General features: G+C 33.7%; 1 protein-coding gene across 1 annotated transcript; it reads right to left on the bottom strand.

Moving 5' to 3' along the window:
* Window positions 1-16,502: 16,502 nt before the first annotated feature.
* LOC149544767 (auxin transporter-like protein 4) lies at window positions 16,503-21,661 on the bottom strand. The gene is made up of 8 exons (XM_089795343.1): window positions 21,296-21,661; window positions 20,748-20,933; window positions 19,071-19,183; window positions 18,757-18,940; window positions 18,536-18,633; window positions 18,036-18,243; window positions 17,622-17,879; window positions 16,503-17,311 (listed from the first exon to the last, which is right to left on the bottom strand). The coding sequence occupies exons 1-8, from the start codon at window positions 21,479-21,481 to the stop codon at window positions 17,069-17,071; spliced, it is 1,476 nt and encodes a 491-aa protein (XP_089651469.1). The 5' UTR covers window positions 21,482-21,661; the 3' UTR covers window positions 16,503-17,068.
* Window positions 21,662-72,089: the final 50,428 nt, after the last annotated feature.

The following is a 72,089-nucleotide window of genomic DNA, read 5'->3' as shown; positions in this document are numbered from 1 at the left end:
TTGACAATTTGATTGATAACTGGTAGTGCTTATGAAATGTAATTTTTTTTGCACCTATCATTTCGACATGTTCATATTCATGTGATGATATATTGTGCTTGACAATTTGATTGATAACTGGTAGTGCTTATGAAATGTAATTTTTATTGCACCTATCATTTCGACATGTAAGTTGGAAAATAGAGTGAAGTTGCATAATTAATTGGAAGATATTGTATCTACTTGTTGATTCAACTATGTGTAGTCAATATTTGACTTTGACTTGACTTGACCTTTGGCCTATGTGGCAAGTGTATGGAAATGCAGTCTTCCTATGAGAATGCAAAGGGTATGTATACATTCTTCTTTATCTATTTTTGAGAATATATTGCATTAGTGTTATGTATAAGTGATGATCTACCATGCATGTGAATTCTACGTTATAGAAAGTTGTTGACTCATTTTATTTAGTCAACTTGGTCAATGAATGATGATCAAAATTTTGGTCATCTTGAGTTATCTATTTGAATGCTAGTCGATATGTTGTTTGACATAAACTTACTATCATACACCCAACTTAGACCCTTTGGTTGACATGTGTGTTTGGGATTTGGTTTGATTATTTATTGATGTAGTCATTTGGGTCAATGTTGACACATTTGACTATGTGGCTTTATGTTATTCATCTTCTTATCATATTGGTTGGATATATGTTGTACTGCGATAGGGAGCGTAGCTGGAGCGCTGCCCCAAGACCCCGTCTTAGGAGTACTGCCCCTAAACCCTTGTAGATATAATATGGGGAGAAAACTATGCCAAATAAACCTCCAAGTCTGATTAGGCTCCACATCACAACACTTTTACAATGAGGTTGTGCTGAGAATTGCAAGGATGCCTTGAGAGGAGATTCTCACCAAAGGTAATTCCAACTATAAGCCAGCTTAGATGCTCATTCATCTAGTTTCCAAGTTTCACCTATTTGTGAATAGGAGCCTATGATGGATTTCCCAAGAGGTTGCCTAGATATCTGGAGGACAAGGTAGTTCCTGTCGAGTTGTGTCAACAAATTATGGAAGTCAACACAATGTGTTCAAATGAGAAGAAGATTGTCAAGATTCCATTCCCTATAGTGGTAGGCCCATATTCATGTGCCTTTAGATCAAATGCTCTAAACCTCATAAAGAGCTCTGAAAGCAAGATCAAGTTATTAGACTATGAGGTGATCAGGCCTCAATATGATCCAGTTAACTTTGTAAGGGATCATCTAAAGTTGGGATATGCCTACAAGCATGTCCTGGATAATAAAGATTTTTGGTTCAAGTGTCTTAATGAGTACCAAACTCAGGAGAGATTTTTGTCAAGGCTAACCATTGATGAGATAAAGTTATATAATGATTTTGTGGATGTTTCTGACCTTGTAGATGATGGAGCTTACATGAACCCCACATCTTATGAAAAGATCAAGGGCAGATCAATCTTGTTAATCCTACCTGTAGACCCAGTCATTAACACAATGGAGGTTCTTATGCAAGATATAATTAAGAGAATAGATAAGTGGGTGGAGTGGACCCGAGAAAGGAAGAAAAGGACTGGAAGCACTAGTTCTACGGGTGGAGTATTTGCTAGAGCCACCCAGTTAACCGCAACAACCACTACATCAACATATGTAGGGCCATTACAATATATTAGCCAAGGTGGAGACTAGCCTCCAAAAAATAATGTGCCACTCACTACTAACTATGGAGCTAGCCCTCTTCCAAACATCGAGAAGACTAGAGAAAAGGAAGATGACAAGTATAAGGGGAAGGAGCAAGAAAAATCAGTGGCTAAGCCATCCTCCCCTATTCAAGTCATCGATTTGGACGATGATACTAATCCCATGGATGGCCAGGAACAAGATGCATCTTAGCAAGGGGATACCTTAGCCCTTTCAGTAACTAAGGTAGTTGTCTTCCCTATTGCTTCTCAGAGCAGACCAACTCCATTAATCCTAAGGAAGTTGTTTGACCCCACAACATTACAATCTGCTATCATTGTGCTCTCTATAGAGTCTTGGCTCGAAGAGACCATTGATAGAAAGAAGAGGAGATACGAGGATGCAACACCATCAAAGGAATTGATCGCACAAGTCAACTCCTCTCAACCATCAAAGAAGACAAAGAAGAAGACAATTGTTGCACTAGCTTCAAATTCAACAACTGGTCATATGCTAGTTGAGATTGTAGAGCCTCAGAAAGAAGGAAGATTTCATGAGCTCTCAAAGGATGACTTCCAAAGCAGGACTTTGAATCTTGGCATTCCAATTCATGACTCCATGGTGAACATGTAGAAGTCAACAAATGAGAAAATTGAGGATAAGTTGGAAGAACTTAGAGCAGAGGAGATATTGAAGGCCTCAAACAGAGAGCTTGTAGAATACATAAAATCTGCACTTGGGAGTACTTCGTCCAGTCAATTCAGCCCAAATGCAGAGGAGAACAAGAACTTAGTCCTAAAGCTACAACAAGAAAGACAATTCGGGCAAGTAGGCCAAGCTTGGGTAGATTAGATAAAGGCTCAAGGTCCCCTATTGGTTGAGAATTTGGGAAGCCTAGTGCTGGATGCTCACAAGCTTAGAGAGATGGCTTCAGATCATCAAACAACTATACAGAAGGCAATAGACAAGCTGACAGAGAAATTGGCCATTCTACAAGAAGTAATAGACATGAAGACCAATGTGGCCATTGCTCATGGGATTCTGAAGATTGGTAAGGAGTCACTATTCCACTAGAAGCAATCCTTGGAGTTTGTCATAGAAAGCTCTGTGAGATTTGCAAATGAACTCAAGGATGGGCATGACTTGGTGCGAAAGATCATTGAAAAGTTATTTTAGTATTTGAAGATCTTGCACATAAAGTCCTTCATGTCTACTAATGGAAAGCTTGTGGATATTGAGAGAATGAAGTCCAAGTTCTTGGCATTTGTCAACGAAGTAGTTGACCCCCTCAATGTCCAAGTATCCAAGATCTAAGAACTCTGAGCAGCAGATGTATTCATAAGGAGAGAAATGAAGAAGTTCCAATCAAGGGTGGTCATAATTGATGAACTGACAGAAATGCATGACTACTGGATGATTTGAGCTAACAATATCCTCATTCTAGGTGTTGACAATCTGGATAAAGTAACCAAATCCATGAAAGCTTATAGAGCTAAGTCAGTTACTTCTAAGAAGGGATGATGATTCTGATGCTTTTCATACATCTATCATTCTTCTTCTTCTCTTTTCTAATTTTAGCCATTCTTGGCATTTTGTTAATCTTTGTAATGAACAATGATTCAAGCTTGTCCTATTTTTAGATTATTTAGTTTAGAGATGCTTTTTTGAGCAATCATCCAATGTAACCAGCCATTTTGAGAAGACTTATAAATGTAACCTTTTAAGATGTAAATAAGATTGACAAAATTTACTTTGGGCAAACCCTTGTAGCTGGGACTACTATGTGAGACTCTGAATTCATTTTAAGTTTTGTTGTTCATTTAGTGTAAGTGGAGTTATGGAATGAATGTTTTAATGATGATAGTTGAATGAATGTGAAAGAACTTGGCTTTATTTCCTTCATTCAACAGATTGTATGCTTTACTCTCTTCAGCATAAGCATGTCTTCTATTATCTATGTTATTCATCATGATCTCTATGTTTAGCTTAGTTCATTGCATAAGGAAGCTAGGAACTGGTGCGTGGAGTAGCTGAGGGATAGACAATCTGGGTGTTGTCAAAACATTGGCTAACTGCATAATTTGAGAATTACTTATTTCACTATCTTTCCTTTCTTCCTACTATTGTAGTTAGTTTTGCATGTTTCCACTTCTTTGCATTGTTAGTCTGAGTAGATTACATTTTGTGAGTTGATTTCCCCCTCTTTGCCTAAGTTGTTTGAAGTGTTGTGCAACTTGGTTTTAACCTATTCTACTCTCTGGTTAATGTAACGTCCCCATCTTTTTAGCATACCAGTGGAGTTCTTAGCCTTTACATTCATTGAAGGCTAAGTGGAGAAATAAGGAGAAATTGATTAATTTAATTTATTGGAGAATGTGTTAATTATTGGAAGGGGGAAGCTTCTAGTAATTTAATTTTCTAGAAGCACATTTAATTATTGTATTACAAGGGAGAAGCTTCTAGCAAGTGCATTAATTATTGGGAGGGGGAAACTTCTAGAGAATGCAATTATTAAATATTTTATTTAATTATTGTATTGCAAGAGAGAAGCTTCTAGCAAGTGCATTAATTATAGGAAAGGGGAATCTTCTAGAGAATGCAATTATTAAATATTTTATTTCCTTCTACGAGGGTCAAGGAAAAGTATAAAAAGAGGTGAGAGCTTTATTGTTTATCAGCTGATTTTGTGAATTGCATTTGATATCAAGTTGGGAGAAGAAACTAAGGTTTTCGATTTCAGCCAACCATTGGAGAATGTCAACTCTTCAATGTTGCAACCATTTGAGGTGGTGAAATATCCATTGAATTTGGTATTTTGGAGAGCTTCAATTCAAGAGTTCTATTTTGTGCTTAAATTGGAGAATAAATTTTGATTGCTACAGTATGCATGTAGGATGCCGCGCTACAGTGTCTATGCTTGATTCATTTCCATTCTCGAGCATCACTATTATCATTGTACTTCATCAGCATATGATTTCGTTATAATAATTTAGAATCAACATTTTTGGCATCATTGTTACATCTCGTTTCCATGTATATGCACTGATAATACCAAAAGAATTGCATTTGAATATTAGTTCCTTGAGGGGTTATTACAGTGGTATCAGAGCAGTTTCCTGCTAGCCTGACAAGGTTTATGCAACCACCATTCAATTTAGTTTTCAAAAGAAAAAAAAAGGGCTCTATTTACACAGGGAACCAACACAGTTGAGAACATGGCTGATAGACATTTTGAAAGCCCACCTAGAATTATGAGAGATGATGAGGCTTTACAACGTCAAGATAGGCTTCTATAGTCAATAGAGGCAAGTACACAAGCAATGATGGCTATGATGCAACATTTTATTTACAAGAGAAATAATCATAATAATGACCATGATGACAGGAGCATAGTAGGATCACAACATAAGACTTGGTCTGGGACAACTGACAGATCCACACGTCCTACATTCAGGGAAGAAACTCCAACACTCACACTTGATGCTATGGTAATAGATATTGTAGATGAACTCCAACAAGCGAGGAATGAGTGTGATTCATTATTAGCATATGTACAAGACAGATGGACATTTGATAGGTACCTGAATTATAGAGTTGCCAGACAGATAAACACAGTGAGTTGCAACAAGTCACCAACAAGTTGGCATTACCCACGTTTGATGGCAGTGGGAAAATGACTGCTTGTGCTTGGATTCATAAGGTGGACACTTTCCTATCTCTGAAGATTGATAGAATTTGAAGCACTCAAGTATGCCACTTTACACTTAGACAGGGAAGCTTATGATTGGTGGACACATGGCATGATCACATTACAACACAATCAAGTAACCACTTATCAGGAGTTTGTGGATAGATTGATAGAAAGGTTTGATAAAAAGGATCCTGAAGTTTATTTTTAGGAGTTAGCCCAATTGAGACAGTCAAGAGGCTTAGAACAATTTATCAATAACTTCCAGAAGCTTGTAGTAATGGTGCCTGACATTTTAGAATGGAGGCTAGTCATTTTATTCATAGAGGGATTGATTGAACCACTCAAGGGGTGGGTAAAGGCCTTTGATCCTCCTACATTACAGGAAGCCATGAAGAAAGCCCGCAGTATGGATCTTGCAACTCCGAAAAATTGATCTAGTTTGAAGGGTTCTTCATCATTTAGAGATAACAAAGGGGGATTCAACAAGGGTAAAGAGAAGGTTAGTGACTCAAAAGGCAAGTCAGCTGCACCTTTGGATAAGGAGACAATTAATGACCTACGTAAGAAGAAGCTATGCTTCTTTTGCAAAGGTCCCTATGAGTTTGGTCATGACTGTCCTATGAGGCCTAAGGGGAAGGCTAACTGGGTGATGTGGGCTTATTACGAGGGTTTAGATTCAGATAGCTCAGAGCACCATGATGAGGATCCTGATGAGGCAGAGGGTGAATAGGAGGTAGATAGTGTTAAGAAAAAAGAGGCTCCAGAGCTACATTTACAGGAGGCACGTCTATTTAGTATTTAGAGAGAGGGATCTTTCAGACTTCGGGGAGTCTTGTCTAGGCAGAAGGTTATTACTCTGTTGGATATAGGTGCCATGCATAATTTCATTGATGCACAATTTGTGGAGAGGCGTGGACTCATTATTGAGGAGTTCGAAGGATTGAGAGTCAAGGTAGCTGATGGATATACTCTTCGTTCTGACAGGATGGTGCGAGATCTACCTTTGCGCCCGAACAACTACAAGTTCAAGGCGGACTATCATGTGGTCAACATGGGTGATATGGACATAGTACTTGGAATGCAGTGGCTATATTCTTTGGAGGAGGTTACCTTGAGACTGAAGGATATGGAGATATGATTCGAGGTGGATGACATGACTCATGTGCTAAAGGCTATCTGTAGTAGTGATGTCAGGACTATCTCATTTAGGTGGATGGAGGGATTAACTAGGCATGATGATATAGAGTGGGTGGCAATATGCACCTTGATGCCTACCCAGGAGGAGCAGCATCAAACTGAATATCATCTAGATATTTAAAAATTGAGAATCAAGTATGAGAAGGTATTCAGCGAGATTCCACCAAGCAAGCCACTAGACAGAGGCATTGAGCACATTATTGAGCTAGAGGAAGGCACTAAGCCTGTCATGATCACACCATACTGGCACCCAAAGCGACTCAAGGATGAGATCGAGAGGACCATCAAGGAGTTGCTAGCAATGGGACACATCCGACCAAGTAAGTCACCATTTGCATCTTCTGTTGTTTTGGTAAAAAAGAAGGATCGTACTCCATGGATGTGTATTGATTACAGGGTGTTGAATAAGAAAACTATAAATAATAGGTATCCCATCCCATGCATCGATGAGTTGATAGATGAATTGCATGGGGCTTGTTATTTCACAAAAAATGATTTGAGATTAGGCTATCACCAGATTAGAGTTCGAGAGTAGGATATTGAAAAAACTGCTTTCAGATGTCATTGTGGGCACTTCGAGTTTGTAGTCATGCCTTTTGGTTTGACTAATGCACCTGCCACTTTCCAGTCCACTATGAACAGGGTCTTCCACCATCAGTTGAGGAAATTTGTGCTGGTGTTCTTTGATGATATTTTGATCTATAGCAGAACTTGGCAAGAACATTTAGAACACTTGGAGACAATATTGAGCATTTTACAGAGGGGGTCCTTGTATGCCAAGGAGTCCAAATGTGATTTGGGGATGATAGAGTTGTTGTATCTTGGACACATCATTAGTGCAGAGGGAGTGCGAATGGATCCTGAAAAGATCCGTGCTATTGTTGATTGGCCACCACTAGAGAACCTTACACAGTTGAGGGGGTTCCTTAGTCTATGTGGATTCTATCGCAGGTTTGTCAGTGGCTACTCACAACACGCAACACCTATGATAGATTTGCTAAAGAAAGGGGCATTTGTATGGACTCGAGAGGCACAGGATTGTTTCATGCGGTTTAAGGAAATAATGACTACATGCCCAGTGTTAGCATTGCCTGATTTCATGAAGCCATTTGAGCTTCAATGTGATGCTTCTGGAGAGGGAGTTGGTGCCGTACTCATGCAGAACAAGCATCCTATAGCTTATGAGAGCATGAAAATCAGAGGGCCAGAGAGATCATTCAGCATTTTTTATAAGGAGATGTTGGCCATCATGCATGCCTTGGCCAAATTCAGACAATATCTTATCGGCAGCAAATTTTGTATTAAAACTGATCATAATAGTTTGAGGCACTTTTTGGGATAGCGGGACCTGAATGATCGTTAGCAAAAGTGGGTAAGTTACAGGCCTATGATTTTGATATCACATATGTTAAGGGGACACAAAATGTTGTTGCATATGCTTTATCTCGCAAGCCACACTTCACTTCTATGATTCAGATATCAGAGGATTGGCAACACTTGATTGTAGCAGAATATGCCAGAGACACATGGGCCTCTGAAATAGTGAAAGGAACAACGATCGACACCATGTACACTCTTGTAGATGATTTGATCATTTACAAGAACATGATTTACTTAGTCCCAGGATCAAAAGTGAAGCAATTGATTTTGAGAACACTCCATGATTCACCTACAACAAGCCATCTCGGGTATTTCAAGACTTACAGGTTAGTTCGAGAGTGGTTCACTTGGAAGGGGCTTAAGGTTGATGTTTTGCAATATGTGCGTGAGTGTCTTGTTTGCCAACAGAATAAACAAGAGCACACTTATCTAGTAGGGCTCCTACAACCACTTCCCATTCCTGACAAGAAGTGAGAGTGCATCTCCATGGATTTTATCATGGGCGTGCCCAAGGCCCAGGGGCATGATTGTATCTATGTGGTGGTGGACAGGTTGACAAAATATGCTCACTTCTTCCCTATCACTACTACATAGTCAGCAGCTCAGGTGGAAGAGGTCTTCTTTAGGGAGGTTTTCATATTACATGGTTTGCCTTAGAACATTGTGAGTGACAAGGACAACCACTTCATGAGTCACTTCTGGCAAGAGGTATTTTGGTTGTGTGGCATCGAGCTTACACCTAGCACTAGTTATCACCCACAAATCGATGGTCAAACGGAGATTGTGAACAAATGGGTGGAAGGGTATTTGAGGAATTATGTGGCAGCTCAGCAGTGAGCTTGGGTCAGATGGATATATCTCTATGAGTATTGCTACAATACTATATACTATATGACTATACAAATGACACCCTTCATGGCACTTTACAGTTATGAGGCACCCAATTTTTTAGATTTTTTGTTGGGTGACAGTCGGGTACCCCATGCAAGTGAACTATTACAGGAGAGTAAGGATATAGCTGCTACTCTCAGGGACAACATTGCTAGAGCTCAGAACCAAAAAAAGTAGTATGCAAACTAGAAGAGGACTGAGCATAGTTTTGAGGTAGATGATATGGTTTACCTCATGTTGTAGCCATATAGGTAGTCCACTCTCAAGAAGAGTGGTGCAAAGAAACTCAAGCCATGCTATTATGGACCATTTAAGATCGTTAGACGAGTTGGTGAGGTGGCTTATGAGTTGGAGCTTCCCATAGATAGTAGAGTGCACAATGTGTTTCATGTGTCATGCCTCAAAAAGGTGTTGGGTCAGAATGTGGTGCCTTTTGCAGTATTACCTCCCTTGGATGATGAGGGAAAATTGATATTGGTGCCAGAGGTTATCATTGATTTCAGGGAAAGGAACTTGAGGCGACACACTATAAGGGAGTATTTGGTGAAATGGAAGGACCTGCCAGTTGAGGATGCAACATGGGAGAATGACGAGATTTTTTAGCATCCAGACTTTAATTTGCTTGAGGACAAGCAATTTCAGGGAGGGCAGACTGTAATGTCCCCATCTTTTTAGCATATTAGTGGAGTTCTTAGCCTTTACATTCTCCGAAGGCTAAGTGGAGAAATAAGGAGAAATAAATTAATTTAATTTATTGGAGAGTGTATTAATTATTGGAAGGGGTAAACTTCTAGTAATTTAATTTTCTAGAGGCACATTTAATTATTGTATTGCAAGGGAGAAGCTTCTAGCAAGTGCATTAATTATTGGGAGGGGGAAACTTCTAGAGAGTGCAATTATTAAATATTTTATTTAATTATTGTATTGCAAGAGAGAAGCTTCTAGCAAGTGCATTAATTATAGGAAGGGGAAAACTTCTAGAGAATGCAATTATTAAATATTTGATTTCCTTCTACGAGGGTCAAGGAAAAGTATAAAAAGAGGTGAGAGCTTCATTGTTTGTCATCCGATTTTGTGAATTGCATTTGATATCAAGTTGGAGATTTAAACTAAGGTTTTCGATTTCAACCAGCCATTGGAGAACGTCAACTCTTCAGTGTTGCAACCATTTGAGGTGGTGAAATATCCATTGAATTTGGTATTTGGGAGAGTTTCAATTCAGGAGTTCTATTTTGTGCTTAAATTGGAGAATAAATTTTCATTGCTATAGTACGCATGCAGGATGTCGTGCTATAGTGTCTATGCTTGATTCATTTCCATTCTTGGGCATCACTATTATCAATGTACTTCATCAGCATATGATTTCGCTGTAATAATTTAGAATCAAATTTTTTGCTATCATTGTTACATCTCGTTTCCACGTATTTGCACTAATAATACCAAAATAATTGCATTTGAATATTAGTTCCTTGAGGGGTTATTACAGTTAAGAACATACCCCCAAAACCCTGAAGACAAATTCATTGCATATCTTGCATTCATAAAGGAGTTGTACTTTTTAATTCAAGGGTCTTTGATAGATTACTACACTGACCCCTTTTATTGTTAGCTTCTTTATTTTTCACAAGTCATTGGGCAATCAAAGAGTCAAGGTATAAACCAATATATCAAGGAAGACAAACTATTAACGAACACATACAAAATTAAAATATTAGCAACACTTAAAATTATACATTATTATAAAATATATTCAAAAGATTATGTATATATAGTGGCTTAAATGTGGAAAAATTCTCACATGTAATGTAAAATGTGTATAATTTTTTTTTAATTCCTGCCATATTCAGGAATACTTATGCATTCATGTCAGTGCTAATATGACATTAACACTGACCAATCAAATCAAAGAACTTAAAAGATTATATGAAACTTCAAATGTTTATACCTTTTTCTAATTTTTTATTATTTTATAAATCACATTTTTCATTCATTCTATTGACCCATACTATTTTTGTTGGGGGACAAAATTAATTTTCTTCAACAAAAATACAAATATTTTCTAACAACTTCATCATGCATTAATGAATGCTTTAATTACAACTTTATCTTTTCCACATTTGTGACAAGTTGATAAGATTTTTTTTTCAATCATTTTATCTTCCACCTCACACAACATGTCTAATCAATATTAATTCTCATAGCAATATAATTTCAATATGTTATATCTTTGTATTTGAATTTCTAATTTTTTTAGAACTTTGATTTTTTAATAAAAGTAGTTAAATTATTACTATTATTTTATTTTTATAAAAATAAATTAAACAATATTATTTTTTAATTATGTTTTATAATAGTGTTTGTAATATGTATAATTGATAAGTGTTACAATTTATAAATTATATCATTTATTATTATTAATATTTTTTACTTAAACAATTTATCATTTAGTTTAAATCTATTAAAAACTTATATATATATTTTAATATTAAATTAATAATTATATTTTACATTAAAAAAAATACTACAAGAAATAACCACAAAAAAGAAATAATTCAATTCTAAAAGACATATAAATTATTATTAAGTTTTTATAAACTATGTATTAGAATTAAATAGTTATATTCTATTTCTTATTTATTACATCATATTTATTCATAAACATCAAATTTATATGTATTACATCTATATATTATTTGCAAATATACATATTATTTCATAATTAAAAATCACTTAATTTTATGAAAAAATTGGAAATACAAAACATTAAATAGTAAACCTTTTCTAATTGTGTAAAATTAAACAATTAGTTTTACTTATAAAATATTTTTATATTTCAATACATTTCATTTTTTCTTATACAAATGTGAGTTTTAATATAAAAATTAAATTCTTAGTTTCATTAATTAAAATATAATATATTTTAATTTTTTATTATAACCATCATTTTGTTTTGACTATTTGTTTTATTAAGAAAAATAATTACATTTAATTCTCTCTCTCTCTCACACACACACACAACTTATGTTGGTATCACTTTATCTTACTATTTTATCTCTCTTCCTCTTCCTCCTCTATATTATCTATCTTGTTTTCCTTTGCATATATGTTTATGTTGTTATTGTTCTATATTGCTATTTATCTCTATCTAATGATTAAAAATAGTGTGACTTCCATTTGATAATCAATATGAGAATAATACATAGTTGGGGGAGTTTTTCCAACTACTTATGGTTCTCTAGTAGCATGCATAACATGCTTAAACATATAATGTGATACTTCAAATGCTTCATCACTTCTCCAAGTTCTATAATTCAAATATTGGTATGGATATCTCTCCTCATTGCACATATTTTAAGCTGTCAGTATAGAAGGTGCAAATTTGTCTAAAGCATATGTATTGATCGTAGTATGATATTAAGTACTTAGTGCCATACTGGGGACTTTGGCCTCTTATTCTTGGGCTTAAATGCCCAAAGATATAATAATATAACACGAGAACTTAACAACAAAATATGAGCCATCTTATCAGATCACAAGTGCATTTCTAGGACAAGAATTTAACAACAAAATATGAGCCATCCTATCAAATCACAAGTGCATTTCTAAGCAAAAATTAATGCATTCACAATGTTAATTTAGAACTATTTAACCTTATTCTCACTCATCTACACCTCTAGAACCATTATGCATTAGGCAAGAACTATGACGCATTGCGTCTCTTGTTTTGATGTGTAATTTGATTTAAAAATAGTGAAGAAATTAATAGAAAAAATGATAGAAAGTAGCAATATGTATATTATTGATTTTTCAAAAAGATGATTACATCAAAATCATTTTATAAAATAAAAAATTAGAAGAATGAAAGAGAACAAATTTATTTGAAAAAATTGATACGTTTTTTGAACAAGTAGATTTGCGGCATCACTTTAATAGTAATCCACCTCTACGTTTCAAATGATTCCGATAACCTAGACATAAGAAAAATAATTGATTTAAGAGGAAACTAGATACAATTAATTGTATAAAAACAATTGAATAATAGAAGCAAATAGAAAATATTACATATAAAGGGAAAAAACTTATGGAATTGAATTCAAGCCTTCCAATAAAAACTTAAGAGAAAACTAGACAAAATTAATTGTATAAAAACAATTGATTAATAGAAGCAAATAGAAAATATTATATATAAAGGAAAAAACAACTTATGGAATTGAATTGAAGCCTTCCAATAAAAATAATATTTTCCCACCCAAAATACTTCATTATATGACACCAGACCCTAAAAAAATTAAAATTAATTGTTTTTTGTTAAGTAAAAAAAAGTGAAATCATTTATCTCACAAACATTTAAAACTGACATGGCAGGTTTATCATATATATGAAAGGTATGAATCAACATCCATTTCCATTTTGATGTTGTGAAATGTCTTAGCTCTTAAATCCGAAAGAGATTAAAGACCATGAAGAACTTCCCACAAGCTCAAGTCAACTCATCTACCTGAAAGAAGCATGTATTATGTTTCATATATTGCCGTTCTCTGAGTGCATGTTGACTAAATGTCATTCTCCTATGTTTCTTATTCTGCAAAATTCAAGTTGGTAAAGCTTTTAGTTGTTATTATTTTATTTTTCGTGATGTTAATGAATTTTTTTTATTCAAATTATTTTATCGATTCAAAGATGCGTAAACGGTGTTACTGACATGGAGATGGAGACACAGAATCGAGCGACATAAACCTAATAAATATAATCTTTATACGCGTGTAAATCTTGCGAGGGGCTAATTAATGATTCCTTACATCAAAAGAATTTGGACAGGTTATTCTTCAACTGGGGACACACTAGGTAAATAAATTTTGATTCCGACAGTCATATTTGGGTGAGGAAATTAACAGGGCCGTCAAGTATAATTTCTTGTAGACAAAATTTCGAAGAAATTACTGAGAGAATAATAATCGTATTGGGATCTTTGCAATAAACAATTAGGGTTAGGGTTTTTTAATTAGAAGTTATTTTCACATAAGTTTTAGTGCATATCAAAATTAAGGGTGTGAGGTTGAGTTGGGTTGGGTCTGGTATTGTTTTGATTGATCATTGAATTAAATATAATTTTTTGTTATTCGAAATTTAGAGGAAATCACGGACTAATTGTAATAAACAGATAAGGATTTTTCTTGTTAAAGGAAGTTCTTTTCGAATAAGTTTTTGCACGTCAATATCAAGGATGTGCAGATGAATAGGATTGGGTCTAGTATTGTTTAGGTTAGATATCTGATATACTACTTTCTAGTTTTTTGTGACAAGGCAACTTGATTGTAGTTGTGTTTGATCGTTTCTCACAGCTTAGTCAAATGTTGTACTGTGTTTGTCCCATCCAAAATTTGTCATGATAGCTTTGAGTGGTTCTATATGTTTTGGAGTTTTAATGGTCCCTTCAAAAAATATTTAATTCTTACACAATTTTTTTTGGAAAGGGGTAAAGATTGATGGGATATTGTTTTTAAAAAGCTGTGACTACTTTCTTTTTGGCTCATAGTTTTTCTATTTATCCTTTTATATATGTTTCGCCTGTGTTGTTTTGATATTAGGCTCTTCATTTTTCTTGTTTGGCTTTAATAGTGGCTGTCACGGCTTTTAGGTGCTCTCTGTTGTACTTCTTTGTCTGTTGCTTTATAATTTGGCACTTAAAAGTTTCTTACTTGGTTTTGACATTGGATTTCATGTTCTCCAGGCACAATTTCTTGTAATGCCGACTCTTTATATGCATTATAATTCCCGTTTATTGAAAGAAATTGTATCAATTGGCTGGCCTCCTTGAGCTCAACTATATATAACATCAAATAGATCCCGATGTTATATCTCACCGTCGATAGAATGGTTTGTGGTCTATAGAACGCCAAAGCAAGAATTGTTTTCAAGAGTTCGGTCGTATTACCAGAGTTCCACATGTGGCCCTTATCAATGATTGATGTTTCAGATCCTTCAGTCTTGGTTGACTTGTTGAGAAAAGGTGTTACAAGGCAAAGGGACCTGGTTAAGCCTTCAGCCGACTGAAAGCCCCAAAAGGTGTTACCGAAGCTTGTATCCATCCATCTAAAATGTGAAATGTTAAAAATGATGCCCAACTGCTAATTTTTTTGAAGAACTCAAAGTTCGTATCTAAATATTGAAAATGCAGACATATAATGGAGTCTCATAGTTCATTCACTTTGTTTCAATCTAAATTTGAATGTAAAAATTAACAAATATGTTAGCCAAAAATGAATGATTAGATTGGCTCCATCAATTGTATCACAGAGATGTGATGGTTGTCAAGGAACATTATAATTATTTTTCTCAGGATTCAACTGGGTAGTTTTTTTGTTGAACTGATTGACCCACAAATGGCTCATAAGGCACAACACTCCACTGAAGGTTTTACAAATATATTTAGATTGTGGGCTTACCCTTGGATAAGTTCCATGGTTAGCACGCTAGAAATGTAGAAGTACTGAAACGAGTGACTCCTTGGAAGAGCCCTGTTTCACCTCTGTGAGATAAATTTGAATGTAAAAATTAACAAGTATGTTAGCTGAAAATGAATGATTAGATTGGCTCCATCAATTCTATCACAGAGATGTGATGGTTGTCAAGGAACATTATAATTATTTTTCTCAGAATTTAACTGCATAGTTTTTTGGTTGAACTGATTGACCCACAAATGGCTCATAAGGCACAACACTCCGCTGAAGGTTTTACAAATATATTTAGATTGTGGGCTTACCCTTGGATAAGTTCCCATGGTTAACACACTAGAAATGTAGTAGTACTGAAATGAGTGACCTCCTTGGAAAGCCCTGTTTCACCTCTGTCAGTAGCACCTAGATGCAACAAATGCTAAATTTGCTATTCATTCTCATGAGAGATGGGTTTCTCGTAGCCACTACCCATGAAACATAATTCAAGTTGTTTGAAACAAACTATACAAACGAATCCTAATAAAAATATCATAATTTGACACACTGCTAAAAACATCTTATCAATGGCTAAGGAAAATGTTTATTGGGGTTCCCATGTGATTCATTTGACTTTTTTGCAGTACTGCTCTTTAAGTCCCATATGATGGAAGTTTGAACTGAAATAAGAAGTCATAACAGATCAGAAGGCATTTTTCATTTCGGCATATTTACATCCCAGCATATCAAAGCGTGTGTCAATTAAAGTTTGAAGACTTCCATTGTCTATGGTGTACTTGGGCAATAAAATGGAGCTTGTAACTTCGTACATGCGAGATAGCAGTTGGAAATATACACGTTTTCCTTAACTATTTATAAGATTGCAATGATGCATCCACATGATCATGCACCCTTGCTGACTTACAAAGTAAGCTGCCTCCAGAGGTCTACTAAAAAGTTAAGATATTCAATTTTGCTTATATACCACAAATTATAATCGATATCTAACCACTGCTGGTTGTCAATGATAATGAATGCTCATTAATGCTATTCTCTAATAAAAATGAATTGCATCACACCCATAAGAATGATGGGTTTGAATGTATGGTAACTTCAGGGAGGTGGTGGAAATGAAAGAGACTGCAAGAATTGTTCCATAAGCATATGAAAGAAAAGAGATACAATGTCTGAACAAATAGTAGCTTCGTGGAGAATGTGAGAACAAAAGAAAGAGTGCGAGAAATTTTACATAAACTTCCATATAAGAAGAAAAAAGACACATACAATGATCTGATAACTGTTGAGAGTCATCATCTTTTGAGATTACACTCACAAGCAGAGGAGTCTTAGATGACCCTTGCATCCTCATACCACAACTAATAGACATGTTTAAACAAAACAGGCTGCGACCCAACCACCAGTAACAGCACAAGGCAACTGCTTGCCTAGTTAAGTTGCCAGCCTTAAATAAAATTGAGACTAAGTATTGACTGTTACACTGCACATTCTCCTGGTAAGATGGATGAGCAGAAGCAAACTTACGTTCTCCATAACAAATTAGTGAGTATAAATTACAAACAAATCCCCGTTTACAATGGGCACTTTCAATGAACTGTATGCTGTTAGTGAGTGCGGAACAGCGGTCACCCATCAACATTTCCACAATTGCCATTGTCACCAATCTACCTACTGAAACAGTTTCTTGTCCTTGTAAGACAGTGCTAACATGACCTGAAAAATAAGTATATTTCCACACATGTATCATCATATAATTGACGTGCTATCAAATTACCCTCGGAATCAACTCCTGTGATGAGAGAGAGGAGGATGGGGTGCAGCAGTAGCTGAAGCTGCCACCCTTGGGGGGCACTGATAGCACTTCGCAAACAGGCCAAATGTGTTCACTTGTTGGATAAAGTTAGTCATGCTTGCCCAACCACCAAAGCCAAAGCCAACTATCAACACCCAACCTACAATGAATGTGTTCAAGATGTACATAGCAGTCCAGCTTGGAAGGAAAAATGGAGGCTTTTCCACACAGTTCTGTTGACATGCACATGGAAGAGATATGTTAGGGACCTAGAACCATGAAATCTCGCTGAAGGAAAAATGCAAGAAAAAGAATTCCCACAAATTCATCAACAAAATTATGCTGTTGCTCCAAAATCAAATGCTCATAGGTTTAGCTTTGGTTTTGTCAGTAAGAATGCTAAATAATTAACTAAACTATTGAGAACAACATATTTATATTGTCATTTCAGAAATCTGATGGTAATGTTATATGAATGCTTTACCTCTGTACTGCAATATGATTATTAAACTGAAGAGAGAAAGAATTAGCATAGCTTGTTACCTGTCTGGCAAGAGCTGTTCTGTAGGTGAGCATGTGTGCAATAGATGGTATAATGTAGACAGTGAAACTGACCAAAAGAGCACCAACTGCAGAATTGATAGGACCAAAGAAGGGAAAAATAATTGCAAGGAACCAGATTGGGATCACAACAGGCAGCCTGGCCAATGCCCGGAGAAATATGCTCTTTGTGTCATGCATTCCAATTACTTTCTCCCAAACAAAATATAAAGGAGTGCATGCAAACCCAAAAGTAATGAACTGTATAAAAGGAATACACGAGTTAAATTTCTTATCAGTGGACAAAAATGGGATTCAGTAAGTCCGAAACAAGTAATACATTAAATTGGATGCATCTCTTCTAAATAGGAAAATTAAAATAAAACTTATGGAGCTGCCAAACAGGGCTTCTAGTACCTGATGGATAAGCATGAGGACGACTGCAATATCACGGAATGCTGACCTGGGGAGCATAGAGAAAGCATTAGAATGAGTCAAAAGCTCATCTCCAAATGCCCAGTAGACAGATATTGCAGATGGCAGAGTCAATGTCAAAACGTAGAGAGTTGCCAACAAGTAAATTGATTTGAATTTCTGAGGTTTCCACATGGCATGCATTATCTCCCTGCAGAGCATAAAATTAAAATCATGTGATAACACATCAATCCAACTAGTTCATCAAAATAAACTAACAGCGATAGGGAAAAAGAGAAGTAAATTAATAACCATGAATTTTTCAAGTAGTTCAACAAGGATCAACAACTACAGGAGCTACGTCTATGGAACTTAGAAGTAAAGCAGGTTTCATTAGGTCAATAGTGAGCCAATAGAACATGTCAAAAAACAATAAAATTAAATTGAGAGTCAAAAGCGATATGTAGGAAGCAGCAGAAGGCTGATCAGTGATGAAGACTTACACTGTAACCGCATGGCCTCCAAAAGTATAGAGAATATTTGTGGCTCCAGTAAAGTAAAGCACAAGCCTGGATGGTGCAGAGTGTTTCACATCTTCAACCTATTTAATTGGAACACTGTTAGATATTCTAATATAGCCTGTGACCAAAAATTTCATCAATTTCATGCATAGAAATCTTTGGCAAATTAAATTTTAAGTACACTAGACTTTCAGCACCTATACCTGTCCATGAACAAGGGCTGCAATTGTCATGTACCATGCTGTGTATGTGGTCATTCCAAGTCCAATAAATGACCAAATTCGATAGTTATGGAAAGATGGAATAAAGACCGTGGTTGCACAACAAGCTCCAAAGATGTATGTCCAAGTTCTCTTGTCCAGATTATCATTTATATAATAGATGTTACTGTAATCAAAGCAGGCCTCAGCACCATAAATACAAAAGCAAATACAAGAACCAGGCAGTTAACATTCTAGGGGCAATGGAAAACTCAAAAAGAAAATACTTGAGTTAATGTTTGAAAAATAAAGAATACCTGGCACAAGCTATGAGCTGTATGACAGATCCAAAGAGAAGAAATGTACAGTTAAAAGCAAGGCCAAGGGCTTTCCAATAGGGTCCCAATAGTCCGTCTAAAACCTCAAACCACTGCAAAGGACAATAACATCTATAAGAGTGCTTTACTGATATCGGTGCCAACATTAGATGGCAAATATGTGTAACATCTCCTTCAGTTTCTACTGAGTATGGCATTCATCTAAACATAGTGTAATTGCACCAAGGAGAAATGGACAGTAAAACTAGTATGACTCAGAATAAAATGATCAAGCAGTTTTGTTCCTGATTTCATGCAGTATCACTCTGTTTTATCAGGGCAGATTTTTTGACTAATAGTAATATGATTGGTACCTTTATATGTTGATTAAATGTGATGCTTTGTATAAATAGGTGCCTATAGGCTTAATATTGCTATGCTTGATATTTGACATCAATGAAATTTGCATAGCACATGACACATAATCCTCAGATTCAACCGGCAAGCCTGTTTATAGACTGGTCTGGATCATCATATACCTAGAGTTCAGTCAAAAGAGGAACCCTCAGTCCCCTACTTATTAGAAGAGGGCCCTTCTTTTTAGAAGAGGGACTCTGGAACATTAATCAAATTCAATCTATCCACGACCAGCATCACTTAAGGCAAATTCAATCTCTCCACAACCAGCATCACTTGAGGTCTCTAACATCTACATGTTAGAGTCTCATAGCACAATAGGCATCCTGCCATATGGCATATCCTAACATCATAGTGTTAACTCTAATATTAGCATTTTGTGGCTGATTCTCTAGGTGAAATTCCTTAAGATTTACTGAGAAGTACAAATTGCGCATGAGGTCTATCCATCCGGTAATAATATTGTTAGAAGATTCTGCACAGGTTAAGTAGATCCCTTTATGGCTTTGTGGTCAACAAGTTCTTTTGTGATCTCTCTGCCACTAAAATTACTTTAGGGCTCTGCAAATGTCAAACAGATTCCTTTTTGACTTAGCGGTTAGTTGTTGTGGATAATAGATATGGGTTGTACTCTCATTACATAAGAAGCCTCCTAACCCATAAGAATGCTGAATGGTACCATAAATGGCTTATTTTGGCTTGTGGTTAATGTACTGTGTATTGGTGCAATTCGTTGATGTCATAAGCATTAAGAGCATCCAATCTCATCCCACCAGATTGTTGTGTGTGAGAGAGAAGGAGACAGAGTTAGCCAGGGGATGTTCCCTGGCACAATGTCAGGGATAGACAGCCATTTTGAAAATTATTCCTCTTCTGAAGGAATTTTATCTGCGCAAAGATGGTCTTCACTAATATTGTGGAATTGACCTTAGGACCAACGACTTTTGCCCCCAATCATATCCCAAATTTAGATTTTCCCACGAAATTAGCTTTGTTCAAACTACCCCAATGGTTCATACTGGAGACCACCAAGAACAAAAACTATTCTACAAATAACCCTCAAAAAACTTGGATTTTTGAGAATCTCACTTCCATGAAGTCATAGATTAAGCTACAGCGTTGCGGAAACTCTGTCAAGTTTTACGGGCCTTGGAGTGCCGACCAGACACACCACTGGCAGTGCTCGCCTTAACAGACCAGAAAGAAGCCCTAGCAAACCCAACGGTTAAAAAAGTTTATAGACTTGACTGAGATAATCACCTGAATAACATGGTTCTTGAAGCTAACATTCTCCTTCTCCTTCCTGCTTCGGTACTCAACATAAAGAACACTGATCAGATAAGCCGTCCAGCTTCCCATAATGCCATAGAATATCTGGAACACGATCCCAGACACCATTCCGAGCTGTGAGAAGGAATATGGCAGAGTTAGGAGCACTTGGGCCACCTGCAAAATCCCAATCGCTCACTTGTCACTACATGCCATTGACATAAAATGACGCAAAAAAGCATAACACATTAGACACAGAAAATCCCACAACACCCACATGCCAGAACTCTCAAGAACAACAACCGGCCAGGTCACATCCTTTAACTTTCAATGATACAACCCACGACAACCAACATCCCTTGAGTTTCGATACCACAACCAACTATTTTGTTAACATTACCAAGGTGCAGGAATATACATGGACATTTCAATCGATACACACGACTATCCTACCTAATTCTACGAAAAATGACACAATACAGACTGAAACGAACACACGGCATAACATTTGTCCAGATTGGAGGTATGGATCTATGCACCTGGTTTGATGCACAGCTAAACCAGGCATCATAAACAGAACCCCCATGCCAGAAGAAGCTCTTAACGGTCCCTTTAAAGGACGCCTCGTCAGTACCCTTATTTTGTAAATCCTTCCCTTCCACCTCCATCTCTCCATAATTTGCCACTATAGCTTCTTCTGCCTGCCTCTGTGGCACCATCTTCATCAGCAATCAGCACAAGAGCTCAAGATCTGTTGTTGCAGCAATATACGGAGGACTCAATCAAGAAAAACATACACCTTGAGCTGCTGAAGGAAGGATTTCGGGTGAATTGAGGCAAGAATTCTCAATGTAGCCCAAATTATCCAGAAGCAGAATTGTTATTCTTGTTCTTCACCAAGGCTCAAGATAACATACATACTTATTGTATATATATGTTCTCTGGCGGTGTATACCTTGCTATCTAACTAGAGCTGCTACTGCCTCTGTTGTTTGACAGGATATCCCAACCAACCAAACAATAATACTGTTACCAGAAGAACAGAGAGACCTTGACACTTTAAAGGATCCCAGCTATACAGATTAAAGAGAGTAAAGTGGCCTTATCATTATTTTTTTTAAAACGAAAATATATTGCTTACTTTGTTTGGCATTGTTGCTGTCAAGCAAAGCAGAAGCCTAGAATGAGTAATAATCATGATAATGAGCCTGCTCTGGGCCTAGGCATGCGGATGTGCATAATTATTAGTGTCACCCACAGCACCCTAATACTAAAGGCAGCAAGGTCACATCAGGCTAGAGAAGAAGGGGCTTGTGGGGCTTAGCTGGTAAAGTATAGTTGTTTTTCACATTGTAGAACAATGCATTGTGAGGATTTGACATGAAAAAGATGGTAGACCACACACACTAGCCCACAACGAAGGAATTAAGGAAGATGGTACACCATTTTATACTGCCATCAAGGAACCAAGGAAGAGATTATGGGGTCTGGGTTGTATTCTGATCCACTGGTGGGCTCTCTCTCTAAGAAAGTGGGTATTTTGTTTTCGATTATAATCTTCTCTTTCCGGTCAAACTTAATATATCCTAATTATGGTTTATTATGGCTAAGTACTGATCAACTTAATGTCCTAATTATGGTTTATTATGGATAAGTACTGATCAAGTCAATCTTCTAATTGTGGTCTATTATGTCTTAGTACTGATCAGCACAATGTTTTAATTGTGGTCTATCATGCCTTAGTACTGATCTATGCATACAAGTATGTTACTCAATGGTTAAAGGGTAATGCATCCTATATTTTTACCAGCTCCTATATTTTTAGTGTAAATGCATTATATTTGTTCTATGAAAAGGTGCATTATAATCTTCATGATGTACCATGACATCTATGGTTGCATAATCGACTTTTTCACTTCTTATCAATCGAGAATCAAAGAAAAATCATATTTTCAATTACATACTATCTAATATACTGTATCTTGATCGCTAAACAATAAATTAGATCAAAACTTCAATTAACAAGAAGAAATATCATATGATGATACATCAACCATCTCCATTATATCCTCTCATTCATTACCTTAAAAAAGAAGAGCATCTTCTATTCATGGGTAGGAGATAATTAGATAACTCCATTTATTACTCACATGGACAACAGTGGGGATTGGAAGTTACAGTTCAAAGAGCTTTGGGAAGTCAATATGGTGATAATGGCGGATTCATTTTTAAACCAATAGAAGTGATTCTCCTCCATTATTTAGGATGCGCTATTAGTCTACAGTGCCAATACATTAAAGTCACATGGTTAGTAGTTGATCATGGGAGAACATAGAATCCCATGCCCGCCTACCAATGTAATCTAATCTTAACAATTATACTCTAATGAAATGAGTTTGGTTACATCACTTAATGTATGCCTTAGAATCCAAAGCCATAGACCCCATGTGGAAACAAAGAGGATTGAGTAGACTTGATTAAAATAAATACTTAAAAAACTCTAGGAGTCACATGGTGGTAGATTTGCTTAGCTTTTGCTTGTTGACTATGTACATTACGAGTTGGGTAAACCACTACATAAGACGTGCCCCATGTGAGGAATACCTCAAGATATATTCCTCCCTAGTTTAAAACTGGTTTATTCTAATGGACAATGATACCAAAACACGCTTCATATGGCCCTAATAGATATGGGACCATGGGTCCCAACATGGTCACATGGGGCCTTAAGATGGCCTTAATAGATATGGCATATGGGTCTCAATATGGTCACATGGGGCCTTAACATGGTCACATGTGAACTTTGAGTGGAGTGTTGGTAAGGTTAAAAGTGGGAATAGAATATGGTGACATGCAAATGTAAATTTGATGTAGTTAATGTAATTTATTATTTTAAATTGATTTTTTAATGTTTCTTTATATTCTATTTGGATTGAGTTTACAAGGGAATATTTAATAATTTTATCATTTAAAAATAGTCTTTCCATCTTTAATGAGCTCAAAAATGTAGAACATGGTTGTGTGTAAAGTTCAATGTTGGCTAGATACATTGAAATAAATGTTGTTTGGATACATGCAAACTAATTATCCTCATTCATCTAGTTGATTTTGGATAGATTACTGACAAATTGATTATTGGTTCAATAGAAATTTACGTGTCCTCTAAAAATTATTTCACTTGAAGTCAGCATTGAAAAATCACAAGATAATTAAAAAAACATTGATCTTTATATTCCCCATTAGCAATCCCAACAAGGGCATGTTCCCTTGAAAAACACCCCTATGGACAACATTTTCCTCTATTGGAATAGGACACAATATTTAAAAAAAAAATTTAAATTAAATGCCTCTTCATTTTTTTATTACACTTTAACCATTAACTAGATCTCATGAAAAGACAATGCCCAAATCCAAAAATAAAAAGAAAACCCTCAAATCACCACGGAAATTTCCTTAAAATAGCCTTAAATTCAAAACACTCATTCAACCCTTGCTCCCCATGTGACCTTAGCTCCTAGCCTTTGATGTGCCCGAAGGCTAGGGCAAACAGGGATATTTTCAATGTAAGTATCCAATGTCATACATGACATAGTGGCCTAGAAAAGTAATAATTAATTTATTCTCTTTGGAAAAGGAAAATTTAAATCATTAATTTAATATTGGAATAATATGGTAATATGGTAATTATTTGGTTATTTTATATTATAAAAATGTTGAGTTGTATTTTAACAATACTAATTGCTTAGGCTGATATCCTTTAATGATGCTTTGGAAAGAGGGCAATCAATTTATCTTATTTAGTAGATTTAAAAACTTTTGTGATATTGTTTATTTCTATTTATGCATACTATTAGTTATTATTATTTGTTGTAATTAATTCTTTTTAATGTGTTAAACTTAAGTAGATTTGAACTTAAGATCTCCCATTATTGTGTTGTAGGCTCTATATCATATCCACTTATTATTTTATTTAATTAAAAAAATATGTAGTAATAAAATTGACAAGTGATAGCTAAAGCACCCCTATAGTTATTTGGTATTTGTACCAAAGGGAGGTCCCACATGAATGACCACTCTCAGCACACTTACTTAAACCAATCCGTATACTAATTTGCATTGATATGGCATCAATATATTGTTGGATTGTTTACATGGCTAAAAAAGGTAATATGTGGAATTGACACTCACCTTATGCCAAACAAAATAACATTGATGTAAAACTTGCAAAGTGTTTTTAGAGGTTGTTATTTAGGGGTTTATCTTGTAAAACTATGGGTTTGAGTTGTTAATGTTTAGGGCAAGTTAATTTTTGTTTAGAGTTAAGAAAATGGATTGATATGTGTGCAGGGCTAATGGTGTAGGTTGGGAATATTTATTTTATTTTGCTTCCTTTTCCAACATTTAAAAATATTACACATGTCACGTATAATGTGGAAAGGGATGGGTAAGAAGAGAATGGCTTCATTTGGAGCTTAATAAGTTTGAACATCATATGGTCAACAACTTGAAAAAAATTAACTTTAAATTGATCAGAATTTCTTGGAAAATTAGCTTAAATTATGAAGCCACAATAGGCATCCAAACTCATGGCTAAATGATTTGTCTTTCTTGGACTTTTTCTACTTATAGATAATTTTTGAAGGAGAGTGTTGTTCCTTGTAACTCTATTGTGTATACATTTTATAGGAAAACTAAAATAATTAAGTTTATATTAGAACAATACAATACTCATTTATTGCAATGTTACATTATGAAAAAATAGTAGAGTTGCATTTTAAAATACTAATAGTTTAGTATTTTTTATGATATTCTGGAAAGCGATAAACCAATGGATCTTACTCACTAGATTTGAGAATTTTTGTGAAAGTTTCAATTATTACTTGTTTATATTTATTCCTACTTATGCACGCTATTATGTTCATGTTGTAGTTTGTGAAGTCTATCTAATAGTTTCTCTTGTGACATATTGCATCATTCGTGTTCTATAGTAGATTATTTATGTATTCTAGATGATGATGGAAATTGGTAGCCTACTTATGCACCTAATCAAGCCCAACTCTAAGCCTTAGATTCACAAAATGAAACCATCATCATACCAATAAAGCACTTTGTCTTGAATTAGTAAACATGAAATAAGCAAAGTATATATACACATACACTCTAGAGAAGCTTGACTTTATTGTCCTATTTTTTAAAATCTTGTGATAAAAATGTTGGTGTTTTGAAATTTGTTAGCATGTGCACAAGATCCTATGAAAGAATGGAGATTGGTTGATTGATGCAAGGCTATGATAGTGAGTGACATGAAGGCAATGATATTGATAGGATGACAAGATGATAGCTATGGATCTTAAAGAGCATAATGGAGAGACTAAATAAGGCATAAGGTAACATAAGTTCTCCAAAAGTACAAGGATTGCATAAGATATCAAAAGCATTAGCAATTTAAATGATAGGAGAAAGTCTTGTTTTATAGAAGTCCTCATGAGAATCAAGGGCTAAGATTAAGAATGATATAGGTGTGGCAAGGACTAGAGACTAGGTATGGAGTAGGTAGGGAACATGGAAGATAAAGGAAATTGTGAAGTGAGAGGAAATGAGTGTATAAGATAAAGTGCTAGGCTAAGGATATTGAATTTTATAATATCTATACATTTGAACATGGCAAAATGTCAAATAAAGAGATGAGTAACATTTGTCACAGGTCTAAAATTTGTGACATTAAGATTGGAAGTGATTGTCTAGGATTATAATGAAGAGGATTAATGAATTTATTAAATAAATTAAGGAATTTAATCTATAAGTAGGAGAAAAGAAAGATGGTAAAAGAGCAACAAAATAAATGTGTACTTATTTAAGCATAGAATATTAAAAAAATAGTAAATTAGATAAACAAATAGGAATTTTTATTTAAATAATAGAAAATTATGGTGATGAATTAATCACATAAATAGGGATTTCTATTTAATTAATAAATGAATTTTCTAATTTTGTGATGAGATTTTTTTTGGATTGTGGGAATTGAGTATAATACCCCTTTTAAATTGTAATGCATTCCATAAATTTTTTAACGTGACATGACACTGGTGAGACACATCATCTAGCACCACATAGGCTAGGGGGAGGCTAGACCTCATGACCTCATGCTTTACCACTTGTTTCTCTCCCCAATTGAGTTAGGCTGCCAACCCTTCATGGGGAGATTTTTAGGCATCTACAATTCTTAATAATTTATATATTCAATTAAAATACATACAATGATTAAATTGACTTGTGATAGATAAAGTAACCCCGATGTCATTAGTACTTGAGCATGCAATTAGAGGGATGTCCCATATGAATGACCACTACTAGCACACTCATTTAAACCAATCCATATATTAATTTGCATTGATGTGGCATTGAACCAACAATGTTTTAATCATTTATATGGCCAAATGGAAATGACATTGATGTAGAAAATGCTAAGTGTTTTGGGAGTTGCTATTTAATTTTTTATCTTGTTAAATTAGTTGGATTTAAGTAGTGATAATGCTATCAAGATTTAACTTTGTAGTTTTTGAGTCAAACTCATTGACCCATATTTTCATGAGTAGTGATTCAACATGAATCCATCTCTCATGAGAATAAATGGAACACTTAGCACTCATTGGATCTAGGCGATGCTCATAGAGGTGAAGCACCGAGACTTCCTGGGAGGTCACCCATCCTAGTACTACTCCAACTTGAGCACACTTAACTACAGAGTTTCCTCCATGGTTAAACCCACTCTACTTGCAACCCCATTTGCAAAACCTTCACCAAGTGTTGTTCCTTATGAACCATTCATTAGAAAGCCCCTTAAGCATATCACAAATTGACTTGCTATGGAAATTATCTCCTATTTATCACTTGATGAGCTTAAGGGGCTTTCTAATGAATGACTCATAAGGAACAACACTTGGTGAAGGTTTTGAAAATGGGATTGCAAGAAGAGTGGGTTTAACCATGGAGGAAACTTCATAGTTAAGCATGCTCAAGTTGGAGTAGTACTAGAATGGGTGATCTCCTAGGAAGTCTCAGAGCTTCACCTCTGTGAGCATCACCTAGATCCAATGAGTGCTAAGTGTTCCATTTATTCTCATGAGAGATGGATTCATGTTGGATCACTACTCATAAAATATAGGTCAAAGAGTTTGACTCAAAAACTACAAAGTTAAATCCTGATAGCAATATCACAATTTGATTTGCTATAGAAACTATCTCCTATTTATCACTGGATTTAAGTAGTTGAACTTTGTGGTTTGTTTATTTTTTTATTTTCATTTTAGTTTATATTTAAGGGTGGATTGATATGTGTGTATGATTAATGGTATGAATGGAGAATGTTTTTAGTTTGTTTCCTTTTTCAACATTTGAAAAGATTTCTTACATTATTTTTAATATGAAAAGGGATGGGTGAGGAGAGAATGATTTAATTTGAAGCTTAAGTTTGAACATCATATGGATACAAGCTAGAGGAATTGCCTTTGAATTAATATAATTTTTTCTAGTTTATTAGCTTTAGTTACAAGGCCACAACTAGAGAACTTCATCACCATATGCTAAAACATAACATTATATGGGTGTTGTCTAAGGAAATGGATAATGTGTTCAATGTGGCTCTTTGTTGAGGTTGTCATTTTGATGACAATGTTACTTAGTTAACTATGTGTTTTTCCTTTTTCTTGCATTTGTGGCTTGTTGTATAGAGCCAACACTCTTTTGTTTGTTACTTTACTTATCAAAGATATTATATGGGTTGAAACTCATATTTGGAGGATTTTGTTGGTGTTGGGCATTTTCTACTTGTATGTTGGGGAAGTTTTAATGGAGGATTTTTTTCCCTCCTAACTTTGGTCTATGTATATTTTTATAGGTCAGGTTTCTAATGTTTATGTTAGATTATTAATCTTTCCTTGGTTGTATTTAGTTTAGGATATTCCTTTGGAATCCTTACATTTAATTTCTCCTCTAGTACAAGTGGGAGAACGTGTCATTTATTTTATATTTATTATTAGTTTGTCTTCCTTTAGAGGATCTTGACACTTTGTACACACTTTATCAAGGGTGGCTTCGTAGATTTGTTAGTTACTTTGTAATTCCTCTAATCTATATTTAATAGTTGCTTCTTCTCTCACTTCTTCCAATGGCCTCTCTCTCTCTCTCTCTCTCTCTCTCTCTCTCTCGAGGTGTTCTTGTATTAACATCTCTGGGTGATTTCTCTCTCAAGATTTTTATTTTGCATGTTAACATAACTTCAATCAATAAAGTTACTTGGATTTCATTTTTTTTCTTGCTCTTGTATTTCCTTTCATGGTGTCAGAGCAGGTTACTAATCCTTATTTCAGTTGAGCTTAATGAAGTTTGTCATTGTTGTTTTTGGAACTCACCTTTATTGGAGGCACTCTTTGAGGAGAGAAGTTGCATCTCCTACTTATCTTATTTTGTGCTTGCAAGGTTTTGTTTAATATTTTGTACTTGCAAGGTTTTGTTTAATATCTTCTTTTTTTTAACCCTCTTAGAAGGCTTCTTGCCAAAAAGTTAATCTCAAAAACATTTTTTTGTTTGGTTAGTTTTTTGTTAAACCCTTTTTCATTTTTCTTGTTTTGGAAGGTGTGCCACCAAAGATTGGTTTTTTAAGTTTCTAATTTCAAATCTAGATTAATTTTTTTTGTTAAATCTACATTTAGTTTATAAATTTTGATAACTTAATCTCTTTCATGTAAGCACAAGGTTACAACTTATCTAAATTGATTCTTAGTATTATATATATATATATATACTTACAAATTTTGGCTATAGGTCTCTAACATCTACAAATCAGTTGTACAAATTTAGATTTTAAAAAACTAATAATTTTGTCCTACAACTTATATTTTGCTTATCGGATTCTATTTACATTTTATATTTTATTTTACTTCTATTATATATTCAGTTTAATTTGTGAATTTTTTTTAACATAAAAAAATCTAATATATTAAACTCTTTCTCATATTTTAAAATATAAATATCTCTGTAGATTGTTAAAGAAAAGTAAGAATATAAATTTTGAAAGAAAAATTAATTTTATTTATCAATTATCTCTAAAATTCATTAGATAAATTTGAGCTCAAATTCATTTCTCTTTGCTTATATTTTTTATTTATTTCATTGTTCTTTTACCTCATTTAGCACCAATCGTCTTTTTCATTTTCACTTGATTGTAACTATTTTGTCTCTCCCTATTACAAGCTACCTATTATTAACATATGTCATTATTATCCTTATATGATGTACATTTGTAATTTTGTTTTACATCTCTGTAATTTCTAATTAAAAACATTTTTTTACAATAAATATGATCTCCATATCTATTATTTACCATTCTTTCTGTAAGTTTTGTCATTTTTTGGTATTATTGTTATCTTTAACTTCTCTAACTTATTCTTTTGTTATATATGCTCTCCTTTATATTGCAATTCTAATAAGTTGTCATTCATTGCCATCAATGTCTAAATTTTGTAAGAAGTATCCTTTCATTTACAGTGAAAAAAATTGTTTGCAAAAGTTGTAACTTTATTATCTAATTCCTATAGTACTTGATTCTTTCATTTTTTTCCCTCATTAAATTTCTACAACCTTTATTATTGTACTTGCCGTAGGCTAGTACTATTGCATTCAGTTTGCAAGATTACTCAATTAGTTTAACATCAATCCACCAATCACAAGCACTTATTTTTGAATTATTAAAATATATCTAAAGTTTTGTTATTCATTTATAAGTTTTATATTTTATAGAAATTATAGGATTAGTTGATTTGGTTTTGCGTTATAGGAGCCCTTTTTTTGGAGGTTCTCCATATTGCAATATTTTCGGCTAAAATTTATGGCATATAATATTGAATTAATATGATTATTGATTTTTAACCACATTTAATCTTTACCAAATACTAACAATATTTAAATTTGGTTGTTTACTTTCTTTTAACACACCCTTTATTTGTCATCTTAAATTCTAAAATATTCTTATACTATAATTAAATCAAATGCAAAATCTTATCAACCTAAGTGGTTTTCACTTCCAAAGTTAAGTATGTTTTGTATTTGAAGTTTTTAACTATTCAAATGCTTTGTATGACTAAATATATTAAATATATTAAATTAATTGTAATAGGAGGACTATATTAATTATTTATTAAGTCTTTGAATCATATCACATTTCTTTTGATTTTTTTAAAAACTTAATATAAAAAACACAAGAAGGTTAAGGAGGTTAAAAATATTACATAAAAAAATCCTGGAGCAAGATATATTAGAATGATGTCAATTGATCAAATGCTTTATTTTTTAGATATGTATAATTAACACATTGAAAAATAAAATAAAATGATTGTACTCAGAAAGGTTTATTCATAAGAAAAAAAAATGCTCTCCATAACAAAAATTTGTGAATTATAATATACTATAGTTTATTTGAACAATAATGTAAATTAACATTTTTCTACAAAATTGATAATTATTTATTGAATTATATAAGTATATTTTATAAAACTATATAATTATAGATATCTCTATTTAAAAACTATTATGGCAAGTACATGCCACTATGTGACACTTGTTATTATGAAACTTGGTTAATAGATGTTATTTAAATAAAACCTTTTAGTTTTATTTTTTAAAGTTCCTCATTTGTTAATTTTAAATTATTTGTAAGTTCTTTTAAATATAAAAACTTTTTTTACAAAAGGCTTTTTCATCAAATTAAAATTATTATGTTTAAAAAAAAAACTTAAATAAGAATTTTTATTTAAGTTAGGGGTAATTGGTTTTCAAGCATTCTAATTTCTTGTCATTATGTCTAACTTTGATTTCATAAATTAATTTAAATGGTTCTCATTATCATTCATGGAAAATGCATATTTTATTTATTTTTTATTTTAAATATTTGTTAGAAAAGGACTCTGGAGGCCTCAACCTCTTATCCACCTAGAAATGAGGATTGGCTCTATGTGTCAATGGGTCCTTTGTGCTCCCACTAGGAATGAATCTTAGAAGAGTCTTCTTCACTGTTGCATTTCTTCAAGTTTCCTTTTGCATAGGCCATCATGGAAGGGGATTACCTTTCAAACCCTTCTAGTGATGACATAACCTATAAAAATCTAGGGCACTTTTGTTGCCAAAAGTATATGGATAGCCTGGGAAGTTGTCAAACCCTAGATTCGGTGGGTAATATGGCTTTCGTTATGGTCTTTCTATGAACCAACATAATATGTGGTGGTCTCCTCTTTCTTATGTTCAAGGCTTTCCTATTGCCAAGCTTCCAAGGGTTAGTGCTCTACATGTCATAAACGTGGCATTAGGAATCCCTATGATCTTTTTTCTAGAGCTACCATGATCCTTCATTCCTAAGACCACAGGTCTAGTTTCATCTTTCGTACCCAGATTGATAGACTTTTGACTTACTAGTCTTTTCCTTACCTTTACATTTAATTCATAAGTTGCATATTGCTTTTGCCAAACCTTGGTGGAAAACTTAAAATGGTATGTGTACTCCTCTTTCTAGTTACAAAACCTAGTTGGGTTATAACTAGTTGGTTCCCCATCTTCCTATAGTCACCATTCTCAATCAAATATGGCATTTGAATTCTTCTTAGAAAGCTTGGCATCATAGGTTCCTTGTTGCATGGTCTACTACCACAAAACCTAAATTTGCCCATTTTTATTGGTGTCATTTATCAAGGTTTGCATGTGAGTTCCAAACTTAGGCATTTAGGGATTCATGATCCTCGATGCTCTTTTGGTAGACAAGCATGAACTTTTGTGCATATTTTCTAGTTTTTTCAGCGAGCTTAACATTTATGGAGTTGGATACATGAATTTTTTTAAGGTAGTCAACCAAAACCTAGATTATTTATTATTCATTTATCAATATTTTTAAGATTGATTATTATGTGTTAAACTTGAGTAGATTCAAACCCAAGACTTCCTCAATGAGAGGATCATAATTTACCATTGCATTGTAGGCTCTTACTTGGATACGTGATTTTTTAAAGCCTTTTAGGCCTAAACAATTTGTGTGGCACATGGCTTTGTTGGGGAACTTTTCCAAAATTCCTCACAAATACTCTCAATTTTAGCATGCTTTCAAAATGGAGATCCTTTTCACTATTTGGAAAGATAGAAATGCAATCATTTTGAATCAAGTTCATACGGATACTCATGCTTCTATGGATACTTAAGCATGTATTTGTAATAATATTATGTTTCATATTCAAGTGCAAGCTAATGAAATGACTCTAGATCTAGCCCACCTTTGGGAGTTATTTGAGAAATGGGGAAATGCCTCATGTACGATGGCCCAGGTGTTACCAATTACTTCTTCCATTGACTATAGTTCACCTTTACATGGACACTGCTACAACTGCAACTCCTCTTCACACCACTCATAGACCGTACGGTCTCAAGACCCTCACTACTCTTCTAGTGGAGGTGGGGATGGGTGACATCGCTACTCTTCCTTGACATGAGTCCAGTTGATCTCCTTGTCCTGCTCCCATTACCCCTTCTGCCTCTGCTACTGTGTGTCCTATCATCACTAGTGAGAAATGATTTTCTTGGTCAACACTTGGAATTTCTCCCTCCAAAAGGGAGGAAGAAGAAAAACAAAAGAATGAACATGATGGGTGGTCTCTACCTAACCCACCCCTAAACCCTACTGATGTTTGGGGTTATGATAATTGACATGATCCTCCTCTCTTGGGTGGCACAACTCTTGTAGCTTGAGGGGTTTTGAAACTATTTTTTAATGAATGGTTAATGGTATATAGTTTTTCGACCATGTTGTTGAGTGACTCTCATGGGGTGATCTTGTATCCTTGGGCCCTTTTTATGTGAATATGTAACTTTACATTTATAGTAATAGAAAGGGACTATTCATCTATATATATATATATATATATATATATATATATATATATATATATATATATATATATATATATATATATATATATATATATATATATATATATATATATATATATATATATATATATATATATATATATATATATATATATATATATATATATATATATATATATATATATATATATATATATATATATTAATAATAATAATAATAATAAGAAAGATAATAATAATGGCCCTCAATCTCATCATGTAATCACATGTATCTATATTATTTCTACATCTTCAGAATGGATTATTGATAGAGGAGCATCTCGACAGGTCACTTTTCATAAAGAATTCTTTGGTTCTTTGCATCCTGATAGTTCATATATTCTTATTCAATTAGTTAATATAGTTGTAAAGTTGAAGTTTTGGGTGGTGTGACTATTCCTAATATAAAGCTTCATGATGTTCATTATATTCCTAAATTAAAGTCAAATATTATTTCTATTGATAAGGAATCTTAGAATTATAGGATTGCATTTTTTAAGGACATGTTTCATATTATTGATCATAAGAGTAATCAAATTATTGTTGATGCATGAATCAATAATGGTAGGCTCTTTAAATTCTACGAGTTTTTTACTTCTAGGCACTCTTTTCTTACTAATTTTGATTTTATTGTATGGCATGAAAGACTTTTCCATTTGAATTATGATTATATTTCTTTGATGCAAAAAGAAAATATGGTTGATAGATTTCCTAATATTGTTCCTTCTAAAATTATACGACTAGTTGCATGAGTGGTAAGATGAGTAGGGATCCATTTCCTCATGGTCAATGATGGAAGGAAAATCATAAATTGTAGATCGTTCATAGTGACATTTTGGGACCCATAGAGAATAACTCCATCTAAGGATCAAGGTATGCACTTACAATTTTTTATGATTTTTCTAGAAGAACTTGGGTCTATTTTTTGCATAGTAAGGATCAAGTTCTTGACAATTTTTACTAAATTTCATATGTTTGTTGAAAGGAAAACTAGTTTTAAGATTAAAATTCTTAGAACTAATAATGGGAAAGATATTTTAATGGTGCATTTAATTGTTATTTGAAATCTTTTAGTATTAAACATGAGCTTATAATTGTTAGATAACTGAGAAGGGAGGGGGGTCTGTTATGTCAAGTTATCCAAACATTTCAGAACAAATAAAACTTCAAAACCTTCAATAAAAAACTCGGTGATCTCATTTAGCTTCCCAATGAACTCTTATCATTAATTTACTCTAAACTATTAACTCATTATTTCTATTATAACCGAATATTAGAAATATAACTTTACTAGTACCTAGTTGTTATTGAGTTGTAGTAATAAGTAAATATCATGAAAAACAACTTGTAACATAAAAATATTCACACATTTGACATCAACAGTTTTAAAGTGGAAACCCTATAAAGGGAAAAACCACTCGGGATTCAGAACCCAAAAATATCACTCTTTTGAAGTGAGCTCTATGCCTAGGAGCCAATCTTGTTAAATGTTTACATACACATTGTTATTGTGATCTGGTTAGAGGATTTACACCAAACATCATCTAGAACTTATCTCTCCTTGATCTTTTCTAAAGAGTGGTATGCTCTAAAGGACTTACAAACATCACTAATCAATGTTATCATAGAGGATTTCACAGACTTGTTAGGTCCACTTGGTTAAGAGTTTTTTTCTTCTATAATTGTTATAAAGTAACAGTTCAAATGATCTGTTAGGTTTAGCACTACCTTTCTTATTTAGAGTCTCTTCCTTATGGCTGATTCACTCCTTTACTCTTTCACTTTTCACTTAACTTTGCTTGATCTTCCTTCTACTTTACTCGATTCTCCTTGCTTCTTTCAACTTGAACAACTTTTCACTTTGATCTTCTTTCTCCAATACTTCTAGCAACTTGATCAACAACTTCACCAACAACTAAAAACTTGCTCAATCATCTCCTTAAATAGTAATCTATTTGCTTCTAGATTCTTCTACTTAACCACAATCATTGATCTCAAATTCATACAAAATATAATGAATCTAGACACTCAGAAAATAAAACTTTCATAGAAATTTGTGCTCATCCTTATCCTTCTTAAATCTCCATCATCAAATCTTCGTTGTATTTTTTCAATCATAGATCTTGTAACAAACTTTGACTTTAGCCTTTGAACTTCTCAAACATTCTTTATTTTCATCAAAATTCATCCTCAGATTCCATCTTTATAAATTTGTTCTTGCAACTATTACTCAATGAACATAATATTTTACTCAAGTAATATATCACTTAATTAATACTAAAATTTCTTGGTTAACATTGCTCTTTTAAATTTCTTTGTCATCTGCTCGAAGACAACTGTAGTCTCTCAGTGAACACTAACATCCATCTTTCACCTTGTCACTTGGTGTAGATTGTATATCTCATTACGTTACAAGATTACATGATTGTTAAACAATCAAACCAGCATTATATTATCATTGTCCAACTCAATCAAGTGGCCATTGAATACAATATGACTCAATGCTATGTCATCAACATACTTTCTTCAAATCCTCTTCATCAATAAAATGATATGGCACTCTAGTGAATTAGCATAATGTCTAATCAAATACGAATTGAAATCAATGATAACATAAAAATTGATATGAATCTTTTACTCCATTCATAACATTCTCAGTTACATCATCAGTTGGGGCTAACAATAATTCCCTATACACCTCAACAAAATGGTGTAGCACAAAGGAAGCATAGAATCATTGTTGTGATGACTAGTTGTTTATTACATGCTAAGAATATAAATTATAAATTTTGGGATGAGGTTATGACATGTGTTACATGTCTCATTAATAGAACTCCTACTAAAGATCTAAAGTATATTACTCTCAAAGAGTCTTGTTCTCGTAGGAAGTCCAATTTTAAGTATTTGATTTTTTGGGTTAAATTGATTATGTTCATAAAATTAAACAAAAAAGGAAAATTTAGATTCTAAATATTGTCCTTATATATTTGTTGGTTATGATGAACCTTCTAGAGAATATAGAGTCTACAACCCTATTACTATCAAAGTGAAAGTTGCAAGAGATTCTTGTATTGCATAAAATAGAGTACATGATTATTCTAGTGTGCAAGATTTTTAATTTATTGCAAGTAAAATTGTAGATGTGGAAGACCAACCTCCTTCTCTAAACCCTACTCCTAATGCATCTCTTTCTATTCCTTAACATATAGTGATGATAATAATACTAACACTACTCATGATTCTTCTTCTAGTGACGATTCAGTTACTTCGAAGAGATATAATAAATGGCTTAAGAATTTTCTTCAATAAAGTGATGGTTACTTAGCTAGAATGGGTGAACTTAAACATAGGATAATTAATTATCACAATTATACTTTGATGACTTGTATTATGAATTATATTGATCCTAAATATTTTGAACAACAAGAATATGATACTTTTCTTGTTAGTCAAACTTGGGAGTTAGTCCCTCTTCCTCAAGTTAAAATTCTTGTTTGTTGCAAATAGTTATATAAAAACTAAATTGAATGCCAACAATGAAATTAGTAAGTTTAAATCTAGATAGGTTTCTAGAGATATTTTATCAAATTGAAGGCTTATATTATAATTAGACTTCTGTTTCCATTGCTAGAATGTCTACTATTAAACTTATTGTTGCTCTAAATTCTAAAATGAATTGGCTCATTTAGAAAATATATTTTAAAATTTTTCTTTAATGGTGATTTGCATGAGGAAATTTATATGTCTCAACCTCCTGGTTTTGTTAAAGAAGGTAGTGAACATTTAGTTAATATGTTGATTTTTTAAATTTATGGATGAAAATGATTAAAATAATCTCCTAGAGAATGATATGATAAGATTAATACATTTTTTTATTTCTCAAGGATTTTCTAGATGAAAAAATGATCCTAATCTATATATTAAACATGTTGAAGATGATATTACCACTATCATTTGATGTGTTGATGATTTGATTATTACTTCAAGTTTAAATAGTTTAGTTTTTTATGTTAAGTTTCAACTTAATCAAATGTTTCAAATGAAAAATCTCGTACTTCTACATTATTTCCTAGGAATTGAAATTTGGAAAACCCCAAAGTGTATTTTTCTATCTTAAAGTAAATATACCCAAGATCTTCTAGAAATTTTAAGATGAATGATGTTGCTCATATTTCAATTCCATGTGAATTGGGAACTAAGTTGATGATTGATATATAAATTCCATTTGTGGATGCTACTTTATATAGTCAACTAGTAGGAAGTTTGAATTGTTTATCTCTTACTAGACTAGATATTTCTTATAGTATTGGTTTAATTTCAAGATTTATGTTTAAACCTCACCAAAATAACTTTGAAATTGCTACAAGAATATTATGATACATTAAAGGTACTATTAATGCAATTTTATTTTATGATGCAAATATTGATTTTTCTTTAAAGGGGTTTACTGATTTAGATCTAGGTGGAGATTCCAATGATGAGAAAACTTGTGGATATTGTTACTTTGTTGGTTCAGGTGCTATTTCTTGGATTAGTAAGATTTTTTTTTTTTACATCTTGCTTCTACAAAAGTTGAATTTAAAGGATGCACTAATTCATGTAAAGAAGTTTAATGTCTCAGAAGATTGTTTGAAGATTTGGAGCAATCTCAACAAGATCTTATACCATTGTATTATGATGGACAAAGTTTCATTGCATTGAATAGAAACCCTATCTTTCATGCAAGAATGAAACATATTTCCCTCAAACATTTCTTTATTAGAGAACAAATTGAATATAATCAAATGTCACTTCTATATTTCAAGTCTGAAGATCAAGTTGCTTATATTTTAACAATGCTTCTTTCCAAAGACAAGTTTCAATCTCATTGTAAAAATTTGGGTTCCCAACCCATTGATGTAAAATCCACAAGAAAAGATTAAGAGGGTGTTAGATTATTAATCATTAATTGGTTGTATTTAGTTTAGGATATTCCTTTGGAACCCCTACATTTAATTTAACCTCTAGTACAAGTGAGAAGACATATAATTTATTTTATTTTTCCAAGGAATGTTAGTTTTCCCTCCTTAAGATCATCTTGACACTTTTCTCACACTTTATGAATGGTGGCATTCATATATTTATGAGTTTCTTCATAACTCCTCTCCTCATCTCTACATAAGAGATTCTTCTCCTATCATTTCTTCTAATGATGTTATTGTATCTCTCTCTCTCTCTCTCTCTCTCTCTCTCTCTCTCTCTCTCTCTCTCTCTCTCTCTCTCTCTCTCTCTCTCTCTCTCTCTCTCTCTCTCTCCCTCCCTCCCTCTCCCTCTCTCTCTCTCTCTCTCTCTACCCCCCATTCATTATACATAAGGGGTTTATTTTCTTTTCCCCTTCCAAGAGTTCTTGTTTCCTCTCTTCAATATTTGGGTGATTTCTCTCTCAAGTTTTTCATTTTGCATGGTAACATTACTTCAATCAATTAATTTACTTATATTTCATTCATTCATTTATTTATCTTGTATTTTTCTTTCAGTTTCAATTGCATGTTAAAGTGATTTAAAAATTAATAATTAACTCATTCTACTAAAAAAAAAGTCAATAATTTTGTATTATTTTTAAATTGGCACATGCTAATTAAAGTAACCCATTTTAATTAGTATCAAGTGTAGTTAGTTAGAGGCCCTTCATGACCACTATCTTTTGCTCAATAAATTTAAGTCAACACACTCTTATATTTGTATGTTTTGACATTGTTAGGATTTATAGGTACTGAGAGGGGGAGGAGGTGAATTAGCATAGTTAGATATTTCCAAACTTTAACAACTAATCTAGAAAACTTGCTAACTTCCAAATTGTAAAATTTATAACTAGTATTAGCGAATAAAGCATAATAAGATCAAACCACCTCACAAACATAACACATGACACAATGATTTTGGTCACATGGAAACCCACGTTAAAAGGTAAAAAATGTGGTAGGGATGATACCCATAAAGCTTCACTAGTGCAACAGATGAGTTTCCCTATTAGGAGCATACAACTATCCTGTCCAAGGATTCACTCTATTAGGAGTGACTTTGTACCCTATTAATAGTATACAAATATCTTCCAAGATCTAACTTTTAAAACTCTTTTGAGAGTCTACCTTGTTAGGAGATTTACAACTAGAACCTATTAGAGTTCATTTGATTCAAAGATTTACCAGTTGTAACTATTAGGAAACAATTAAAACTCTAATCTAGTTATGACACCCCATGCACGTCAGATCCTTTCTTCTCTCTAGTATTTTTCTTTTACTCTGTACACTTCATTTCTCTATGTATTGATTGCAATAGCTCGATCACTCTCTTTTGACTCCAAAATCTTAATCACCTTTTGCCTTTGTTACTCACTATGTTCATTGATCATTCTTTTTCTCTAAAAACTACGTTTACCTATATTCCTCTTGACTCTTAATTTTGACCCTTCATTTGAACTATTGATTTCCTACTCTATATTCTCCTGCATGAGGCCTAGGTTGTGCCATATAAGCAAGTGATCTATTGATGTGAGTCGATGGCAACTTAGGTTGAGATCTAACAATAGGAGGAGTGGGGATTTATCTTGCAAGGGTATGAATTCCCTCTATACTCCTAACTAGTGATAGAGACAATCTAGTCTTTCTTCTTCTAGGATTTGAAAATGAAAGCTCTTGATACTAAAAATTACCTCTAGAAGATGTCCTCTTTTCAGCTTTGGGCATGAATCACAACAACTATGGTCTGAAACTAGATATGAAGGGTGTAGAGTTGCCAAGTGTTTTGTGGAAATGAGCCTCTTGAAGGCTAGAATACTTAGAGCAACACTATCTTCTTAGCATCAACTTGAAATTCTTCTCTTTTGACACCAGTAGTCTTGAAATCTTCTTGTTATAGTCCCATAAAGCATGCCAAAAACTGTTGTCACAAAAGTTTGTACCCTTGTCTAAAGTTTTTACCTAAGGACAACCTTCTAAAACATGGAAACAACCTCCAAGTTGTGGGACTTGAATTGTGAGGTTGAGTCTCTGGAAAAGGCCAACTTCCTTTACTATCAAGGTGCACCTAACTACACTTAGAGAGGAAAAGGGAGAAGGAGAGCAAGAAATAAAATCTACCTATTCTAACCTAAGAGGTGATGCACCAAAAATAGGTTGTTCAAATCAATCTTTGTCTATATATGCACTTCTAAACCATCATGACACCAAAAGTTATACACAGACAGACTTGTTTTAATCTAACAATCACATGCAGATTAGAAAATCCTAATAAATGACACAAGGAAGATGAGATTCACTTATATATAATTCATAGGTCAAAGAGATACAATCATGCAAAATTGTAGATGTCCACAATACACTAATGAGAGGCAAATAGGTCTTGCATGATACATCAATGGTCAAAGGAGATAAGGTAGAATGCCATATAGTCCAAAGGCAAAGAGAATTTACAGTGAACTTGCAGAACAATATCAGAGAAATAGAGAAAAGTCGACCTAGAGAAATAATTACAACTTTGTCTTTATAGTTCAAGCATAACTAAGATGTTTCTAACTAAAATTACTCCACAACCACTACCATTAAGTGATTAGCAAACAATCAAGACGATCCAAACAATAGATTTGATTTGGTACACTTGCAGAGGCATGAATCATGGAAACCTTGACTGGAGTAAACCTTGAAGTGATGGAAACAATGTCAATTAATGCATAGTTGGAGTAGATGGATAACTAGGTGATGAATGCATACTTCTTTTACATTTATTAGGCATAGGGATGCTGAAAGTGATTTGTAGACAATCAAAAATCCAATCCACCATTAAAAAGTCATTTTTGTCTTTGCTACCAACATACCGAGTTAGATATATCAAGAAGTCAATTATATTCAATGCTCACCCTATACCTTTCTTGTAATTTTATTGGTCAGAGACCCTTTTCATTTCTAGCTCAAACAAGTGAATCACCTTTACTTTGGTCAACCAAGGTTGTACGATCCCACAATCAACAACCTATCTAATGGTCGGAGGCACCCTCAATAATCTCTATGATCTTACGATTGTTAGCTTATCATGACAATGAGCTCTATTTAAAGTTTCTTTATTATCTTAAGATCATCACAATGCTATGACAATCTCTTTATCTTTGTGCCTTCAGAAGACCTTTGTAGCTACACCTACGATCTTACGACAACCCTACACCATAAGATCACAATCCTTCTCACCATCGCTTATAACCATATGTCTTTATGATGTTACAATAACTACATATCGTAACATTGACGAGCTTGGCAACTGACCTCATGATCTTACATTGGATCGTAAGATCGTAGCATGGAACAGAGTCATATAATTGCAACTCTAACTTTCACCCTTTGCGATCTAGAGAATAGATCCTACCTAACTAACAATGTCAGAGGCTTTGGCCAATGAAATGCCCACCATATGTCAGCTTTGTCTAACTCATCGCCTTGTCATGTTGCAACCCACACAATAAAACCTAGCCCATAAATCCACATGGCAGAAGGTTGCTTTCTTGCATCATACAATATTCTGACAAGAAACAAAATGCAGGAAAGTGATAGCTAATGAAAATCCATCTATATGCCAATGCACACCTGTCGTCCCAACCTAACATCTTTAATTCATCTATGGCCCATAAGAAACAAGATCCACATGCCACATGGTAGTGAGGCACTTGCCTGCATTGCATAAAGATATAGTACTTTCATAATGCGGGAAAACACCCACTGTGGGTCTATACAAGATTTGACAGTCCAAAAAGTTGCGGGGCTGAAAAAATGAACTTAGGAAAATAGGAAATACAATAATTTTATTTCATTTATTTATCTCGTATTTTCATGGCATTTAAATATTTAAATATTAGGAGTGACAGTTTAGCATTTAAATTCAAATATGGCAATTTCGGTGGGAAGACAAATTTGACCAACATTTCCCTTATACCTTTTCTCTTTTTTAGGAAAATTATATGCATAATGACCAAATTCATTAAAATTCCAACATTTAAAGTTTTTCTTACCATCTTTTTCTTTTCTCACTAAAAGGACCATTCCTTCCTCAATCTTCTTCTCTTAATCAATTGTGTTGCTACCAGCATAATTTCCATGGCTGCTTTCACTCCTTGTCAAATTAGGTCGAATGTTTAGGGCACTAAAAGATGTTTTGACTCTTGCAAGTTGTCCAAACTATCTCAGATCTGCTTCTAGTGATTCTAATCTTCCAAGTGATGTTTCCTTAGTGAAATCCTTAGTGTAGGGCATCATGAGCTGAATCATTTGAGCTCTAGGCTTGAATGGTAGTGTCAAACTTTTCAAATTCTTCCATATGACTTCATCATCTTCCTTGGTTCCACTATGAGACTGAATTCTTGCAACTATTTCTAATATTTTGCCAATATTTCTTGCAGATTCATCTTCCATCATTCTAGCATCTTGAAATACACATATCCAATTCTATAATCTTATTCTTTTTGCATGATCATCACCTTCAAAAGTATAATCTAATTCTTTTCAGATTTCATAGGATGTTACAAGTGACATTACCTAATTGTATTCATTCTCTGGAAGAGTTTTTAGTAGGACTCCTCTTGCTCTCATGTTACACATGGATAGATCTCTCTCCTCTTCACTGCATCCTTCAAGCTTTTCTTCTTCAACAATTGTCTTCTGACTTTTTGTCAAGATCCAATATCTTGGACCCATGCACAATAGATGATTCTTCATATTCTCCTTCCAACTATCATAGTTGGCCCAATTGAATCTTGGACTATCTTTCCTAAACATATTCACCATTGATCTCCCAAAGTTGTTAAGCTTATTCTTCAAGGACTTGAAGCTCTGATACCAATTGTTAGAATATATAGTCCACTAATATAACGGGGGGGGGGGGGGGGGTGTGTGAATTAGTTATCCAACTAATGTCACAATTAAAAACCTTAAACAATCTTAACCACATGAGTAATATAATTCAAAACCACAACAAGATACTCATACACAATAACACTATATATGTTAACTACGAAAACCATTGATCAAAGGGAAAACCTCGGTGGGGACAGTACCCATAAGATGATGTACTAAAATAAATGTTCCTTGTTAGAGGATAGAACTTGTTAGGAGTCTATTACAACACTCAGTACATATGAGTCATTGTTAGGAGACTTTGAATCCTTGTTAGGAGTTGTGCCAACGTTGGTAGGAGTTGTGGAAGACAACTGGACTTATTGCCCAAACAACTTCAAGGGCAAGACCAATGAACCCACTATCCAAATGATGTTTGTATTATTCCTTGTAGAATAATAGAACTGAGAATATACTTTGACTTCTACTCCTTCAGATCTTGTAACTAGATCTCAAATCTTGCATCCAATAATCCCTTGGATCACTTACACACATTTAGTAAGCAATCTGCTTCTTTTCACACTTTGCACTTCTTCAACAATCTCAATACAAATCATACACTTGATCACACACTTACAATAAAGAAACACATCTTTCCTTTATACCACATCTTCATAATAATTTCTTGAGTTAGTCTTGAGGCTTTCCCAATTAATTAAAATAAGATAATTAATTAATTACAATTACAATAGCACTATCGGCTCACAGTCTATATAAAACTTCATACGTGCAATACTAAGGTTTACACACTCACTGACAACATTAGCTGACCATCATCTATCATTTATTGATTGCACATCTCCTTGTTAAATCCTAGATGTAAGATAGCCAAAAATTATCAGGAACTACTTTCCTAATACTCTATCTCTGAACTACTCTTTGTAAATCAGGTACAACTTTTGTACATCTTAAACTTAGACTCTACGCACTTAACCATGTCATCAGGACACTATGCTATACATGTCTATAACTGTGCGCAACCAAAAAATCAAACCATTATTTGTACCATCAAGATCTCTGTCTACTACTCTGCCAATCTTTACAGAATCAATGCTATGTTGATATCAATGACAAACACAATCATGAGTGAAACATCAATACTCTTGAATGCTCAGGATACTCCCCAAAGTGGTATCACCATCATTCATGCTAACAAAGGATCTGGTATGTAGATTACACAAAGCTTTATATGGATAAAACAAGAAATGGGAGCATGATATAAGAGACTACAAACTTATCTGATCGGAATAGGATTTGTAAGAACAAGTGATAACTGTAACCTATATCTCAATACTAAAAGTCGAGATAGAGTACTAATTGCTAAAATCTTTGTGGATAACATAATACTTGGAGAAGATGACACACTAAGGAAGTCATTTGTAGAGGAAATGAGGAATGAATTTGAAATGTCTATGATTGGTGAAATAAAGTTTTTCATAGAACTTCAAGTACAAAAGTTGAAGAGGGGTATCTATTTTACATATTCAAAGTACATAACAAAAATATTAAAGACATTTGGAATGGAAGAATCAAGACCTGTCAATATACTGATGGTTACTAGTTGTAAATTATCTAAAGAAGATGAATCCCAAGAAGTAAATTAAACCTTTTATCAGTCAATGATTGGAAAGCTATAATATGTTATTCATAGTAGACTAGATATTGATAAGTAGGAGATAATTTCTATAGGAAGTCAAATTGTGATATTGCTATTAGGATTTAATTGTGTGATTTTGAGCCAAACTCATTGACCCATTTTTCATGAGTAGTGATTCAACATGAATCCATCTCTCATGAGAATAAATGGAACGCTTAGCACTCGTTGGATCTAGGTGATGTTCACAGGGGTGAAGCACTAGGACTTCCCGGGAGGTCACCCATCCCAGTACTACTCTAGCCTGAGTGCACTTAACTAAAAAATTTCCTCCATGTTTAAACCCAAAGCTTTGGGTATAATCATGGAGGACACTTTGGGTTTAATCATGGAGAAAACTCCATAGTTAAGCATGCTCAGGCTGGAGTAGTACTGGGATGGGTGACCTCTCGAGAAGTCCCGATGCTTCACCCCTGTGAGCATCACCTAGATCAAATGAGTGCTAAGTGTTCCATTTATTATCATGAGAGATGGATTCATGTTGAATCACTACTCATGAAACATGGGTCAATGAGTTTGGCTCAAAATCACACAGTTAAATCCAGATAGCAATATCACAATTTGAATTGCTATGGAAATTATCTCCTACTTATCAATTGATGAGCTTAAGGGGCTTTCTAATGAATGGTTCATAAGGCACAACACTTAGTGAAGGTTTTGAAAATGGGGTTGCAAGCTTTGGGTTTAACCACGGAGGAACCTTCGTAGTTAAGCGAACTCAGGCTAGATTAGTACTGGGATAGGTGACCTCTCGGGAAGTCCCGATGCTTCACCCCTGTGAGCATCACCTAGATCCAATGAGTGCTAAGTGTTCCATTTATTCTCATGAGAGATGGATTCATGTTGAATCATTACTCATGAAACATGGGTCAATGAGTTTGGCTCAAAATCACACAGTTAAATCCTGATAGCAATATCACAACAAGACTAGATATTGCTTAAGCTATAGGAATTGTTACAATATTTTCATCACAACCCAAGGAGTCACATTTAACATCAATAAAGAGTATATTTTGATATCTAAAAGACACTCAAGATTTTAGTTTATAGTATGACAAGAAAGGAGATTTTAATTTGAAAGTTTATCTATATGTAGATTGGGGAGTTAATATTGATGACAAAAAAAATACAAGTGGTGGAGTATTTTTTCCTATTATTATACATTGTGACAACACTAGTGCTATCAATATATCCAAAAACTTGGTAATACATTAAAAGACCAAGCATATAGTGATAAAGTATCATTTTGTAAGAGATAAGGTATAGAATAAAGAAGTTCGATTAGAGTACATTCCAGCCAAGGAGAAAGTTGCTGAAATATTTACCAATCCATTACCAAGAGAGAGCTTTAAAAATTTGATGAGTAAGTTAGGGGTGTTACCCCGATCAAAAACCAACTAGGAAGATGCAAAAGTGCATCAGTTCATGAGGAAACAAAAAGAACAATATTGCATGGACTGATGAAGACAATGTTGACATGACACCTTTGGAATTATTGTCAAAGGGGGAGAAATGAAATGGAAAATGTAAGGGAGAAGAAGTAAAGACAAATTTGACAGATTTAGAGATGATAAGAGGGACATATCAAATTAAATTTGGGAGATCAGTTATTTGGCACAAGACTACATTGTTTATTGGTTTGTCATCAATGCCAAAGGGGGATATTGTTGGCATAAATGATTTACAAGTTGCTGATAACATAAGGAGAGATATGCATTATATTATTCATCAGTTATATTGTTTGTCATTGATGTCAAACAATTGACTTATTATTTCATGTTGTCACTATATCTTAAGAAAGTTTATTAGTTGAAGGTACCGATAAGCAATAGGGAAGAATCTTATTAGGTAATGACTAGAATGATAGATGAAAATAATTAAGTGATGAATTAACTTATCAGAAATGAGTAGGTTATCAAAAATCAGAGTCTTACTAGTGAAGTTATCTTTTATCAATTAAGATGGAAAGAAAAGAGAAGTTTCTAGATTAAGTGTTATGGGAATGTTTGAGAAGTTTCTACATGGATGAACATATGTCTTTGAGATTGCAAGATTTAGGTTTAGGGTTTGCAAGGATAAAAAGGAGAATGAAATAACAAAAGAGGGAGGGAGGTGAATAGAAACTAAAAAGAGGAACAAAGCTATTAGAGTAGAGGAAGAAGGAAGAAGAGAAGAGAATATATTGGTATCTTGTTATGTTGACAAGCTTCATTGGATCTGATATAGAAAAGCAATGCACATCACAAATCATTATTATTTATGTTACTTTCTCATCATTTTAATAGTCTAAATCCCTTGGAAGGGTGATGTTTATTAGTCTATTGTAAAGCCTCTAACAAGGTAACATTCTTAGATTAGAGTGTTAAATTCTTTAAAAAGATTACTCCTAGTAGAGTAAAGATCCTAACAGATGTAGAGGGAAATCTTGTAATGAGGTACACTTAACAATATTTTGTAACTCTTATCGAGCAAGTTCCTAATAGAGTATATTCTAGAAGAGTACCTTATTTTGTGGGCACCATTTTCACACTATGGTTTGAATCACCCTAGTTGGGTTTCCAAGAGATAAATCCAAATGTTACAATTGTGATGTTTATATTATTTGTTTTGGTTTTACTATTTGTTTAACAGATAACAAAATTATAGGTATAATTGGATCTTATCAGGAAACTATAAGAAATAAGCTAAAGATAATAAATTAATAATTAATGATTCACTCCCCCTCTTAGTAATCAATCCTATATATGCACCTTTACCAATGGCAATAATAATGTCTTGCCACTAGTTAATGAGTACTCATCGGTTAGCCCTTCTCCAACAGATATTGCAGATTACCACTGATTATGACTTAGAACCTTTTTTCATTTCTCAACATTTATTCAAACTTTCCAAATTCTTCTATTGAAATTTTAAAAAGTATAATTTTGCAAAAAGTAGATAGGTTTCTTTGTTTGTACTCCCCTAATAAAATGGTCTATTTAGTTTGAAGAGGAATTCACTTCACCATATGAGAGTGAATTTTCTACAGATGACTTTTCTTGTTCTTGTTTATTTTCCTTCTCCATCCAAGTATTTTTCATTTCATTTGTGATGTCATCAAGAATCACATGGTTTTTCATTTTTCCTTTCTATGATCGGTTAGGTGACCAGCTTTTGCAGTCTTTTGCAATATACCCAACCTTTTTAGATTGATAACATAGTATTGGATAATAATATCCAAAATTATCTCCATGTACTCTAAACTTATAGTTCTTTATTAGATGTCCTAATTTTCCACACACAAGGCATGTGGGATTAAACTTTCATTCCCTTCTATAGTTGTTCATTAGTTGAACTACTAACCTAGAAATCTTAGATCTACATTCCTTGTCTTTGTGTCCAAACTTATTGCATATGTAATAGTTGTTGGAAACTACAATTGAGACAATTACTGTGTTGTCATTTATGTCTTACCTTACGAGTGAGACAATTTTCTATCTGATTTGAGTGCTATATCAAGATGATTGATGAAGGGGATTTGAGAAGAAGGACATGACAAAAGGACCTACACGAAAAGTTGAATTATGAGGAACTACAATGGGCACTTGATTAGTTAGACTTTTCCAAGATAATGTGATTTTTTACTCATGCTACTATTGAAGAAGATTAGTTGTACTAAATCCTAAGAGAAGTGATCAAAGAATGACCAAATGTGTAGGCTTGACCAAGCAAAAGAGTAGAAAAATAAGGAGCTTTAAGTTTATGCTGAGTGATGCTAGTGTTGACCAAGTGTCAGTATAAACTGAGCAAATGTAGTGTCGACCGAGCATCAATATTGACTAAGTGTCAATATATGTGCCAAAAAAAAAAGTTAGTAGTGATCAAGTAATCCAATGATGACTATGTATCAGAACAAAATGTTGGTTGAGGGACAAAATTTGATAGATTATGAGGAAATTGTGATTTCTATCCAACACAATTAATTTCTTGGAATATGTAAAGCATGTTGAAGACAAGGATGGGTGACCTAGAATATTTAATTCAAGGGAAATCATGTTTGAGTGTTTCTATGTAAGAATTCAAGGATAAGTTTTGAGAAGTTTCTGTAAGAGAGAAGAGGAGACAAAATGATGGAAGGATTCAATGAGTTTGACCAAACCCTTAGATCTATGATGATGTTTAAGAGAAAAAAGATTAGAACTACCTACTTAAGGAGGTTATTAGAGCTAGTGAAGACCTAATAAGGTTGGACTTAATGTTGATGCTATTGATTGGTGGACTTGAGAAGGAGGTTGAGAAGAGTTGAAGTGTGATTGCTTGAAGGCTTTCCAAGTGGATTGGACACAGAGATGACAATGGAGGCCAGTCAATAGATTATCATATGAAATTGAACTATGATTTGAAGTTACAAAGTGAGTTTTATTTGTCAAATCAACCTACTATTACTATGTAACCATTGTATCAATATTGAAATTATTTAATCAAGGTTGACCTAATAGTCATATGTAAATCCTTTAATCAAGGTGGCATTCTAATAGAATGTTCTTAAGCCCTCTAACAATGCCACAGGGTCACATTTAATAGTGTGTTTTGTAACCTTTAATATGGTTGGTTCCTAACAATAACTCACTTTAGAAGAGTGAAAATTGGTGACATGTTACTGATGGTTTTTCCTAAATTGGGTTTCCATGTTAAATCCTATTGTCATACTTGTGTGGATGTCATTTGAGATGTCTTACTATTAATGTTTTACATTATGCAAGTTTGTTACTATTAGGACACTAGACTACAATTTTATGTTATTGATTATTTACTATAGAGATCAAGCTATTGGATTTTTAGATCTAAAGTATATGAAGTATTTAAAAATTCAATTAGTACATCTAGACTTGAGGATAAGTGATTCAACCCACCTCTTAGTTATTCTCAATCATTCTAACAATCGGTATTTGAGCATTGATACTTGCAGAGAAAATTTTGAAGGTACTTGGAGCTAAAGATCAAGATGTACAAAAAGAAGGTGCCGAAATGGAACAAAGAGAACTTCTCTGCATGATAGAGTTTTATGAAGTTGCATCTAGTAGGAATTGAAGATGGTGCAATACACTATATGTAACATGAATATGTGACTATAACTATTCATCTAACAACTCAACAAATGAAAGAGAAGAAAGAAAACAACTAGGCTATGTTGGAGATTGCATTAGCCCTTATCTATGCCAAGTTTGATGACATAGGATTGTACTACTACTAAGAAAATGTGAGATGCATTGCAAACTGACATAGGATTGTACTACTACTAAGAAAATGTGAGATGCGTTGCAAACTATCTATGGAGGAGAAAAATATTTTGAGAGCAAAATTAGAAAACTTGCGAGGTAAATTTGATGAAATTAGAATGGTGGAAGGTGAAAATATTGTGCAATACTATGGAAGAATCAAAGAGGTGGTAAATGCTATAAGATGATCACATGGAAATATTGATGATGTGAATGTGATCAGCAAGATATTGATAACCCTATTTCCTATTTATACTATTAGAGTTTTCACACTACAAGAACTGAGATGTACCCCTAGTAATAATCTAACTTTGGAAGGTGTAGTTGGTAGGCCAACTACTTTTGAATTGTCAAACTTTGATAATTTCACTCCTACTTTTGTTGAATCTTCTTTCAAATCACAATTGGTTATTAGTAAGAAAGGAAAAGGAAATTTTGGAAATATAATGATGACTGAGTGACTAAAGGCGATGAATTAGGAACCACTTATATCTTCTTCACTTAATCACACTTTATTAGATTATCTAATCTACTTGCAAGCACGAAATATAAAGCAATAAAGTAACAACACCATAACACTTGACATAATATTTGGTGAGCCAAAAACCCTCCAAATACAAGGTAAAATTAGGGTGGGGATGATACCCTCAAGCTTTCATATTATAGTAATAAAGTTGGCTTGTTAGGGTTTACAATTGATCACTTATGATGATCTACTTTGTTACGAGAAAGAATGATTGTTAGGCCCACATTGTGGAAGGACTTATACAATAAAATTAAGTATGTACTTTGTTAGGAGTTTTTGTGAAGGACTTTTAGGTCCACCCTAGTAGAGGATTTGACTGAGGCACCTGTTAGGATGAATCAATGGACTGGTCTTTTTTGTGCAACTTGGTTTGTTGAATAAGACCCCTTGATGTAAAGTGATCACCTGGCTATGATAGATGTGTCTTTTCCTTTCATGTATACTACTTGTAGCCTTCTAATTACTCTTCTCTTTCATATTCACTTCTATGTAATGTTCTCCAACTAATAGTGATGAGATTAGTAATTACAAAGTAACTTATATTAATATCCATCCAAAATAATTTCATTAACAAGCTGACTACTAAGATATAATAATAGTTTCAAATAATATTTTACCAAGTCATATCAATGCTCAAAGTTAGGTCCAATTATCCACTTGGGTGATATGCTAACACTCAGGGAACACAATGGAACTTGACAAATATGGCATTCAGTTAACATTGCACACTTGGTTCACATTGATCACTCGACGAGAAAAGATGACTCGATTAACACTAGTAGCTTGGTAAAGACTACTTAAAGTGAAACACTTGGTTGACACTACAACTTGATAGATACTATCAACTCAGTTGACACTTCTCATTGCTCACTCGGTTAACACCGCTAACATGGTCTATGTGGTTCTTCTTGGTAACATTATAACCATACAAAATGAGTAAGTATTTTAGCACTAACTGATAATATGTCTTGTAATCAGGTCTACAATGTCCCCCTTTGGCATTAGTGAAATAAATACTTATACAAAACTATAGTCAAAACTCCCCCTTTCCACATGCTTGGATCTACAAATCAGTTTTGACTATAGCTCTACAACTTGTTTACAATTGATACTGTTTTTTATTTTTCAAAATTGTTTTTGTAATATTGATCTACACATTTTTCTACTTCTTCTGTACATGTATTTCTTCATATACATCTTATATATTTCCTCCTTGTATACTATATATTTCCCCTTGTTTTTGACACAATTGCCAAGAAATGCATGTCTACAAGGTATTACCAAAATGTGAGAGGAAATCATTATGTACCTTCAAAACTAAAGACATAGTCTTGTCCCAATTTTCTTGCAACACCTTCAAAATGTGTAACTCAATTCAAATCTTAGTTGACAATTCCATCATATGCTCTGCAATAGAAAAATTGTTGTTAGGAATCAATGTCTTTGCATGAGAAATGTACTTCTGCATTACATCCATGTGTAGAATGATTAGACTTTGAATTTTTGACAAGGATGTCCTTATCTGATTTTCACAAAATGTGCTGAGATTGAACTTGGGTCAAGTGCCAACTGGTTTGCACTTGTCTTTAAATCAGTATTAATCTTTGTTAGCTTCTCCATAATATCCTTTGTAAAATTGGTAGAATCACTCAATTTAATAAATAGAGATACAACATTATTTACAATGTTCTCAAATAAAACAATAATAGTGGACAATTCCACTTGATCAATTGCAATTTGCTTTGCAACATTCTCTAGCACTTTATTCTCAAATTACCTTTCTACCTTTTATAGTAGCTTCTCCTAACCATCTACATATTTATTTAACTTGTTCACAATGTCAACAAGTTGGTCCATGAAGGAGTTTCTATCAATTACCTCTATGGACGATGCATCCAAAAATATAGACTTAATGTCTTCAAGCACTTTGTTTCTTCTCCTTTTTGCCCTTAACTTTTGTTGTCTAGCTCATTTCTTCCATAACCCACCCATGATGTCAATCTTTTCAACACTAAGGTTGGATAGATCCCAATTCAAAACACTATATCCTTATCAAGATCAATATCATCTATATTCTTTTCTTGGCCTTTGATCTTGGCCCTCAGTGAAGGTATACTAGGTTTATCTTTACCTTTATCAATCTCCTCTCCAATGCTTAGTTAATCCCTATCTTCAACATTCATTTCATCAACTACAATGTCATCATGTGTCTACTATTGCTCAGTTTGGCTTGGCCTTGAAGTAGGTAGATCTTGCTACTCGGTAGCTACTTGGATGAAAGACAAGTCTGGAGACTATTCCTTACTTTTTCAAATGACAACCTGACTTGGGGATGTAGGTAGGGATTCCATCACTACTACTGCTATTAGCTCAAGGAAAAACTCTTCAATATTGGAAGATCTTCATCTATAATCTTTATAGTAGGCTCAATGCTCAGTGCAACTACCTCTTCTTTCTCCATATCTACATAATATCAAAAATTGATTTCCATAGCTTTTTTGTGGATCACACAACATATTCATTTTTGTTTCCCAAAATTTGAAATGCTTTAAACCTAGGATTTTGTCTATTTTCATGCTTAGAAATTTCCTCCACTTCCTTCTTAGAGAGATTTGGCATTATTTTTCTTAGGGTCTTCTCTTTGATGTCTTTCTCTATCTTGACTACATTGGCTCAATGGTGAGAGACAAACTTTAGTAGGGCTTCCAAAGCTTTCCCTTTGAGTTTATTTGGGTCATATTTCCATATTTCCATATTTTCAACCAATGCACCTTCAATCTACCTTTCTCATCCTTGTTTCTGGATTCATGTTTGAGGTATCTGAAATCAACCATGCCACTTCCTTCCTTTATTGACTTCAATCTTTGTTCAAAGGTAGGTGGGGGCTTCTTCAATGAAATGATTGGAGTGTTGTCTTCATCTATTGGAAATATATTCAAATAGATGTATTGAGTTTTCTCATATATGTAAACATATATTCAACATTTCATTTATGCATTTAGAAATAGAAAATTGTCTAAGTGTTAGACAGTTTGTAGCAAGACAAAGAACATATGCAATGTGTGCAGACAAATAATTGAGAGTTATCTTATGCACAGTTGAGGAAAGCTCTATAACATTGTCATGATGATGTGTACTAGTGTGCATGTGTGTATAGATAGTACGATGCATGATATGATTGAAATACTAGTACAAGTATTTAACAAAGCAAAACAAAGCATAGTAGAGAATTGGATTGTATGACTTGAGGAATTATTTTGGTAACAAAATAATTACTAAGTCATGATGAGATGACTATGTGGATATTATTCTATAAGTTATTTCATATTATGCCAAGCATGTGAAAGAATAAATGCTGACTAAGCAATGAATTATGAATATGAGAGGTATAAGTAAAGATCTTCCTTGTGAAGATAAGTGTATGAGATATGATGAACTATGCAACATTTTTGGAAGCATGAATACTAATGATACTTCTATGGGGGAGTATTGTAGAAACATGATTAGATCATTATCATGATGTATGTTACATTCATGACTGTGTTTGTCATTGATGTCAACATAGCAATTTTTTGTGGTATCTGATAGAAGGACAAAAATAAAGATCAAGTTGGCACAGATAGATCATTGAGTATTTTAAATAGCGAGGCTAAAGGGAGATACTAATAAGTGTCTAATATATGTAGCTAACCTTAGGAGAAAAATATATTAAATCTAGAAGAAGTTATGCAAGTTTTGGTGAAAATTGTTCCGAGATAGAGTTTACAAAAGCATGTTCTGGTAAACTTGTTATATCTCATAGAAACTTTGTTATTCTAAGAAGCAAGGTTAAAGGTGTGTAGAAGAAATTTTGATGATGATGTGGCTAAGGTCACTCATCATAATATTACATGTATGAAAAGTTATTCAAGTTACAAAGTGACTGATTGATGTTATCACTAAGTATGACATGTTCTTAATGAGCTCCTATAATAATTACTTGAGAAGGTGTAATAGCTAACTCCATGAATTGTTTTATAGATTCAGTATAAAGGAAGGAAATTTTGCTTTTTTATGTATGGAACAATTGCATGAAGCACAGAGAGAAAAATAGAAGAGAAACAATTTGATATGTGAGGATAAGCATAGTAGAGTGAAGTTGGAGAGAACTTCATTGCTGAGGTTTTATTTAGAGATCCAAAGTTTGATATTTGGATCCCAGGTTCATGACCTAGTCTACAAGGTTTGATAGTGATTGGTCTAATTGAAAGGACAGAGGAAAGAGGATAAAGCACAATACAAACAATTATGTTGCAAGGAATAGTTGAGAGATCGGTTGGACAATGAAGTTTAGTGTTCTTGCCCCAGAAGCTATTTGGATAGTGGGTCCTTCTTCCTTCTACAACTCCTAATAGGGTTGGCACAACTCCTAATAGGGTTGGAGTCTCCTAATAGGGATTCAAATTCTCCTAATAAGGGCTCTTATGTACTAAAGGTATTTATAGACTCCTAATAGGATCCATCATATACCAAGGAATATATATAGTAGTATATATTTGTGGGCATCATTTCCACTGAGGTTTTCCCTCTAATCAATGGTTTCCCTAGTTAAAAAATATGGTGTAATTGTGTACGTGCATATTTTTATGGTTACTATTTACTTTGATTGAATGGTTAAGATTAATTAAGGTTGAAAATGTTTTAATTAGATAACTAATTCACCCCCACCCCCCCTCTTAGCTATCTTTGTGGACTATTTTTCCTAACAATTGGTATCAGAACATCAAGCCCTTGAAGATAAAGTTTAAGAACTTTGAGAGATCCATTGAGAATATATTTAGAAAGGATAGTTTGAAGTTTGATGGAACAAATTATGATAGTTGGAAGGAAAAGATGCATACACATCTGTTGTGTATGGGTCCTGGATATTAGATCTTGACAAAATCGAAAAAGAAAATTATTGCTAAAAGTGCATTGGAAACTTGTACCGAGGATGAGAGAGAACTTTTCATGTGCGACATGAGAGCTAGAGAAGCACTGTTGCCTACACTTCCTAAAATTGAGTATAACCAGGTAAAACCATTTGATACTTCTCATAAGATTTGGAAAGCTTTGGAAAATAGTTTTGAAGGTGATGGACATTCTAAGAAATTGAGGCTACAAAGATGGATTTGTGCATTTCAAGTTGCTAAAATGATGGAAGATGAATCTATAAGAACATATGTAGGTAGATTATTAGAAATTACTACTGGTATCAAATCTCAAGGAGGAACCAAGAAAGATGATGAGATGATCTAGAAGATATTGAAGAGTTTAACACCACCATTTAAGAAAATAGTTCAAATGATACAGTTGTTGATCTCTTGTACCAAAGATTTCATCAAGAAAACATTACTTGGAAGACTTGAAGTAGTTGATAATGAGCTTAGATAGTCTAGAGAATTGTCCAAAATAGAGATAATTTTTAGTGCCCTAAAAATTTGACCTAATCTATCAAGGAGCACAAGTGCTAGAGGAAATTTGCTAGTAGTAGTAGATCTAATGACAACAAAAAGATAGAAGAAGGAGCATCCCTTCTGGTAAGAAGAAAAAAAGATGGTAAGAAAATCTTTAAATGTTGGACTCATAATGAGTTTTTTCATTATGCATCTAAGTTTCCTAAAAGAGAGAAAAAATATAAAGAAAAGTTCAAACCTAGAAAAGATAAAGATTGTTTGTATTCCAATGAAGAAGATGATTCTGATGAACAAGTAGTGAGTGCTAGTGATGATGAAATGTAATTTGTAGCTATTAAAGAAGAAAGTCTAGAGAAAATGGCTTTGGTATCATAGGTTGAAAAGAAATATGATTGGATAATTGACAGTGGGTGTTCACATCATATGACTAGTGATATGAAAAAGTTTTTTTACTTCAAAAGTTATGATGGAGGCATTTTCAAAGTTGGAAATAATGTAACTTGCCATGTTAAAGGTATTGGATCTATAACTCTTGATGGTAAGACTAACATTGAAGATGTATATTTTGTTGATGGTTTGAAACACAATCTTTTGAATGTTGGAAAACTAGTGGATAATGGTTATTAGTTACAGTTCATAGAAAAGACATGCATGATCAGAGACAAAGATGGGAAGGTAATTAGAAATAAACTAGATCTAGAGGTAATGTATTTTAGCTAAATCCCACTAAAATGACATGTTTGGTTGCAAAGGTAGATGGCAGTTGGTAATGGAATAAGAGATTTTGTCATATAAACTTTGACAACATTGTGAAAACTAGTAATATGTTTGCAGTTAGAGATTTGTAAAGCCCACTAACACAATTTGTAAGGAGTGTGTATTGGCAAAGCATAACAAAGCTTTTTTTCCAGCAAGAAGTTCACTACTACAACAAAGTTGGAAATAGTACACGCAGATCTTAGTGGTCCTACAAAGACTAAAGGATTCTGTGGTGAAAGGTAATTCATGATTATTGTTGATGACTTTTCTAGAATGATGTGGGTTGCATTTCTTAAAGAAAAATCTAAGGCATTTGACAAGTTCAAGATTTTCAAGAATAGAGTTGAGAATAAATCAGGTATGAAGATTAAATGTTTAAGATCAAAAAGAGGAGAAGATTTTACTTCAAATGAGTTTAATATCTTTTGTGTAGCTAATGGAATCAAAAGACAATTTTCAGCTCCTAGAACCCTTGAACAAAATGGCATTGTAGAAAGAAGAAACATCCTAGTAATAGAAGTAACAAGAGCTATGTTAGTTGAGAATGATGTATCCAAGATATTTTGGAGAGAAGCTATGAATATAAAAATATACACTATGAACAAGGTGAAAGTCAAGAAAGACACAAACAAGACTCCTTATGAACTATGGTTTGGTCCCTCACCTACAGTTAAGTATTTCAAAAATTTTGGCAGCAAATGTTATATCAAAAGAGATGATGATGTTGGTAAATTTGATGCTAGAAGTGATGAAGGTATATTTCTTGGTTATTTATTGAAAATTAAAGCTTATAGATGTTATAATCTAAGAACCAAGTCTATTGTTGAAAGTGAAAATGTAAGAGTTGATGATAAATTCAGGATACAAGAAATAATAGTTGACTACAATTTTGATGATGAGAATATTGTTGTTACTAAACCAATAAACGATGAAGTATTCTTTGATACTAAAAATGATTTGTAGAATGAAGGAGAGCTAAGGTAGGAACAAAGTTTGGAATCTAGAATAGAGCTAAGAGTTGAGATAACAACTCCTACTTTTGGTAAGAATATGACAAAGAATCATCCACTAGAGCAGATCATTGGCAATAGAGATAAAGGTGTGATGAAAAGAAGCAGAATCAATGAAGAACTATGTATGATATCTCAAGTAGAACCAAAGAATGTAGATGGGGCATGTAAAGATTACTATTGGAAGCAAGCTATGAAGGAAGAATTGGATCAGATAGTTTAGAATGAGACATGGGAATTGGTCCCTAGACCAGTAGACAAGAATGTGATAAGAACGAAATGGGTATTCAAGAACAAGATGAATGAACAAGGCGAACTTGTAAGGAAGAAAGAAAGATTGGTCTGTAAAGGTTACTCACATCAAGAAGGAATAAACTATGATGAAACCTATGCTCTTGTGGAAAGAATTGAAGTAGTAAGGTTATTCTTGGCCTATGCAACACATAATAAATTCAAAGTGTATCAAATGGATGTCAAGTCGACATTTCTAAATGGAGAACTTGAAGAAGAGGTATACGTAGATAAGCCTAAAGGTTTTCCTTTAATAGATAACAAGGATATCATATGTAGATTAAAAAAAACATTGTATGGCTTAAAACAAGCACCTAGAACTTGGTATGCAAGGTTGGACAAGCATTTGACAAAACTTGGATTTAGCAAAGGTACAATAGACAATAATCTATATTGGAAAGAAATAGATGATGGATTGATGATATCATATTTGGAGGAGATGATAATGAAAGTGACAAGTTTGTAGAAGAAATGAAGAAGGAATTTGAAGTGAGTATGATATGGGAAATGCAATACTTCCTAGGATTACAAATTGTACAAGATAAAGAAGGGAACTTTATTTCTCAAACTAAGTATTTGAAATATCTATTGAAAAGGTTTGGTTTGGAAACATGTACACCAATTGGAAACTTATGATAACTAGAGACAAGTTATCAACAAAGGATGAGACACTTACTATTGAACAATAGAAGTACAAATCTATGATTAGATGATTGTAATATTTGACTCACAAAAGGCTAGACATAGAAAATGTAGTTGGAATTGTTGTAAGATTTCAAGCTGATCCCAGAGAAGCACATTATGCAATAGTTAAAAGGATATTTAGATATCTGAAGGAACACTAGTGTTCAGATTTCAGTATGACAAATCTAATTATTTCACTTTATATGCATATACTAATGCTAATTGGGCATGCATTATGGATGACATAAAGAGAACCAGTGGTGGAGCATTATTTCTTGGAGGAAGATTGGTTTCTTGTTTAAGCAAGAAGTAGAACTATATCTCACAGAGTACAATAGAGGTAGAATATTTTGCAGCAACAAACGATTGTAATCAAGTTGTTTGGATGAAGCAAATGCTGAAGGATATAAGGATAGAATTCAATGAACCTTTTGTCATACATTGTGATAACACAAGAACAATGAATATGTCTAAGAATCCAGTGTTGCATTTTAAGATTAAGCACATTTCTATCAAATATTACATGTTGAGAGAGAAAGTTGTAGAAAAGGAAATTAGATTGGAGTATGTATGCACCAAAGAGCAGATTGTAGCTATTTTCACCAAGCCTCTTCACAAAGAGACTTTTGAGTATTTTCAATGTATGCAAGGGGTTATGCCCCTACCTACATCAAAGTAGATGATGCAAGAGTGCATCAGTCTAGTGATATAGAGCACTATTGTTTGTCTAGACTGAATGCTAATGCTTCTTATATGGGTGAGTATCTGTGATGGATAGAGTCATCTAGGATTCTTCATATATGTTGTTTTGAACATTGTCTTTAGACACTTAAGAAAGTCAAAGATAGTCGTTGTAGAGATAGATGGCTGCTAAAACCTTTGACATTGATGTCAACGGGGGAGAGATTACAGCATGAAAAACATTTTGATATAGAGTACATTTATTGATGAAGAGGATTTGAAAAGAAAGGATAACAATCTTTAACAATTGGTATTCTTGGAACTAGATGTTTTTCATCTATGTTGCCATCAATGCCAAAGGGGGAGATTGTTGGAAGCATGAATGCTAATAATACTTATATGGGGGAGTATTGTAGAAACATGATTAGATCATTATCATGATGATATGTTACATTTATGACTGTGTTTTTCATTGATGTCAACATAGCAGTTTTCTGTGTTATCTGACAAAAGAACAACGATAAAGATCAAGTTGGTACGAACATATCGTTGAGTATTTTCACTAGTGAGGTTAAAGGGAGAGACTACTAAGTGTCTAGTATATGAAGCTAACCTCTGGATAAAAAGATATTAAGTCTAGAAGAAGTTATGCAAGTTATTGTGAAGACTATTCTAAGATAGAGTTTACAAAAGTATGTTCTAGAAAACTTGTTATATCTCTTAGAATATTTGTTATTTTAAGAAGCAAGGTTAAAGGCACATAGAAGACATGTTAGTTATGAAATGGCTAAGCTTGCTCATTATAATATTACACATACAAATAGTTATTCAATTTACAAAGTGATTGATTGATGTTATCACTAAGTATAACGTGTTCTTAATGAGGTCCTATAATAATTAATTGAGAAAGTGTAATAGCTAACTCATGGAATTGTTTTATGGATTTGGTATAAATGAAGGAAATTTTCATTTGTTATGTGTGGAATGATTGCATGAAGCACAAAGAGCAGAATAGAAGAGAAACAAGTTGATATGTAAGGATAAGCAGAGAAGACCGAAGTTAGAGAGAACTTCATTACCAAGGTTTTATTTAGAGGTCCAAGGTTTGATATTTGGATATGAGGTTTATGACCTAGCCTACAAGGTTTGAATGTGATTGGTCTAATTGACAGGACAAAGGAAAGAGGATAAAACATAGTACAAACAATTATTCTGCAAGGAATAATTGAGAGATTAGTTGGATAGTAAAGTTTAATGGTCTTACCTAAGAAACTGTTTGGACAGTGGGTCCTTCTACCTTCTACATCTCCTAACAAAGATTAAAAGTATCCTAATAGGGATTCTTATGTATTGAATGTGTTTACAGACTTCTAACAGGGCCCATCATATAACAAGGATTATATATATATATATATATATATATATATATATATATATATATATATATATATATATATATATCAGTATATCAATATATCTTTGTGGGCATCATTCCCATCGGTGTTTTCCCTCTAATCAAGGGTTTCCCTTGTTAACAAATTTGGTGTAATTGTGTACGTGCATCTTGTATGGTTGCTATTTGTTTTGATTGAATGGTTAAGATTAATCAAGGTTGATAAATGTTTTAATTGGATAACTAATTCACCTCCCCTCTCTCAGTTATCTTGGTGGACTATTATTTCTAACAGACATATGTATGATCTATGTGATATTTGTGATTGATGTGAAGTTGATGATATGCAAACTACATCTGATGTATGATTAGAGCAAGTGCAAAATACAAAAGACATAAAATATTGTATGTATAGCTATTCCTGTGAAGAACTGAATTGTATAATTGCATGTTAGGATAGTGGGCTCTTCTTCCATACATTGTATTTGATCCACCAAATCCTAACATGGTTGAAGCAACTCTTAATAGGGTTGAGTCTTCTAATAGGAATCAAGACACTATATGTACTTCATAGACTCCTAACAGGATCAACATCCTTAACAAGATCTTATTATTTACTGAATCTTCCAGTGGGTATCATCCCCATCGAGGTTTTCCCTTGGCCAAGGTTTCCATAGTTAACAAATAATGGTGTTATGATTTCTCTATGTGCACGGTTAGATTTACTATTCAACATTGTTGGTTTACCTTCATATGCAAGTTATAAAGTAATTAACAAAGTTGTGGGAAAAAGTTTGTAGAATATTGATTCAACCCCCTCACATTATTATCTATTTCTAACAGTTGGTATCAAAGCCCAGTTACATAGAAGAAGTTTAACAACTTGGTAAGATCCCTATAGATATGGATCAATTGAAGAAAAACCTTGAAGAAGCTCTTGAGAAGATTTACCTTCTTATTGAAGAAAGAGATAACTTGAAAGATAGATATGAAGGTGCAAAAGTTTTCATTGGTAAATTGAAAGACAAGATTGATGATTTGAAATTTGGCAAGGGATCAATTACATAGACTAGTGATAATGATGAAGTAGGAAATCTTCAAAAAGAAGATGATATTTTGAAACATGAATTGAAAATCATTGAACATAAGTTGAGTCTTAAAAAAAATGGTCATAAGAATGAACTTGAACTAAGACCTTAGATCCTAGTTAATTCAAGTTACATTTGAACTAGATAATTTCAAGATTGAGCATGCAAAATTAGAAAAAGTACAATATCATTATGAAAGGATAATTGACACAAGCTAAGCAACAGTTAGAGAAACTTTATTCCAGTAGTGAGAAGATAGATCAACAAATACTTCACCAAAGACCTTCTTATGACAAGACAAGACTTGGATATCTGATTGGAGAGAAATCATCCAAGAAAATTGAAGTCAGAAGAGAACCAAATCTAGGTATTAAATCCCCTAAGAAATCTGATCTGAGTAAGGTTGAATCAAGAACATCTACTGAAGTATCAAAGGAAGTAGAATTAATTGATTTATTAGTGAAACATGATGACCCTAAGAAAATAGAGAAAGTAGATAAACCTAGGGGAGATGAACCACCCAAGGAAGTAAGACGTGAGTTCAGAGGTAGATGCTTCATATGTAATGAAGTTAGACATATGAAAAGAGATTGCATAGGTAAGTCCTTTAAACCTATTACTAATTTCTATTTTCATAATTGTCATGGTTATGGACATAAAGCAGTAGAATGTAAGAAACCTATGTTTGATAGTAATAATGCAAATAGTAGAATGTTTAGGAATACTAAACCTATGGGTAATGAAAGAGGAAGATCCTAGAATATATCCAATGATGGAGAGAAATCCAACAGAGAGAAGAACTAGTTTGTGTGTTACAAGTGTAACAATCCTAGACATATTGCAAGGAATTGTAGAGTACATGAGAATTAGAATGGAACTAATCAGAGAAGAAATACACCTTTATGTCAGTTATGTAATAACTTTGGACACACAGTGAGATATTGCAAAATGGATAGAAGAAATTTCAATAGGAATCCTGATAATAGAAGGAACAACAAAAGAAATGATAGAAAGAATGGTAATGGTAGTGACAACAATCAAAAGGAAGCAATTAAGGAACATGTTGATGAATTTAAAGAAGAATTTGTGACAACTAAGGATCTATAAATCTATTATATAGTTTTGGAGAAACAATATTTTTTATAAGACATTGAAGTCATAGATTGTTTGTGACTCATCGTACCCGAATTAATTAGTTTCATAAGAGGTAGTGCATTAGTTGGCTAGAATTGATGTTAGAGAGAGAGAGTTGGAAGTTGCACAGTTAACATAAGGTAAATAACATAGAGAGAAAGCTATGGTCAAGTGCATAAGTCTAGATATGATCTTAGTGAGAAGGAATCTAGAAACAAATCTTATTGGTAAATATAGATAGTATTTGAATCTGTGGTAGATACACATTTAATGCACAGTTTGGTTTGAAATAATTCAAGGATTTCAAGCAAGATTGTGTGTACCATTTGTTCATGTAAAGTTTCTTGAGTGAATTGAAGAGCGATTTGAGAATGAATTGAATTGAGAAGAAAAGATTGTGAAGTGCAAAAGTTGTAGAATCCCTAAACATGATTTTAAGTGTATTTTGCATAGCTAAAGCTAAGTATTTTTAGTGAATAAAGTAGAATTTCAATTGCTATTCAAACTGTCTATGATGTAAGTGATAGACCATGATATGTATTCATGAATCATCCATTTGTATCACTTTTGGATGACTTGTTGGGTGCATTTTCACAAGTTCCAAAGAATGTGGTTCATGTTGAGGATATTAGAAGTTATATCCATTGTAAAATTGAAAGCATAAGAGATGAAGATATTCACAAAGATTTGGGAAACATGTGTAACAGTGACCTATCCTTGAAATCTGAGTCTGTACACCTAAGAAAGTTGAATTTAGTGAAGTATATGTTTTATACGGAGTTCAATAATCATGATTGGACTTGAATTATTCTGAGTAGGGTACACGATGATTTGTTATGGCTAGGTGATGCACATATAGTTATTGACAATGACCTAATTCATAACATCACAAGATTAAGTAATGAGGGATGTAGCCTTATCAATGAGAAGAATGTAAGAAAAATGGTTGAGATGAACTTGAATACTAGGTTTGATGAAAAAAATATGAAGGTAGACTCCATTCAAGATAAAGGAGTAAAACTATTAAGAAAGATATTAGGGTACAAGTTCAACCATGGATCAAGGGTTAACTTAGTACCAGCTAGATTTTTACATGTGGCTTATGTGATGATAGTTCAAGGGAGAAAATTTAATTAGTGTGAGATTATCAAATTGTAATTGTTGGAAAACATTGCCAAAGTGAAGAAAACAAAGAGCACAGTTTTTAGATTTGAGTCCCTATTGACTCATTTGTTTTTCAATGCTACAAGGAAGTTTCTTGGAGTAACAAATTGGTATAGCAATGAGTGTGTAATGAAGATGGTGACTCAATGCTACAGATCAAAGTTGGAGAATGTCAGAGATGATGACATTGATCGAATGATGAAAAGTTTCTAGGCAGAGATGAAATAGAGGTTTAGGATACCTCCCTCTATGCTAGAGAAATATAAGGATGAGATATGCTTCATAGTGAAGATAGATAAAACTTGCATGGAAGCTATGGTACCAAGGGTTAAGTTCATTAAAACCATGGGATATGAGATGAGCGTTGAGCTCATGGAAGGGTATGTGCATATCATACTCCAATCTAAGAAGGACATAGAGTGCCCTAGATGGGGAACCTATGAGGAGAAAATGAGTAGTTCATTCTAAAATACACAACAAGGAAAGAAAGAAGAAAGTGGAAAAGGTGATAGATTCCATTCTTAAGGAATTTGGCATGACTAGATGAATTCAATGAGGTCAAAGGCATTGTGATGGAAATGAGAGCAAATAAATAGTCTGAAGTGTTAGCAACAACTCCTATTACTATAGTAGGACCTTCAGAAGGTGTGATAGTAGCACAACTATGTGCGTAGACCCCCATTGCACCTTATATAGTAGTTGCACAAGTGCAACCTATGAGAACAAGAAGTGATCAACCAAGGAGGCAACAAGAGATGGAAGCACCTACAATGTAGAGGAAATCTGATAGATTTGTAAAGGTGAAGCAAGAACCTATACCTTCACCAAAGAAAAGGGTCAAGAAGACCACTAGTAAACTAGGAAAGAGAAGGAAAATGATGCAAATTAGTGAATCTGATAGTTCTAGGGATGAAGTTGGAGATGGACCAATAATGCCAGATGCACAAGAAGGAAAAATAACAGTTGGAAAGAAGGCATTGAAACCAAAGGTAGAGAACCTAAACATGGAAATAATTATTGATGACAATTTTGTATAGTTAAATAAGTATTATAATCTATATAGTAATATGGATAGAAGATAGTTAGAAAATGCCATTGTAAGGAACATAATTTCGAGGAATAAGAAGTTTGAGAACATTCAAAATAAGATACCTAAAGACTTATATGATAGGCTAATTAATAGGAAGAAGAGAGTATTAGAAGAAGATTTTAATTTGAGGATCATGATGATAAACTAAATCTGTGAAGTTGACTCTAAGGAGGACTCAAAAATAATTTTCAAGGGTATTGAGCCCTTGCTAAGGAATAAAAGAAGAGAAATTCTTTTGATGGGAGGAAATTATGAGGATGTTAGGAAGGAGACTGAAGAGGCAATTGTTAAATTCATGATGACAATGCCTAAGATGAGTGCACAATCAAACCTTGATAGTCTATTGTATGTGGAAGTACACACTCCATCTAGTGACGAGGGAGAAGCAGAAGAGAAATAATAGGTACTCTCACCACCACATATTGTTATGGGTACTAAATCCATGGAAGTGGACAATACACACATAACTATAGATACAAAGGAAAATCCTTTTGTAGGATATGGAAAAAATATTGTTGGCAATATTAGTAATATAATAGCTTACACTAGCTCTAATGAAGATGAAGAAGAAAAGAAGAATAAGATAGATTAGTTAGTAGAGGTAAAGAGGCTAGAAGAAGATGATAAGAAAAAGAAAGAGGAGGAGAAGAAAAAAAAAGTAGAAGAAGACAACAAGAAGAACGAAGAAGAGGATAAGAAAAAGAAAGAGGAGGAGAAGAAAAAGCAAGCATAAGAAGACAAGAGGAAGAAAGAAGAAGAGGAAAGGAAGAAAGCTGAAGAAGATGCTAGGAAAGGAGCAACAAGATTGGAAGAAGAGAAGAAGAAAGTTGAGGAAGAGAAGAAGAAGGCATAACTGAAAGTAGTTACACCTATTCCTACAGTAACTCCAATCATAGTAGTAGGAGTAGAAGCATTATTAGTTCAATCAAATGATGATGATGATCATAAAGGTTTAATGAGCTCATTGAGCAAGTTGTTTGAAAAGAACAAATCTGTAAAGTCTTTGGAGAAGATATTGATTGAATTCTTAGGCAGAATGGAGAAGATAGTTACTACAACTGTAGCCAATCTAGACTTGCAGGTAAAGGCCAAGGAATTGGTAAAGATCTTTGATGAAGATTTCACAACTCTAGCAGAAGTTTCTCCAGCTCAAGAACAAGTGAAACATGATGCAATACTTTTTGATACTGTGTGCACTAATGTTAGAAATGAAATGAAGGAAATTTATGTAAGAATCAAGGAGTTAAGTAAACACATTTATGGAGGGAAGAGATTGTATGGATAGTGCATGCTATCATACTATAGAGGTTCCTTTATCTAAAATGTTTATAATAGAGGAACATAGGAGAAAGGAATTAGCATGATAAGGGGGAATAGGGGGAAGTGTTGCCACTAAAAAAAAAGAAATCCTTAGAAGAGAAAGTGAAAATCCTTCCTAAAGCAAAGAAGGATGAGGGACTAGTGTCATATATTCCCCCCTGTATCTTGACAAATTTTCAACAACATATTTTGAGAGTATAGGTCCTTTTTTCTTAAGCTTATTCATAAATGGAAAATTTGTGAAGAACTATTATGATAAATTTTGGTGCTTCAAATAATATTATATCATTTAAGATAACAAAATCACTTGGTTTGAAAGTAGACACTATTCAAGGGAGGTGTTGTGCTTTAGATTCTCGAGAAGTGCTTGTCATAGGAACCATCTATGCATTACCTTACAAACTAGCTCCATACCTTGACATACACTTAACAATGAGTTTATTGGTAGTGGGCATCCCACCTCAATATGGTATGTTGTTGTCTAGGAAATGGAGTGCTGTATGTCTAATACTTAGCAATGTGATTTTTCCTTTGCTATGTTTCATATTGGTAATAAAGCTATCAAAATAAATAGAGAGTTTAGGGTTATCCATATGATTGAAGAAAATATGGATAATGATGCAACTTGTTTCTTGGATGTTGACACAAATTATTTTAGAGATGAATTAATTGTGCAAGAAGTCAAGAAATGTTTAGAAGGTGGTTATTTGTGGACTATGAACTTTGATGGTGCTAGTTCAAAACAAGGACCTGGTATTGGGGTGGTACTAATTTCACCATAAAAGAAAGCTTTTAGGTATTCATTCACTTTGGACTTTACATGTACAAATAATGTTGTAGAATATGAAGTTCTTCTTTTAGGTCTTAGAGTAGATGCTAAACATGGCATTAAATTCTTGTAGGTAATTGGTGATTCTGAGTTAGTGGTTTCATAGATTAGATAGTCATACACATCAAAAAATAAGAGGCTAAAATAGTATAGGAACATTGTTTGTGATGAGATTGAGGCTTTTGATGTGTTTGGAATAACTTGGATGGATAGAACTAATAATAAGATGGAATATTTTCTAGCTAATGTAGCCATTAAGTACAATGACATCACATTTGTAGGAGTGACCAAAATTAAGATACAAACTAGGCCATCTATACCCAATAACATGGAAAATTGGAAAGTGTTTGAGGATGATTTGGATGTTTTGAATATTAATTTGAATTGTGAAGGAAAATACCAAGGACAAGAACTACACTACAGTGTCCTTGTAGAGAACATAGGTGGGAAGGACACTATTTGTGGAAATGAGGCAATTCAACTTAAAATGAACAAGGTGCCCAAGGGTTTCATTATATTGGAAAGTGTTTTTGATAATCAAGATAGAGTGCAATAAGATGTTAAAGACAAAAAACCCAAGGAGTTTGAAGAAATAAATTTGGGTACTAATGAATCACCTAAAAAATTGTACATAGGCAAGAAGTTATCACCTTCCATAAGAAAATATTTAATTGAGTTATTTAGGAAATTCATACATGTTTTTGCTTGGTCATGTATTGACTTGAAATATTATAGAGAAGATCTTTCTAAGCATGTCATTACTATAAAGGAAAATGCTAAGCCTTTTAGGAAAAAGAAGAGACCAATCAATCCCACTTTAGCCCCTAAAAGGCAAGAGGAATTGATGAAGCTTAGGGATGGGGGCATGATAAAACCCATCAAACATTCAACATGAGTTTCAAATTTTGTACTAGTCAGGAAGAAGAATTGAGACATGAAGTTTTGTGTGGAATTCAGGAGTTTGAACATTTTATCTTTGAAAGATAATTATGGACTCCCTAATATGGAAGCTATGTTGCAAAGGGTCATGTTGTGGTTTCACAACACACGCCCCTTTTCTCCTAGAAATGGGGACCCCCTAGTACATTTTTCGTCTCCTAGACCCATAGTCTAGGGCCTGGGTCAATTTTGGAACTCTTCGCGAGTCTAGATCAAGTTCTAGTCTCTGACTAGACAAGTACGAGGTGTAAGAACTAAGAAATATTGGAATATTTTAAGTGTTTTAGTGCATAAATGCACACTCGCACACTAGTTAACATGCACACCTATCCAAGGTGTGCAGGTGCGTTGAATGTGCAAGTGCGCACTTATCTCCCTTTGGAGATGCACACCTATGCACATGCATAGGTGCAAATCTCCAAAGGGTGTGCACTAGGTCCAAAACTAACAATACCTAAGGGAAGGTGCACATGCACACACCTCCCCAAGGTGTGCACATGCGCACCTTTCAGAAACCTGACACAATGTTAAGGGTGCACATATGCCCACCCCATCAAGGTGTGCATGTGTGTACCCTTTTTAAACAAAGCATGGACTTAAGTCCCCTCCCCATTTGCACTTGTCACATGCATGTGTGCACCTCACCTAGGTGCGTAGGTGTGCAATTGCACTAAAATGGCCTTAAAATGACCATTCAGTGCACTTAGTGCACTTGTGGTGCGCTAGTTGCACTATTATGCATTTAAGGGCTTTGTGGGGGGGGGGGGGGGGGGGGTGGAGAATTGACTATTCTAATTGTTTTCGAGTGTTTTGGGCTAGGTTTTTTTGTTAGTTTGGGTTTGCTTTGGGTTTTCCAACATAAGATAACTAAATGTTTGCTTCTTTGTGCAGATAAAAAGGCACCCTTAGCTTGTCAGGGACATAACTTTTGACCTAGAGCTCGAAATTCAAAACTCTTACACTATTGGAAAGAAGAACTAAAAATTTAATTTTAGTCTCTAAAATAGGGAGCCTCTGGCTACCCAATTTTAGATATCAATGAAAGTTTTAACATGAATTTTTGAGTAGAAGACCTCCGAAAAAGCCAGTTAAAAGACCTAGAAAATATTATTAAAAGAGATATGAAAAAATTTCAAACATTTGATCATTTTGGATAATTTGGATCACCTGGTCTCTGACAAGGAAGGATCGGGTAGTTAGAGAAAAGAAAAATATCAAGGAATAGACTTCACAGTGCATGAAGATGTGTATAACACGAAGGTGTGGAGCATAATGCACAAGTGCACAGATTATCATAACATCTTCATTATCAAAAATAATAGAGATCTCTCCTAAGCTAGTAACCTTCACCTTCAAAGGAGTCACGTGTAAGTTTTGATTCATGAATTTTCACTAAAGATCAAAGATACAAAGGTTTGACACATGAACCATAACATGTTCCTCATCTTATGCAAGTATTAATGACAAGATTCAACACAAGTGCCTTGGGATTTTTGATAGAAGAAGTAGGAGTTAAAATATATGGGTATAAATCATCAAAAATGGAAAAATATGTACACTAGAGTGCTCCTAGACCTTGTTTGAGAAAAACCCAAAAACCATTTTCAAAATTTAGAACTTTGATTTTTTGGTGAATTAATCACCTTGCACAAATTTTGTTGGTGTAAATAGGTATTTACACTTTACACTTTACTTAAGTTTACTTAGGTTAGTGCATTATTTTATTATTTTGCATTATTTTATTATTTATCTTTATGAGACACTTGGGAGTTTGTGCATCTTCTACAGTTGTCATGTAGACAACATAGAAGTACACAACTCTAATTATGCACATGGTGTCTACACCACAGGAGTTTGCATCATTCACTGAGTTGTCATGTAGACAACACAGTTTTTTGCACTCCTAATTTAGCACATGTTGTCTACAACATTGATGTGCATGTTTCACCTTTGTAGGCTTATCCTCTCATCATCACACTTACTTTCATGCATAATGGAGCATAACCCATATCTAGTGGAGATGTGCCTAGTTGTTGGACTTATCATGATGCTGATTGTGAGGCATTCTAGATGCATCTCAGAGGCCTTTATAATGAGGCACTCCTAGTGTACTTGTACATAGAATTGAATACTATACAGTTATTCTGATCATACTCTAGTCTAATTTGTGCTTGTGTTTTGAGTTCCTTGGTCTTGGGTAAATTCTGCCCTAAGGTAGATTCTTACAAATTCCCCAAAGGTGCGCTACTCCAAAGGTGCTCCAAATTCTCTGAATGTTTCTAGGAGGTGAATAGTTTACCTCCTAGAAACATTCAGAGAAGGCCAAGCTTCCATTTTTAGAGCTTCCAGTGATTGCTAGATCCTCTTACAACTTCCTTTTTCTTATCTACTACTTCTTTCTTTGTTTTAAGACATGTAAAGTCTCATGCACCCATTAAGTGATATAAAGAAGGGTGGAGTCCTGCTTAGGACTATTTAGAGAGTCAGTTTGTACATAATAAGATTTGTTTTATTAGTTTAAAGCATATACTTGCATAAAGAGATCTCTCACTCTCAACACAAAATGAGGAGATGATTTCTTATAAATTCATGAATATGACATGTATTTCAAGCCATTATTTTGATCCAATAGTATATACTATTGGTTCTCTCATTCTGAGTGTAGTTATTCTTGTTGGAGTGTGTTATTTTTGTGAATTCTTGTTCATGATAATAATGGAGCCAATAGTTTGAGCCAATAGTTTTGTTGTGTTGATTTGATTGTGTGATATTTTAGTTTTGGTGTTTGATGCCTGTTGACAGATTCCCTTGACATATAGAGTTGGAGAAGAGATCACCCTATTGTTCCTACATATCTTCTTGTTTTACATGAGTGCACTTTTTGTGGCCTTGTGATTTGATAAGAAGTGAAACATCTTTTGATTTTACTAAATTCCCATGAATGATTACATTAGTGTATTTGAGGAAGTACTTCTCCTACTTTCATTAGTTTCCTACCCAATCTTTTCAATGATTTAACTCATAGACATGTTATTACCATGGTTTTTTCTGTTAGGAATTTCCCTTTCATGCTATTATCTATCACCTCTTGTTACCTTATCTTCATTATTTTCTTTACTAACACTTGGTTAAATTAGGAATTCATATAGTTGCATTGTTAGATTGCATTCATTTAAAAATAGAAAATATCAAAAAAAATCT

This window comes from Cupressus sempervirens, chromosome 8 (genome assembly GCF_028749045.1).
Source record: "Cupressus sempervirens isolate cs-2001-9-10 chromosome 8, ASM2874904v1, whole genome shotgun sequence".
In the NCBI taxonomy this organism is placed as follows: Eukaryota; Viridiplantae; Streptophyta; class Pinopsida; order Cupressales; family Cupressaceae; genus Cupressus; species Cupressus sempervirens.
Note: the sequence above shows the minus strand (reverse complement) of the source record. Positions and strands in the feature narration are given on the sequence as shown.

Bases quoted from the DNA above. Each gene is read 5' to 3' on its own strand.
- LOC149544767 (XM_089795343.1), bottom strand. From the start codon at position 21,481: ATGAAGATGGTGCCACAGAGGCAGGCAGAAGAAGCTATAGTGGCAAAT. The intron at 18,634-18,756 runs GTATAGGTGCTG...CCAATTAAATAG, and splicing joins CAGCCCTTGTTCATGGACAG to GTTGAAGATGTGAAACACTC. The intron at 17,312-17,621 runs GTAACAAGCTAT...GCATGTCAACAG, and splicing joins GAACAGCTCTTGCCAGACAG to AACTGTGTGGAAAAGCCTCC.